The 72,089-nt window shown below is 32.9% G+C and overlaps 1 protein-coding gene across 1 annotated transcript; it reads left to right on the top strand.

Moving 5' to 3' along the window:
- Window positions 1–31,982: 31,982 nt before the first annotated feature.
- Window positions 31,983–55,375, top strand: LOC110631792 (importin beta-like SAD2). Its single transcript, XM_021779772.2, has 22 exons — window positions 31,983–32,359; window positions 32,638–32,773; window positions 32,889–32,976; window positions 33,240–33,389; window positions 34,295–34,457; window positions 34,758–34,942; window positions 35,029–35,202; window positions 37,282–37,427; window positions 37,507–37,630; window positions 37,739–37,919; window positions 38,137–38,296; window positions 38,377–38,418; window positions 38,632–38,750; window positions 38,834–39,032; window positions 39,708–39,839; window positions 40,157–40,260; window positions 40,408–40,587; window positions 41,116–41,255; window positions 41,499–41,638; window positions 41,759–41,913; window positions 54,236–54,359; window positions 54,462–55,375. Exons 1-22 carry the CDS (start codon window positions 32,270–32,272, stop codon window positions 54,620–54,622), a joined length of 3,093 nt encoding a protein of 1,030 aa, XP_021635464.2. The 5' UTR covers window positions 31,983–32,269; the 3' UTR covers window positions 54,623–55,375.
- Window positions 55,376–72,089: the final 16,714 nt, after the last annotated feature.

The following is a 72,089-nucleotide window of genomic DNA, read 5'->3' as shown; positions in this document are numbered from 1 at the left end:
TCACGCCTTACTACGACCCCCGTCACACTCAAATGGCTTGTAAATAAAAAAGGGGATTTTTTGAAGAATACAAACCATATTTAACTAACTTATGAAATATCCACAGTGCAATTAGTCATTTGTTCTATAGTTGTTTTAATTGTTTAATGAGGTCCATTAATCTTCAGTAAGTTTTATTTAAGAAGAAATAAAATATATTTAAAAGTGGTTGTTCATGAAATAATAAATAAAACAAAAACGCATATACTACTTACGTTGGAAAAAAAAAAGACTAAGTTAAAAATCTGCATGATCACATCCTCAATATCCACAAATGTATGTCCTTTTAAGAATTCATTGCCACAAACATAGTATAACATGCAAGGGAAGGAAAATAAATGAGTGATATTACATAGCTTGAAAGAATCATAAAATCACAATAACACCAAATAAATCTTACAAAATAATAGCATGTATAATATTCATAGAAAAAGTTCATACCTGATACTTGCTTTCTTTTCTTCCCCAAACACTATAAGAGAAAAATGTATTTAATGATAAAAAACTGGAAAGAATGCAAAAATTGTAAAGTGAAAACTGAAAATTTGAGAGAAATGCAATATTTATAAAAAATTGAAAGGAGATTTTAAAAGAAAGAAATCAAATAATAGTATACTGACAAAATCTATTTAAACTACACTAACCAATAAAGAAAAAAAGAAATTTTCATTTTCTCTTCACTGTTAACAGTTTGAAATTTACAAGTGCAAACTTTGGAAGTGGAAAGTCACTATCAACAATTTGAAATTTGGAAGTGGAAAGTTTGGAAGTTGAGAGTTTGGAAAATGGAAGCGTGAACAATAAATAAAAATGGCAAAAAAAAGGCCACACAGCAATTATAAAAAATTGAAAGGAAAATTTCAAAGAAAAAAATCAAATAATAATATACTAACAAAATCTGTTTAAACTACACTAACCAATAAAGAAAAAAAGAAATTTTCATTTACTCTTCATTATCAACAATTTGAAATTTATAAGTGCAAACTTTGGAAGTGGAAAGTCACATCAACAGTTTGAAATTTGGAAGTGGAGAGTTTGGAAAATGGAAGCATGAACAATAGATAAAAATGGCAATAAAAAGGCTACACACTTAATAGTAGCAAAATGGAGCAAAGAGGAAGTAAACTATAAAAAAGAAAGAGCAGTGCTATACATAACACTAAAAGAACCAGCCATGCATAGCCTACTTTCTTTACACATTCACTATCATGGTGGGTGGGTAATTAAAGGTACAGAAGCATAATGTAAGCATCTCCACAATAGTTCTAAGGTTGAAAGTATGAAAGGATGGTGTAAGTAAATGGTAAGATGGTACAAAAAGATGCTTAAAATGATATAAAAGTATGACTATCACAAAGCATATTTGGATAGAAAGAGAGATGGCTTGAAAAGAAAATATGTTAACTTGGAGACAAATGGAAGGGAGTCAAGAGGAGCTGTACAAAAGCATGGTATAAGTGGGAAAAGGCATCTCACTTGTACCTAACATAGGAGGGAAGAGCCATAGACATGCATAAAGAGCAGGATTTCCACACATGCATAAATAGTTGTGACAACAAACACATTTAAAATGGTGGAAACAGCAAGTTGAGGCACAGAACGACATTGTTTTACATGGAGAACATGGGTTTAGGTAGTGGAATATGGTATTTGCATAGTGTAAAGGATTTCTTTTTTCCCTATGGGACAAAGGGAAGGGAGAAGGAGATTGTAAGAGAAGGCTTGAAAGTTGAATATTTACAGCATTGCCAAAGAAAACTTACTGTACCATAATGTTATATAATGTGTAGTGAAATTCATGTAGGATATATCATAATCAATAATATTAATAAGAATAAAAACTAAAAGGAGAAAATGTATAAATACCTTAAATTGTTAAACTTTAAATCTGCTTATTATTTTTTAAACCCATAATTTAGCTCTTTCTATTGCTTTGGTTTCAATAATTAAAGAAGCTGTGTAGGCAAATTAAATAAATAAGAAAAGGCTATGTGATAGATATTTTTGGGAAAAAGAAAAGGAAAAGTAAAACTATACCACGTGCCTATAAATATAATATAAATAGTTATTTTTTTAAGCAAAAAACTAAATAGTTGATTCTTGAAAAAGAGACTCATCTTACTTTGTACGATGATAACAAATAGAATACTTGCAAATATTATCCTACTTAAATTTGAATTTGATTAATGTTTTTAATGCTTAAATTCATCAAAATTTAATAAAAATTCATTCTAAATTACTCGAATCCATTCCAAACTTAATTATTATTATTTAAATTATATCTAAACTCATTTAATTTTATATATTTTAATTAATAATTAGTAAAAAAATATATTGTTATTCATAATTTATATTTTAAAAATTTAATAATTCTATAAAATATTTAGTTATATTTATTTAAATATAATAGAGAAAAATTATATATATATTATAAAAAATTATTTTATATTTAATTAATTATTTATATAAATAGATTTGGATTCTCAACACATAAAATTCAAATCTAACATGATATTGTTTTCTAAATTTAAATTCATTTCAAACTCGATTATACATTGTCAATTAGGAGTAATTTGATTGATTTTCCTTCACACTTAAAATGTGTGGACTGAGGAGGTCTTGAGTTTGAATCTTCTCATTTATTTATTATAAGATAACTCACCTTTATAGTAATAAAGGGAGATGACTACTACCTATTGTGTAATTCTTCAATTATTACGATCTATTGAGCCCATTGAATAAGAAATAAAAAAAAAAAACTCGATTATGTACTATTTAAATTTACCTTAATATTTGAACCGTGCCATTTCTATTCTTTTGTGTGTTTCTCATGTGAGAAATACTGCAAAAAAAAATGTGGGGTAATATTTTGTTTGTTAGGTTCATAATTTTAGTTATTTTGTTATTATAAAAAAAAGTCAAAGCAATTGATGGATTTATTTTAATTAAATAGGATGTAATTGCTTTACAAGTGCCCTGAGACATTTATTAAAAAAATTAATTATTAATGTAATGCCCTCACTTTAGGTAGTCCATATATTTTACTGTTCCGATGACTAACGTCTGTTCAGACAGCCAGGATGTCTGAAACTAACCTCAAACTAGAGTAAAGAAACATAAATTGACTGAATAAAGACTAAGTAAAATTAAAGAAAAGTAAAAGAAGTGAAGTACAACTCGGTTAAATGAGCCAAAGTCACGACGATTGGTAACCGCACTGGGAAGTAATGGCGAAGACAGTTACCGACCCTAGAGCCGCGAGGAATCCTAGGAAATAATTTTTGGGACTTAATTAAAGGTTTATTGAAGTATAAATGACATTAAAAATGTCAAAGAATATTCAGGAGAATTTGTTTATCGGTACAGACAAAAAATAACCTGATGAGCATAACGAAGGACATTTTGGTCATTTCAACCCCAGAGTTGAATTTTGACTTAAAAGTCGATTAAAATGAGAGAAATTAAAATACATAAAATAAATTAAATAATGAACTATAGTATGGAAATTGGGAAAAGGAAAGGAAAAGAAAAAGAAATACATTGTTGCATGGGCATGATGTCATAATGACATCATTTAAATTATTTAGCCAATGGAAAATTTACAAATGGTTATTAAGGGATGAGAAGAGTTAAAATAAGACAAAAATTAATTTGAAATCATGTTCTTATTCCTCTTGCTCCCATGGCCGAACCTCTGAACCAAAATCTCTTCCATTTTTCCTTCCTCCCAAGCTTGATTCTCTCATTTTCTTCTCATAAAACCCTAAACTATCTTCATTAAAATTTATCCCCACACCTTGGAGAGTTTACTAATAGCAAAAAGAAGTAGAAATTTTGAAGTTTTGAGAGCTTGGAATTGGACACAAACAAGGTTAGTGCATTAAATAAGTTTCTTTTCTTCTTTAACTAGTATAAGTATGCAAAACTAAGTGTAAATTTCACGAAATCAAAAGAAAACCTAGAGTATATGGAAACTTGAATTTCGGCAGCCCTAGAAAGTGAATGGAATTCATGGTCTTGATAGTTTGATTTGGGTTAGTGAAGTTGATTAATGAAGTTTAAAGTAGTAGAAATTGATTTGCATGGATGAATGCATGAGATTGAAACTTTGAAATTAAGGTTTGTGATTATGAATTGGGGATTTTGTCTTATGCTTGAAATTGACCTAATTGAGATGAATTGTTGCTTATAGAAGTGCCATGAATGCCATGTGTAGTTTAAGAGTTGGAGGAAATTAAAAATTGGGAGTGCTTTCATGTGCTGGTTGTGAGACTTAATAAGTCTAGTTTGATTTTTGACTTATAACTGAAATTGTGTGGCTCCAATTGGTATGAGGCCAATTGGAGGTGAAACCAAAGTCAAAATAATCCATTTTTTATGAAGAAACCATGCCCAAATTCTGTCCAAAATTTGACCAAATTACTGTTCCAATCCGACTGTGTCACACCCTACCCCTCTGTAAGGCATAACATGATCTCATAGTATACCTAATGAATTACCAAACTTCATCTACTGATAACCCATTGAATACACTACAAGGGAATTTAAATCTTTTCTCATTTCTTTTTACAGTGGTAAGCACTTTTGACAGGTGTTAAATTTTTGTTAATTGAAGTGAACCTAAATAACAAATCTGAAGTGAACCTAAATAACAAATATGAAGTATCAGTAATTTCTATAAAAATTTCGGCAGAGTGCCATCTGTATTTTGAATAAAACAGTTTTTCAAAAATCTGTAAAAAGCACTTCCAATATTTTTGTTTAATCCCAAACTCCAGTATGGCTCAACACAAATCAATTTTCTCAACATTTGTCAACTCAATTCAACATCAATTTTCAATATTTCCAAAGATAGACTACAAAATGACTGAGTAGTTCAAAATCTTAGATAAGAAATAAATATATTACAACTTTAGTTTACAACTGCTTAAGACCAAGTACAATATATACATACAGTGTACATACATTACAATAAAAATTACAAAAAGGATGGTATACTCAATATACCCGGCAGAATCCTAAAATGTAGCACAAGCAGCCTACTCTGCTACTCTATCTGTCTGTCTACCTGCGATAGCAATGAAAAAGCTATCGCTGAGCCAATATCTCAGTGGTGCGCAACATTAAGAAAATGCAATTTAAAACCATAAACCATAAATCATATAAATTGTGGATACTTAAAATCATAGTTAAATTCAAAAGACAGAGAATGTCATAAAGAATTAAACTCCATTTCACAATGTCTCAATCAATATCAATAAATCACACACACAGCTTAATCATGATTCCAAAGTCCAATTCATCCCAAAAGCCGATGGCTAATGAGGAATAACATAGCTAGCTAGCAATTATATGAGTACTCATCTTATTCGTCTTCAACTGGCACACACCTCAACACTTCAGCTAGAGAGGGAATTCAAAGCCAATTCGTCCTACTTGACAAGCTAGCGAGGAATTCAATCAAATATACATGATAGCTGTGGTTTCAAACCATTTGCAATATTTTTCAAGCAATAAGTATCCATCAATTTCCATTCAAACAAATTTTTCATAATTTAAACAATAATATATAAATGGTCATAATTTATTTCAATTGAAAATTCAAAAGAAATAACTGTTGAGCACAAACCTCTTATGAGCAGCCTCTTGGCCTTGACTCAGTGTTTCTTTCCCCTTCCATGAGTCTTTGCTAACTGAAATACACAATTTAAAGTGTTTCAGTACTCTATTAAATTGTCTCTAACAGTAAGGTTCAATAATTAATTTATTTAATACTATTGCTTTCATTAGTCAACCTATAATGTTGACCTTTGATGCACTCTAAAGGGAATAAATTTTAATGTGACTAATATGTCACATTTTATAGTCTTTTAGTGTTGGTACATGTTACCAATTTCATTTTCAAGTGTATTGCATTTTATTACAATTTATCGAATTTTGGTATGCTGTTTTGACCTAGCCAGATGACCTAGTTCCCTTAGTTTTTAGGTTTTGGTCAGAATTACAAACTTGTAGGTCTATGTCTTAGTGAACTTTTGCCATAAATTTTAGGTCATTTGGAGTTTACTAGACCAAGTTATGGTCATTTTACTGTTGCTGTATAGATTGCACTAAAATGGCAAACTTATGTCATTTTTAGGTCATTTCAGATCCTGGCAGTTTTTATACCCGAACTTGTGTAAGCATTTTGACTTGCTTATGGTCATTTTTGGGTTTTGTGATCTCTACAACAGATGTAGCCCTATGTCTAAGCTTTCCAACCATATAAATTTCAGGTCATTTGGACCTATTTTGAGTGAGTTATGGCCAAAATACTAACTACTGTTCAAATGGTCAATTTTCAGGTTTGCAAAGTCACTAATCCGGATCTGGTCAGTTTCCATGTCACTTTCCATATAGAATTTTGATAGGCTTTCTTCATAAAAGTTGGCACATTTTATGCCTAGTTTCACCTCCAATTAGCCTCATACCAATTGGAGTCACACACTTAGGGTTATAGGCTCATTTGCATACTGCCCTTTACATGTCTCTCAAACACCAATCCAATCACACATTCAACTAGCTATAACTTCATTCACAAACCAAATTCTGCATTTGTATCATACCACAACCATTTATCACTTCATATTATAGTCACTTTGGGTAGAATACAATGACCTTAAATAGACCAAATACAATCCTGATTCACAAAGTTCAAACCCAATAATATATACACATAAACACTCCTAATTATTACATATAATTTCCACTACCAAATTACATACATTTTCACTACTATATCATATACTTATGCTGCTACTTTTAGTACCATAATTCAACAACTTTTCATGAATTTAAACACTTTCAATCTTTACCATAAGGCTGCCCAAGTAACACATATACATCAAGCTTCCATTTTAACTTTTCAAACTTACAATTCAAACTATATACTTAGTAAATTATTCCTACACATTTAAATACTTAATTCAACACCTTAAAACAACATTTACATGAAGAAATAATTCATTAACCTTGATATTTCATGGCTGTTAAAAATAGTACCTTCCAATAACTCATTAAAACCTCAAAGTTTCTTCATAAATCAACTCACCATAACACCCACACAAACTTTAACAAAGAAAGGAAGAAGAAATGGACATTTACCTCTTGTGAGCTTGCCCAAACTTCACCAAAAACTCTTAAAATTACTATCAACTTCTTCCTTGCAAGGTGGGGATAAACTTTAATGAAGACAAGTGTGGGAAAAGATGACTTGATCATGGTGATTCAAGCTTGAAAAGTGAGGCGGCCATGGGAGAGGTTTTGAGAGCAATTCAGCTGGTTTGTTAAGAGGTTGAGGATGAATTCATCTTTTGTCTACTTTAGCTTTTAGGTGTCCCAAATGTTGAGGTTAGTGGAGCACTAACTTAGATTAATGAATTAATTAATCCAAATTTTCCATAATTTGTATTTATGCTACCATACTTCCACTATTAATATAATGTACCACAATTTTAATTTTTATGACATTTTCAAAGTTTAATATCATTTATTTTTAATGGAAATTAAGGTCAAAAGGCAACTCGGGGTGTCAGATGACCACAATGCCCCTATTCGTGTTGTATTTCCGATTTTTCGGTAACACCGATTTTTATCGGTTTCTCAATTTCTCATTTTTCTTTATAGCAATTAATTAATTTTTTCTTTCACATTTCTAATGTCATTTATACTTCAATAGATATTTATTTAAGTCTTAAAAATATTTTTCAGGGTTCCCTGCAGTCTCGGGCTAGTCAACGATCCATGCCGCAACTTCCCGATGCGGTCACCCATCGCTACGGTTTTTGGCTCGTTTAACTTAGTTACATTTCATTGCTCTTGTTTTTTTTGTGTTTTTCTTGTATTTTCCTCTATTGTATTTCATTGTTTTATATCTCCTCACTAATATTTAAGTATAATTCCAGGCATTCTAGCTGTTCGAACAGACACTGGTCACTGGAACAGTAGAACGCACTACCGAATATAGGGGTGTTACAATTCTCCCCCTCTTAAAATAAATTTCATCTCAAAATTTTACATGGTTTTAGTCTTTGAACAACTATGGGCACTGTCTCCTCATGTCCTCTTCCCATTCCCAAGTAGCTTCCTGGCCTGAATAATGGTTCCACAGTACTTTAACCAAGGGTATCTGTTTGTTCCTTAGCTGCTTCACCTCATATGCCAGAATTTCTATGGGTTCTTCTTCATATAAAAGGTCTGGATTTACCTCAATCTCTTCAACTAATAGAACATGAGATGGGCCAGATCTGTACCTCCTTAACATGGACACATGGAAGACACTGTGCATCCTTTCTAGCTCTGGAGGTAATGCCGACCGATATGCCAAAGGACCCACTCTTTCCAGAACCTCATATGGTCCGTTAAAATGAGGACTCAGTTTTCTCTTTCTGCCAAATCTCATAATCCTCTTCCAATGAGAAACTTTGAGGAATACCTTATCACCCACTGCATATTCAATATCTCTTCTCTTGAGATCAATATAGGACTTCTGACAGTCTGATGCAGCCTTGAGTCGATCTCTAATTAATATGATCTTTTCCTCTATCTGCTGCAAAATTTATGGCCCAATCATCTTTCTTTCACCTACTTCATCCCAACATACGGGAGTTCTGCACTTTCTGCCATACAAAGCTTCATATGGAGGCATCCCAATGCTTGATTGATAGCTGTTGTTATAAGCAAACTCAATCAGAGGCAAGTGTGTATCCCAACTACCTTCAAACTCAATCACACAAGCTCGTAGCATATCCTTCAAGATCTGAATTACCCTCTCAAACTGGCCATCTGTCTGTGGGTGGAATGCTGTGCTGAAGTTCAATATAGTTCCTAGGGCTCTCTGAAGACTATCCCAGAATCTAGAAGTGAATCTAGGATCTCTGTCAGATACAATCGATACTGGCACTCCATGCTACCTTATAATCTCATCTATGCACAATTTGGCCAATCTTTCCAGGCTATAGTCCATCTGGACTGGCAGAAAGTGATTAAACTTAGTCAGTCTGTCAACTATAACCCATACTGCATCATGATTATTCTGTGTCCTCGGAAGTCCCATAACAAAATCCATAGTTATCCGTTCCCATTTCCACTCTGGTACTGACAATGGATGTAATAAACCAGCTGGTACTTGATGTTCTGCCTTCACTTGCTGACAAGTTAGGCATTTGGAGACAAAATCAGCTACATCTCTTTTCAAACCCATCCACTAGTAATGCTCTTTCAGCCCTCTGTACATTTTAGTTCCACTAGGGTGCATAGCAAAAGGAGACTCATGTGCTTCCTTCATAATAATCTGTCTCAATTCCACATCATTAGAAATGCAAATTCTGCCCCGATGTAATAGTAAACCATCATCTCTCATAGAGAATTTAGGTTTCTTGCCCTGCTGGACTTCTTTTAGTAGCTTCTGATATTTTTCATCATTCTGAGCAGCCATTCTGATCTGCTCAATCAACACTGGCTGTACATGCCATGCAACTACTGTCTGTCCCTCATCATCAATCTCCAAACTGGCGTGCTGTGCTTTCAACTCATGTACCATGGACAAAGGAGAAACTCTGAGACTTGCCATTGTCTTACGACTTAAGGCATCAGCCACCATATTTGCTTTCCCTGGCTGATAGTCTATTAAGCAATCATGGTATTTAATCAGTTCTAACCATCTCCTCTGCCTCAAATTCAATTCCTTTTGGGTGCCTAAGTACTTCAAACTCTTGTGATCTGTGTAGATATTTCCCCATATAAGTAATGTCTCCAGATCTTCAGAGCAAAAACAATAGCTGCTAACTCCAAGTCATGTGTCGGATAGTTCCTCTCATGGGGTTTCAGCTGGCGTGATACATAAGCAATGACATTCCGATCTTGTGTCAATATACAGCCTAACCTATTGTGAGAAGCATCACTATAAACTATGTATTCTTTACCCAGTGTAGGTAAAGTAAGGACTAGAGCTTCAGTCAAACACCTCTTCAACTCATCAAAACTCTGCTGGCATTTACCTGTCCACTGAAATTTTACATCTTTCTGAAGCAGCTTGGTTAGTGGAGAAGCTAACATAGAAAACCCTTTCACAAATCGGCGGTAATATCTAGCTAAACCCAGAAAACTACGAATTTCAGTGATATTCTTGGGTGGCTTCCAATTAAGAATAGCTTCTACCTTGCTGGAATCTACCTTGATCCCTTCAGCTGACACAACATGTCCTAAGAAAGAGATTTTTTTCAGCCAAAATTCATATTTCGATAATTTGACGTATAGCTGTTTCTCCCTTAAGGTCTGTAGTACAATCCGCAGATATCTATCATGCTCCTCTACATTCCTCGAATATATCAAAATATCATCAATAAACACCACCACAAATTGGTCGAGGTATGGTCTGAAAATAGTGTTCATCAGATCCATAAAAGCAGCTGGAGCATTAGTTAGGTCGAATGGCATTACTAGAAACTCATAGTGGCCGTATCGAGTTCTGAAAGTAGTTTTTGGAATACTCTGCTCTTGAACTTTCAACTGATAATAACCAGATTGCAAATCAATTTTGGAGAATACAGCTGCACCCTTCAACTGATCAAACAGATCATCAATACGAGGCAATGGATATTTGTTCTTTATTGTCACCTTATTTAACTGCAGGTAGTCAATACATAAGCGAAAAGTGCCATCTTTCTTCTTAACAAACAATACTGGGGCTCCCCAAGGTGACACACTAGGGCGGATGAAGCCCTTTTCAAGTAGTTATTGCAACTGTACCATCAACTCCTTCAATTCTGCTAATGCCATTCTATATAGTGTTATGGAGATTGAATCCACACCAGGCATAACATTAATCTCAAACTGCACCTCTATTTCTGGAGGTGATCTTGGTAATTCATCAGAAAACACATCTGGAAAGTCATATATTGTAGGGATGCCCCTCAATGCTGGACTCCCCACTTGGGTGTCTACCACATGTGCTAAGTATGCTTCACACCCCTTTCTGATCATTTTTCTGGCTAGTGCAGCCAAAATGATGTTTGATGGCAATAGCTGCCTCTCCCCGTGTATTACTACATCACTGTATTGAGGGAGACCAAAAGTGAATGTCTTCAGTCTATAGTTAATCATGGTGTGATGCCTAGTTAACCAATCCATGCCCAAGATGATATCATAATCTCTGAAGGGCATTTCAATGAGATCAGACAGAAAAGTATGTCCTTGGATAACCAAAGGACAATCCCTATACATTTTATTGACCATGCCCTCTTGTCCTAGCGGACTTGTTACTAGCACCTCAAAGTCCTTTTTTGTACACAGAACAGCAATGCAATCAATGATGTTAGCACTCACATAGGAGTGGGTAGAACCCAGATCAAATAACACAAACACATCTTGATTAAAAGTTGAGAAGGTACCAGCCACAATATCAGATGTCTCAGCCTCTTCTCTCTGTCTCATTGCGTAGACTCTGACTGAAGCACTGCCTTGCTCTGACTGATTCACTATGCCTTGGCTGCCTACTAGACTACCTCTACTCCTGCCTCTACCTCTACTAGGTGGTTGTGAACCACTGGTAGCAGGATTTTGAACTGAACCTTCTGCAGTAGTAGGAGGTGGCCCAACTCTACGGGCACTGGTACAGTCTTTAGCAAAGTGTCTTGTGCCTCCACAGTTATAACAGGCTCCTATGGCCTTGTAGCATACCCCACCATGATTTCTTCCACAAGTTTCACATTGACGGGGAGGGTAGAAACTTCTAGTAGTCTGCTGACTAGATGGAAGAGGTTTCTGTCCCGAGTATCTTCCCCTACCGAACTTTTTACCACCCCTATTGTGTCCCCCAAAGTTCTTTCTCTTTTCAGGAGGACCACTAGAACTCTGATCTACTGACTTTCCCTCTTTCTCTTTTTCTGTCTTCTCTGATTTCTTTTTCTCTAGGGCCGCTTCTGACTCAATTCTTTCTAATTCAAGTGCTTAAGAAATAAGCTCAGAGAAGTTATTATGTTTGAATCTGACCACTTGTAGTCTGAGACTGGGCTTCAAGCCAGTTTCAAACCTCTTACATCTTTCCCTGCTGGTAGAAAGGGGACTTCCTACATAGTGGCTTAGGTGGGAAAACTCCCTTTTATATTCTGCCACTGATCTACTTCCCTGTTTAAGACTTAAGAACTATTGTAGCTTCTATTCTACATAGGCATCTAGGACATATTTTTATCTGAACTCCAGAAGAAAGTCATCCCAGGTTAGCACTGGAGGTTCCACCAAACTATGAGGAATGGTTTTCCACCAGTCATATGCATCCCCCTGTAGTAGTGGCACTGAATACTCAAATCTTAGCTCCTCTGTACAGTGTAGTTTCTTGAGCACCCTATCCATTCTCTCCAACCATTGTTCTGCCTCTAGTGGATCTATTGTCCCCTTGAACTCAGTAGCCCCATATTTAATCAGCTTGTCATACTGCCTAGCTGAAGGCTGTGTTTGTACCACTGATGTCTGTAGTGGGGCTTGAGTAGGCATATTACCAGCCATCTGTTAGAATATTGCAGCCATCTGCTGAGCAAACTGAGCAGAGAACTACGGTACTGAGGGAGCTGGCACGGCTGATCTACTCACATTATGAAGGGCTGGGGCTTCCCCTTGTACCTCAGCCTCTATTGGTTGATCGAAGAACAGTCCCTTTCTTCCATAGTCAATTAGAGGATATAATACCTCCTGAACAAATAACACAAGGAGATTTCCTCCCGTCAGTGCATATTTATAATGTAATGTACTGTATGTATCAAACCATGACATTGAGTAGTTGTACTATAAAGAAAGAATATTCAAATTACAGGTCAAAACAGGATTTAAAAACTAGCTCTGATACCACTAAAACATGTCACATCCTAAACCTCTGTAAGGCATAACATGATCCCAAAGTATACCTGATGAATTACCAAACTTCATCAATTGATAACCCATTAAATATACTATAAGGAATTTTAAACATTTTCTTATTTCTTTTTACAGTGGTGAGCACTTTTGACAGGTGTTAAATTTTTTTTAACTGAAGTAAACCCAAATAACAAATATGAAGTATCAGTAATTTCTATAAAAATTTTGGCAGAGTGTCATCTGTATTTTGAATAAAATAGTTCTTCAAAAACCTGTAAAAAACACTTCCAATATATTTGTTCAATGCCAAAATCCAGTATGGCTCAACACAAATCAATTTTCTCAACATTTGTCAAACTCAATTCAACATCAATTTTCAATATTTCCAAAGATAAACTACAAAATGACTGAGTAATTCAAAAGCTAAGATAAAAAATAAATATATTACAACTTTAGTTTACAACTGCTCAAGACCAAGTACAATATATACATACAGTGCACATACATTACAACAAAAATCACAAAAAAGATGGTATAATCAATATACCTGGCAGAATCCCAAAATATAGCACAAGTAGCCTATTCTGCTGCTCTCTATCTGTCTGTCTACCTGCGACAGCAATGAAAAAGCTATCGCTGAGCTAATGTCTCAGTGGTGCACAACATTAAGAAAATGCAATTTAAAACTATAAACCATAAATCATATAAACTGTGGATACTTAAAATCATAGTTAAATTCAAAAGACAGAGAATGTCATAAAGAATTAAACTCCATTTCACAATGTCTCAATCAATATCAATAAATCACACACACAGCTTAATCATAATTCCAAAGTCCAATTTGTCCCAAAAGCCGATGGCTAATGAGGAATAACATAGCTAGCTAGCAATTATATAAGTACTCATCCTATTCATCCTCAACTGGCACACACCTCAACACTTTAGCCAGAGAGGGAAGTCAAAGCCAATTCGTCCTACTAGACAAACTAGCGAGGAATTCAATCAAATATACATGATAGCTGTGGTTTCAAACTATTTGCAATATTTTTCAAGCAATAAGTATTCATCAATTTCCATTCAAACAAAATTTCAACAATTTAAACAATAACATACAAATTATCATAATTTATTTCAATTGAAAATTCAAAAGAAATAACTGTTGCACACAAACCTCTTATGAGTAACCTATTGGTCTTGACTCAGTGTTTCTTTCCCCTTCCCTGAGTCTTTACTAACTAAAACACACAATTTAAAGTGTTTCAGTACTCAGTTAAATTGTCTCTAACAATAAGGTTCAATAATTAATTTATTTAATACTATTGCTTTCATTAGTCAACCTATAATGTTGACCTTTGATGCACTCTAGGGGAATAAATTTTAATATTATTAATATATCACATTTTATAGTCTTTTAGTGTTGGTACATGTTAACAATTTCATTTTCAAGTGTATTGCATTTTATTGCAATTTATCGAATTTTGGTATGTTGTTTTGACCTAGCCGGATGACCTAGTTCCCTTAGTTTTTAGGTAATGGTCAGAATTACAAACTTATAGGTCTATGTCTTAGTGAACTTTTGCCACAAATTTTAGGTCATTTGGAGTTTACTAGACCAAGTTATGGTCATTTTACTATTACTGGACAGATTGCACTAAAATGGTAAACTTAGGTCATTTCTGATTCTGGCAGTTTTTATACCCGAAATTGTGCAAGCATTTTGACTTGCCTATGGTCATTTTTGGGTTTTGTGGTCTCTACAAAAGATGTAGGCCTATGTCTAAGCTTTCCAACCATATAAATTTCAGGTCATTTGGACCTGTTTTGAGTGAGTTATGGCCAAAATACTGACTGTTGTTCAAATGGTCAATTCTCAGGTTTGTAAAGTCACTATTCCTAATTTGGTCAGTTTCCATATCACTTTCCAGACAGAATTTTGGTAGGCTTTCTTCATAAAAGTTGGCACATTTTGTGCCTAGTTGCACCTCCAATTGGCCTCATACCAATTGGAGTCACACACTTAGGGTTATAGGCTCATTTGCATACTGCCCTTTACATGTCTCTCAAACACTAATCCGATCACACATTCAACTAGCTATAACTTCATTCCCAAACCATCTGCATTTGTATCATACCACAACCATTTATCACTTCATATTATAGTCACTTTGGGCAGAATACAATAACCTTAAATACACCAAATACAATCCTAATTCACAAAGTCCAAACCCAACAATATATACACATAAATACTCCTAATTATTACATACAATTTTCACTACCAAATTACATACATTTTCACTACTATATCATATACTTATACTGCTACTTTTAGTACCATAATTCAACAACTTTTTATGAATTTAGACACTTCCAATCTTCACCATAAGGCTGCCCAAGTAACACATATACATCAAGCTTCCATTTTAACTTTTAAAACTTACAATTCAAACTATATACATGGTAAATCATTCCTATATATTTAAACACTTAATTCAACACCTCAAAACACCATTTACATGAACAAATAATTGATTAACCTTGATATTCCATGGCTGCCAAAAATAGTACCTTCCAATAACTCATTAAAACCTCAAAGTTTCTTCATAAATCAACTCACCACAACACCCACACAAACTTTAACAAAGAAAGGAAGAAGAAATAGACATTTACCTCTTGTGAGCTTGCCCATGTAACATCCTCACTTTAGCTAGTCTGTATAGTCTACTGTTCCGGTGACCAATATCGGTTCAGGCAACTAGAATGTTTGAAATTATAATTAGACTAAAGTGGGGAGTTATAAAGAAACTAAATAATGCTCATAAAAATTAAGGAAAAAATTTTTAGAAACCAAATACACTAAGGTTAAACGAGCCGAAACTCCATGGATGAGTAACCCGAAGAGGAAGTGACGGTGAAGGCTGTTAACAACCCTAGACCCTAGAGAAAAATTATAAAATAATTTTTAAGACTCCAGAGAAGGGTCATTGAGATTCTTATGGCATTAGTTAGAAAATTTTTTCTATCGGTATACATAATTTTAGCTCGTTAAGCCCAACGGAGGGCATTTTGGTCATTTTGTCTTCAGAGATGATTTTTAGCCAACTTGTCCAGTTAAATAAATAATTTATATAACATAAAATGTGAATAAATATTATTAAAAATTTAATTAAAATTAAATAGGCAAGAAAAGGATAGAAAATGAGAAAAAAATGAGGATTATGACATCATTACGATGTCATTACTATTCTCTCACCCAATCAAATGTTGACACATGGCACTAATTTGTTTAAAAAGACTTAATGGGCAGAAAACAAAAGAAAAAAAAATCAAAAGCTTCTTATCCCTTCTTCATTGCCGTCTCCCTCCTCTCCCATTGTCCACCATAGCCAAGCTTTACAAGCTTGATTTCCCTGGTTCTCATCCATTAAAACCTAAGTTTCCCAACATAAAAACTTATTCTTTCATCTTGGTAAATCTTTTGGGAGCAAAAAGAAGAGAAAAAGAAGAACCCTAGCAAGTTTGAATTTCACTCCATTAGAGATTAGTGACTTAAACTTGTTTTTCTCTTTAAATTCATGTTGAAGGAGTGGTAATTGATGCAAATTTGCAAGAAAATTTAGTAAACATTATGTGTATGTCTTCCTCTAAATTCCAACAGCCTTGAACTTGGTAGTGTTTTGAAGATTTCTTAGAATTAAAGTGCTATAGTGGCTGCCTTTAACATTAATTTATTGGTTAGGATAGTGAAAGGTAAGTGAATGTAAGTTTTGAGATGGTTGAGCTAGGGTTTGAGCTTGAAATTGAGACTTATTCATGTATTTGGTGAAAGAGAGTTTTAATGGTCAATTATTGACCATTTGGCTGTGTGTGAATAAAAAATGAAGTGGTTTGTATAGTGGGAATTGAGTTTGGTGTGGCTGCCCTTGGTGACCTGCAAGACTGGGCATGAGTCCAGCAGGTTTGGGCAGCAATAACTAGAGTTGTAGAGGTTCAATTAGTGTAAGGCCAATTGGACATGAAACGAAACACATAATGGCACAACTTTGGTGAAGAAACTATGCCCAGAAAACCAAATCAAGTTGACCTAAAGATTGCCCTAATCCTGGTGACCTGCATTCTGCCTGGGCAAAATGACCAAATGAACAGTGTTTAGTCATTTAGTCATAACTCAGTGTAGAAAGGTCCAATTGACCTGAAATTTTACCAGAAACAAGCTGAGATATAGACCTACAACTTTCATGAAGAAACCTAACCCAAATTATGACCATAACATATTCAAAAAGTGACTTGCGATCCGCTCAAAATATCAGAGATTTGGTCACCCGTAAATTGCGGAAAAATTATAATTCGGCCAGTTTTGGTTTTTGGGCCATAACTTGAGCTACAAAACTCCAAATGGAGTGAGTCAAAAAATGAAATATAACTAGACAAAATAAGGAACAACTTTCATGTTGATCATTTTGCCAAATTCCTACTACAAAAATGACTAATAGAATAGTAAACACAAAGCTTGAAAACTGAAAATTTTGAACAATTAACATTAAACTTAGAAATGATAATGGCAACCAATACCAACAATTTTAGAATGCAAAATGTGGTATATTGGGAGTATTAGAACCAATGCACCTATTGCCTATGCAAAAGTCAACGTTTTAGTTGACTAATGAAATGAATAGTAACACCTAAACTTAAATTTCAAGAATTGTACAATTTAAAAGTGTAACGTACCCTAGTACACCTAGCAAGATTGGTTTGGATAGGTTGGCATGCCAATAGGGTTCTGTTAGCAGTACTGCATATGGCTTCATGCCATTCTGTGTTTTATGGCCTCACTTGCCATTCTGTGACATAATAGCCTTTGGCTATGTTGATTGAGTTGTTACATGGTTTTTATCCCTAATAATTATTACAACTTATTAGTTGTTCTGTTGCACACCGGGAGACACAATGTGACCGATGGTGTGCTGGTCCGAGGTGCTTAGTACCCAGTACCATTTACCCGTTTATCTAGTCTAGTTGACTAGTATGGGTTACTCGGGCAATGATAATAAATCTTACCAAATTTTAATCAAATAATACTGCAATAAATATTAGAAATTTAGTCTACCAAAAATATAAATATACATTCTGCATATTTACTTTATTTTAGTTACTTTATTTTATATTGTCACCACTAAGCAGAATTGCTTAGCTCGTCGCTTTTGCCACTCGCAGGTACTGGAGATATAGTTGGAGAGTCCAGCAGACCTTATACAGGGTGAGCTTTCAGATCTGCACACAGAATTCAGAGTCACCTCACATTGCAGTATATTTGGTAGGACATTAGGCCACTTTTGATATTTGTATTTTGTAAACTTCTGTAATGTATATTATAAATTCATGTAATTATGCTTTTGATGTAATTATCTATGAACTATGTTCAGTAATAAATGTGAGCATTCTCATTGAGTTGACTGTGATATGGACTGAATTTAATTTTGAGATACTAAAGTCATTTGAGAAATTGTTGAGAATATATTGGTGGTTGACTGAGAATGATGTGATGATTTTATTGGAAGTGTTTTTAACAGATTCAGAAGAACTGTTTTTTCAATTTACAGCCAGCACTCTGCTGGATTTTTTATAAAATTTGTGAAAAAATTTAGATTAATAAAAATTGTAAATAAATAAGTAAAAAGGGTAAATTGAATTGAAATATGAATTGGGTGCCCCGGCACACTGTGTGACATATCTTTCTCGGCTACACTGTAGACGGGTAAGGGGTGTCACAGCCAAACTTCACCAAAAACTCTTAAAATTGCTATCAACTTCTTCCTTGCAAGGTGGGGATAAACTTTAATGAAGACAAGTGTGGGAAAAGATAACTTGATCATGGTGATTCAAGCTTGAAAAGTGAGGCGGCCATGGGAGAGGTTTTCAAAGCAATTCGGCTGGTTTGTTAAGAGGTTAAAGATGAATTCATCTTCTGTCCACTTTAGCTTTTAGGTGTCCCAAATGTTGAGGTTAGTGGAGCACTAACTTAGATTAAAGAATTAATTAATCCAAATTTTCCATAATTTGCATTTATGCCGCCATACTTCCACTATTAATATAATGTATCACAATTTTAATTTTCCTGACATTTTCAAAGTTTAATATCATTTATTTTTAATGGACATTTAGGTCAAAAGGCAACTCGGGGTGTCAAATGACCACAATGCCCCTATTCGGGTTATATTCCTGATTTTTCGGTAACACCGATTTTTATCGGTTTCTCAATTTCTCGTTTTTCTTTGTACTAATTAATTAATTTTTTCTTTGACATTTCTAATGTCATTTATACTTCAATAGATGTTTATTTAAGTCTTAAAAATATTTTCCAAGGTTCCCCGCAGTCCAGGGCTAGTCAACTGTCCATGCCGCAACTTCCCGGTGCAGTCACCCAACCCTATGGTTTTTGGCTCGTTTAACTTAGTTACATTTCATTACTCTTATTTTTCTTTTGTTTTTCTTATATTTTCCTCTATTGTATTTCATTATTTTATATCTCCTCACTAATATTTAAATATAATTCCAGGTATTCTAGCTGTCCGGACAGACACTGGTCACCGGAACAGTAGAACGTACTATCGAATATAGGGGTGTTAAAGGCTGTCCATACAATGAACCCAGAAAAATGACCATGAACAGTACACATTCATTTGGCCATAACTCCCTCTAGATAGGTCCAAATGACCTAACTTTTATATCATTGGAAAGTTTAGACATAGGACTACAACTTTTATGAAAAACATATAGCCCATAAATACCTTTAACTAAACCAAATTGCTGGCCCAAATTAGGTCACAAAACTGTCCAGAACTATATTGCCTAGAAATTTCTGAACATAGGCTACCATACCAGTTTTGGCAAAAAAGCTATAACTTGGTCTACAAAAATCCAAATGAATGAAACCAGTGGCAAATTTTTCATAAAACATAGATCTACAATATTGGTATTTTGACCGAAACCCAGAAATCAAGGAAACTAGATCAATTGGCTAGGTAAATTTAGCATACAAATCCTGAAAATTGCCTAAGTGACCACTTGACCCTAGAACAGTCTTTTAGTCATATCTCCCACTAGGAAACACCAATTGGAATAAGCCAAACTGTTATAGAAACCTAAGAAACAGGGCTCCAACTTTGTTTTAGAAACCTTCCTCAAATTGTGAATGTAAGAACCCTAAAAGTTGAGTCAAAGCCATTGACCTGAACCGGAATCCTGTTGGCACAGGGTATATGAGTCCAGGCCAGTTAATTGGCTATAAATAATTCTACAAAAATTGAAAAATTGTGATTCAAAATTTTGAGTGATTATAAGACATAGGGTAACAAATCCTATGAAGAAAATTAGGCCTAAAAGTGATTGTAATATGTCTAATTAATTAGACAAAGATGGACTCTAGAATCTGCCTGAATCTAGACCCAAAAAGAGACCATGAACCAGTTGTGATTATGTGACCATAACTTGAGTTCTAAAACTCTAAATGACATAATTCAAAAAGGAAAACAAATATAAGACATATTAGAATAATTTCCATGAAGGAAGTGTGGCTAAACAGTGGCCCCATCTTAACTAATTTGCTAGATGAATTTAGGACACCAAATCTGGACCTTGAGAAAGGTTCATAAAATGACTTGGCATGTGATATGGAATGAACTAAAATAATTTGTTAAACATAAGGATAACATGAATAGGCATGTAGTGGCATGAAAATGCTATGGAAACACAATTAGTATATACTATGAAATTATAAATACTTAATAATTCTATTTTGCCCAAAGTACACCTAGACTTATTTATATAGCATGGATTGATTGATATACCAATTAGGGACTACAGATTGTAGTATTGCCCACATTAATGATTATTAACAAACAACATATGTTTAAGATGGTTGTTCTACTGGCTTTATGCCTGCCCGTTGGCCACAGTGCCTATTATCATTACTGGCTTTATGCCTGCCCACTGGCCTAGTGCCTGACATGATCGTGGTATACTTGATAGACATATGGATGTCTAACTAGTATACTCTCGTGTATTTAGTCTCTATAGTCTGTCATAGGTTACTTAGGCATAAATATGAGTAATATACTTTAAATTTAAATAAGTACATGAAGAGATCACTAATATGGATTTAATAAGACTGAATACGAAATATATGAATAAAAGATTCAGATTAACTTAATTGCTCCCAGAGTTTTAAAATCATGTAAAAAACTTCAAATTTATGAAATCTATATTTCTTTATAAGGTTATACGTAGAACAATTATTTTAATTATTTAGTTATTTTTATTTCAAATTATTACACCATTAAGTAGAAATGCTAAGCGCGATGGATTATTTTCTCGCGTAGGTATAGGAGACTACCACCAGCAGTTGCAGCAGCAGCAGTAGACTCTGGCTAGGATCTTGATCAGATTTGCTACAGTATTAGTTTCACCTCAGTAGTCTGTTTTGGTATGGCTCATGTATATTTAGATTTTGCATTTTGATCACTATACATAAGTAACATTGTAAATCACTTCGAGATATGTAATTAAATTTTTGGATTGTATATAATTTATACATTATTGTATGTAAATTTTATAAAAATGAAATGAAATGTATTTTCTTGAAAATTTAAATGTGCAATGATGAGATGTATGGACATGTGAAATAGATATAAATTGTTTTTAACAAGGAATGGTGGAACCCACCATGCACTAATAAAATAGGAGAGACTCTGTCTAGGTCTCCACAAAAATTTTTTTTAAAAAAAAATTACACATGAGATAAAATAAATAAATAGACATTAACTTAATAAGGTACATGACAAGACAAGATAAGATAGAGTGTTCCGGCACCGAATGTAGCACACCTTACTCGACTACACTGTAAACGGGTAAATGGGTGTTTCAATTAAAATGATTTCTAAAATTTGAGCAGTAATGTATAAAATAATAATTATTAACTTTGAAAATTTGTTATGCTTAAGATGTTTAAAGTTTTTAATTATTAATTTTTGAAATTTAATCATTGATTAATTATTGAACTAAACATATTAATTATCTCTTTTCTCTTTCATTATAAGGTTAGCAATGTACAATATAAGCAAAAATATGTTTATTTAAAAATTTTATAACGAAGCTGTGGTTATGAGATTTTAGAGATAATTTCTATTTTCAATAATATTGAATTTATTTATTTATTTATTTCAATTCTAGGATGACGGTTCCTATAATTGCCTAAAATAAGAAAAATTAATAAATTAAGGTTGCAATTCCATATAGGATGAATACATAAAATGGTAACTCACTAATATTTAACGTGTTAATAAATACAATTGCTAAAAAAATTGTTTGGTAGGTTTTTATATCCATTTTCATATTTTTTGGATTCACTCTCATTTATATATTTCATGTTTCTTGATTTGACATTCTATATAAATTTGCTTACATAAAATTACCGCTTTAACATATTATTAGTCGTTTTGCTTGAGTATTGAGTAAATTATTTATCATTTCATATAAATAATATAATTTAATAATTTTTATATTATTAAAATCATATTAAAAAATTTTATTAATAATAAAATCTGTAATTAATTATGTTGAAAAAAACCATAATTAATGTAAAAAGCAACTATCATAATACAATTGGCAATTTTATTGGATTAGATGAGGAATGACTTTGTGTTTATAGCATTTAGATAATCCTCATTTTTAATTACTCGCTTGTAACAATTTATGTCATAAAATTTTTAAACTTAAGGGTTAAATATGTGTTTTAAAATTGTAATGTCAAAAAATTTTCGAACTTAAGATTTAAGGAGAATCTGGTTGGGCCCTTCTCTCTTAGGGAGAGTAGCTCTTGCTACATGCAAGCTTTCAATCGTTCTCCATTGCTTTCAAGATCTTCCTTTTTCTGCGGCTTAATCTTCCTTCTCTAATCTCTCTTGTGGCACTTTTAGTTTTTGGTGGCTTTGATTCATTTCTTTGGAAAGGTTTATTATTCCAAGGTTTTTCCAAGAACAAGCAAGTTTTAGCCTTTCTTTCTGGCTTCAAGATCTTACTTCCTGTGGTGGTTCTTTATTTAATCTTTCTTCTGTAGTTATTGGGGTTTGGATGCTTTGAATCTACCTTCCCAAAAAGGTGTTGTTTAAGAGTTTTCTCAAGGGTGATTTGGTAGCATTGATATGGTCCTCTTGGCTAAATCTTGTGTTTGTGCAACTTGATATGGTTCCTTTGGCTATTTTTTGCATTTGGTGTAGGGATGACAATGGGTTGGACATCTGCATAAATCGCCCTACTCATACCCGATTAATATTATCAAAAATTGAACCTATCCTAAATTTGATTCAAATTTATTCTCAACTACCCGAACCCCTTCCAAACCCGATTATTATTATCCGAAAAATACTCGAATCCATTTAATTCTATATATTTTAATTAATAATCTATATAAAAAATTATTTTTATTAATAATTTATATTTTAAAATTTTAATAATTCCATAAAATATTTTAATTGTATTTTATATAAAATAAAAAAATATAAAATTTTTTACATATTATTATAAAAAATATATATTTTATATTTAATTAGATATTTATATAAACAAGTTTGGATAATGGATGCTCAATATGTAAAACTTGAACCTGACCCCTGAATGAGTGGAAGCGTGGATTAAAGGGCATTAAAACCTTAAATTTCAAAATTATTTCTAATGTTACATACACCATACCAAGTGTCTTATGATCCTAATCAATTTTCAATGTCCAATTGCATACCAAAACATATTTTAGTATGCATTAAAATTTCATTTGTCATTAAAGATTATGAATTAATATTTAATTCAATTAAACCCTAACTAAGAGAAGAATTTTTAGGTACTAATCTCTTGATGCACAATTGATGCAATCCCGACTCCTAGGATGTACTTAGAACCCCAAATATTGTCCCTCTAGCTTGTCCACCACAAGCACACACCAAAGTTGCAATGGCAGCCCCTAGATTGGCTTTTCAAGCCTTGTCAACCAATTTTGAGATAGGGTTTATGCTTTGTGAAGGTTGTATGAATGTATTGGGAGTTAGAAACACTTTCTAATAATTTCAATTTAAGAGGAAATCAAAGTTTTTTCCTTGAATCAATTGAGAAATTAAAGAGGAGAAGGAGACACCAAAAGTGACAGCAACTTGAGAGAAAAGAGAAAGAGAAGTGATTTTTTCTTTATTACTTTTCTTTATATACTTAGGTCAAACCCTCACTAACTCCTTTGCTACATATCATCACAAGATCCTATCTTGTTATTGTTTAATTAAATCCTATGAAGCCAAGTGTTTTAAATTATGACATGCGGTCTTCCATCATAGGAAGACAAGTGGCAAGATCATATGGTGCCATGTGTCACATCTCATGGTGCCACATGTCACCATGTGAAAAGACCAATTTGCCCTTACTTTTTAATTTGAGTTCTCAACCCAAAATTATAATTTCTCCTCTTTAAATCAATTTATATCAAATATAAATTAATTAATTAATTAATCTCCATTAATTAATTTTTCATAATTAAATTCATATTTAATCAAATTAAATATAAATTTAATTTATACTATACATCCAATAACCTAGATTTTGTTTAAAGTCATGCTAGAGACTTTGCAACCTTATTGCAAACCAAACCTCTTTAATTAATTAATTAAACTCTTTAATTAATCAATTAAATCACATTTTAAATAGTGATTAGCTTGTGTAGATGTGTGACTTACTAGGCTCATTACTTATTGGCAATGAGAAATGATATTAACTATTAATATCATTAGAACTCTTTCTTACCGTAAATGATTTCTCTAAATCATTTCAGGTATCTCATAGACCATGGTTGACACTTAGCATAGTATGCCATGGCCACCCAATCAGTAATAAGGAATACCTTAAATGAAGCTTTAATCATATGTTACTATGCACTAGAATCTCTTCATTACAAAATCCCAATTCGAGCTGGAGTCATGGTTAATGTTAAATCTCATTTGCTATGAATATTATGTTCTCTTTTAATTCTAGCTCTTGATTAATTAGATTCTCTTATCAAAAACTCTTTTCTGATTAAATCTATCTGTCCTGGCCAGGAACTTGAAACATCAAGAACAATTAAATGAACATAGGATTTTATCCCTATTTACTTAGGATAACGGATTCCATCTTGATCAACACCTATCTCCATATATAACTAGTAGGAGCCAACACATGCCCACATACCCATACACAGTGCAAGTATAAAAGCAGTATCAAACTCAAACCATCTATATACAAGATAACTGTGTTAGCTTAGGTCTAAAAATTATATTCACTGATATGATATATGACAATGCATTGACAAGAGTAAACTCCATGTGCTTGTCATAAGTGTCACTAGTTCGGCCTACTTATCATGTATAAGTGCCTATCATGTTCGTTATGTGGCATCAGACTCACCACTCCATCTTATTTATATCTCATATAAATACCTTGGGAACAAACATGATTACAATCTTTCTAGATAAGTCATGTCCTTTGTGAAGTATCCTCGATTGTGAATCAATTTATGATACTTTGTTCTAGAAATACTGTCACTCATATTCTTAACAACTTAAGAATAGAATTTCTAACAAAATATCAATGGATCTTTTCAATTACACATAAATATATTATGTAAACGGAAAAGTGAAATTGCCTTTTTATTAATAAAATATGTACAAGATACATACAAAATGATATGCTCTAGGACATACTACTAACAGCTCCAACCTATCACGGGTATTAAATTTCAAATTCGAACCCATTTCAAAGTCGATTATATCCTATTTAATCATTTCCTGTTAGGGTTTGGTTGGATCAGTTACCCCAAAAACCCGACTCATTACCATCCTTAGTTTGGTGTGATGATTTGGTTGGTGATTATTGCTTTCATTTATGGCTTTCAACATGCTCACTAACTATTTGAACAAAAGCCTAAACCACCTCCGATGTTATTTTCTAATTTATTAGTTATGCTTGCATTTTGGCTCTTATTCATCATGCAGATTCTAGCTTAGAATTGCCAAGGACTCAGGACTCCTCTCACTCTCCATAATATGAAAGCAATTATCAGAAGCCATAATCCAAGTTTGATCTTTTTAATGGAAACTAAAAATAGTCATCCAATAGTAAAAAAGCAATTTGTAAAATTAGGCATCTATAATTTTCATTGCGTTGAGGCTTATAGTATGGCTGGTGGGCTTTGTCTAGCCTGAATGGATGATATTCCACTGCATATTATCTATGATGATAGCTTCTTTGTGGACTATCGAATCAATGATTCATTTTTGAATAAAGAGTGGGATCTCATTTTGATTTATGCAAGTTGTGATGATGGAACCTAGGATTCACAATTCCAATTTCTTTTGAACTAGAAATCCTCTATGAAAAATGCTTGTGTGGTTATAGGTGATTTCAATTGCATTTCCTCTCTTTATAAAAAAATATGCGAAAATTCTTATTCTCAAAGAAAATTGAACTATTTTGGAGAATTTATTCATAGTTAGGGATTAGTTGATATTGGCTTTATTAATTTTCCTACCACTTGGAATAATCGAAGAGATGGATTAGGCAACATACAGGAAAGACTAGATAGATTCTTGGTTGTTTTAATTCCCAGCTACGATTGTTTCTCATCTTAATGATCAAGGTTCAAATCGACCCATTATGTTGACTATTTCTCCTTCCATTATGAAATCAAAAAATCTATTTTGATTTGATATAGATGGCAACAGTTTCTTAAAGTGGAAGAAGCCATTTCAAATGTGTGGAGCAGAAATGCTAGAGGATCTAATATGCCAAAGGTTTTATGTAAACTAAAAAAATTGCAGATGTGCACTTTCTCATTGGAACAAATGCAATCATCAAAATGCAAATATGTGTATCTCAAGCTTACATAAGCAATTAATTCAAGCAAAATTTTCTTCCAATGGGCAGAATATAGTGCTTATTAAACAACTTAAGCAAGAAATGATAGATGTTTTCAAGCAAGAGGAGGTCTTTTAAGCCCAAAAAGCCAAACAAACTAGTTAAGGCCTAGGGATAGTGATACCTCATTTTTTTATGCTCAAGTTCTCTAACGTAGAAGAAGAAACTCTATTTATAGACTTTGAGATTCTCTTGGTAATTACATATAGGCCAATAAGAAGCTACTCAAGTTACTAGGGAATATTTCCATCAAATTATATCACCACTAATCCTCCCATTCATGCTTTGACTCAGGAGAATTTTTAGCCCCGTGTCACTAAGGAAATGAATGAATCTCTTGTTAGGCCTGTATCTTTGAAGGAGATTTGCATAGTGGTTTTTTCTATACATCCTTCAAAAGCACCAAGAATTGATGGCTTTACAACTCTTTTTTTTTTTATCAAAAGTATTGGCATGTGTTGCAACATGATATTTGCACTGCTATCCAGGAATTCTTTTGGACAAGAAAATTATTGAGAGGTTTTAATCACATAGTTATCTTTTTAATTCCCAAGGTAGGCAATATTCAATTTGCGAAGGATTTCCACCCAATTGGTCTTTGTACAGTGTTTTATAAAATCATATCTAAAATTCTTGTGCATAGAAAGCAACTTACATGGATGTTATTATTAGAGAGGAACAAAATGCATTCATAAGAGGATGCTTTGTTTTTGAAAATATTCTTATTTATCATGAAATTATGCACACTTTTTCTAAGAGGTAAGGAAATAACATTGATGGTATGGTAGTGAAACTGGATATTAATAAAGCATACGAGTGTGTGGAGTGGCCTTTCTTATAACATATGCACACTAAATTTCGTTTTCACCCATAATGGATATCATGGATTATGGAATGTGTATCTACAGTGTCCTACACTCTTCAAGTAAATGGTTTTCAAATGGATTTTATTCATCCTACTAAAGGCATCTGTCAAGTTGATCCTCTTCCACCCCCTTCTTTGTGCTGAAGGTTTATTACACATGATTAAGGTTTTGAGTATTTATGGCCAATCTATCTCTTGGAGGGGACCTATTATTACTCATTTATTATTTGCAGATGATTCTATTATCTTTTCTAAGGTTACTCCCCATGAAACTTTATTGATTGATCAGATTATGAAACATTATGATAAAATTAATTGTCAAGTTATCAATCTTGACAAATCTTTATTGGCTTTCAACTGGAACACCCCTCCTAATGTACAAGCCCACATTGCTGCTATTCTTAATATTAAGAATACTTTGAGTTGTGATAAGTTCGTTAGGCTTCCTTCTTCCTTTTCTCGATCTAAGAAAGATGCTTTTGTTCTTATAAAGGAAAGGATTCAAAATAAAACTATCGAATGGAAAGAAAAGATGTTATCCCAAGGAGGCAAAGAAATGCTTATTAAAGCAGTGACACAGGCTATACCAGTTTGTGCTATGAGTTGTTTTCGACTTTCTTCCTCGTTATGTAAGGATATTAATAGCTAGTGGCCAATTTTTAGTAGGGTTAAAAATCTAATGACAAAAGATTGTATTGGGTCACTTGGAAGCTTATGTGTGCTCCTAAAAGCAAGGGTAGTCTTAGTTTTAAAAACTTACAAGACATCAATCAAGCTTTTTTTTGCTAAACAAGGCTAGAAAATTATTTCTAATTCTACTTCTTTACTTGCAAGGGTTCTTAAAGGTAAATATTTTCCTTACACCTCTCTTCTCAATGCAAATTTGGGTAACTCACCTTCCTTTGGTTGGAGAAGTATCATGTGAGGAAGAGAAGTGTTGTAAAAGGGAGTTAGATGGAGTGTGGGGGAGGGGAAATCTATTCTATTTTCTGAGGGGAAGATAGACTTATTTGGCATTATAGTAGGGATGGGAAATATAATGTTAAGTTTAGATATTATGTTGCTCAAAACCTTCATAATAGCATGCCAAGTCATTTTGAAATGAATTTCGGCTCTCATCAGGCTCACGTAGATGACAACTTTTGGAAGTTCTTTTGGAATATCAAACTTCCCATTAAGATTTTTGTCTTTATTTGGAAGCTATTTCACTGAAAATTTCTTTGCGGGGAACTTTTACACCATCAAATTCTGTAGATTCCTATGAAATGTAAGGCTAGTGGAAAGGTTGAATCTTTGCAACATCTTTTCTTTTAGTGTCCAAAAATTATTGAAATTTGGATACATTCTCCTTTTCAAATACGATCTATTTTGCTTCAAAGTACGCATCTTGCTGATTGTTGGTAAGAATTTTATAATGTGCTTTGAAATTATGATGATTGTAAGGAAATGCTATAATTATTAGCCTTTACTTTGTGGTTTATCTGGAAAGACCGAAATGCTTTAGTCTTTAATAATATTATTTAGTCTTTCCTAGAAATTTTCTCCAAAGTTTCAATTTCTATGCAAGAATTGTCATTATCTGAACTTGTTGAACCTTTGTTGAATCACATTCAGAATCAGTGCCAACTATCTTATCTACCACAAATTGCTCCTTACATCAAAATTAATTTTGATGCTGCTATTTGTAAATGGAGACATATGGGGGTTGTTGCTACCGTAGCCCGAAAGTCATTAAGTCATCCAATTGCTTGGTTTTGTAAAAGGGTTTCAGGAATTACAAATCTTTAAAATTTGGAGTCCGTTGCATGTAGAGAAGCTATCTTACTCGCAAAGGACATATCCTTTCATCATGTATGTGTGAAGTGATGCTCAAGTGGTCATTTCAGCAACTAAAGGAGGGTTGATTCCAAGTGATCTTCAAGGCATTTTTCATGATAATTTCTTTTTAGTTGTTGATTTTGCTAATGTTAATTTTGCACATGTTAAACGATCGTGTAATGTGGTAGCCCATAGGTTAGCCAAAGAATGCTCTATGATAATGATTTTGCTTATAATCCTTTCAAGCAAACAAACTTTGTTCTTCTCTCTTTAGTTTAATGATATCTCCATTTCTAGTTGCCTAAAAAAAAGAAGGAAAAGATATTTATTTTAAAAGATATAATATATATACCATTTAATTTCAAAAATTTTAAAGTAACTTAATTAATAAATTATTTTATTATTTTCAAATTACACACCACATGATGATTTTTTTAAATATCATTATAAAATTAAATGGCTTAATTTTATAAGCCATTATTTAAGTTTCAACTTCTAAAGAATGCTCCATGATAATGATTTTGCTTATAATCCTTTCAAGCAAACAAACTTTGTTCTTCTCTATCTCCATTTCTAGTTGCCTAAAAAAAAGAAGAAAAAGATATTTATTTTAAAAGATATAATATATATACCATTTAATTTCAAAAATTTTAAAGTAACTTAATTAATAAATTAGTTTATTATTTTCAAATTACATACCACATGATGATTTTTTTAAATGTCATTATAAAATTAAATGGCCTAATTTTATAAGCCATTATTTAAGTTTCAACTTTTAAATTATATAAGTCATAAATTCTCTCTCTCATCTCTCTTTGAGTATTTTCAATGGCATATGCCCCTCCCTCTTTTCTTTTTTGCACTTTTTAATATTTATTTTATATATTTTTTTAATAATATCTAGATCTATATCATTTTAGAATAAATATGTGTTTGTTTTTAATTCATTTAAGTTTTGTCTCTTCCTTTATGAGTATTTGTTGTCTCATCTTTTACGAAATTTTACTGTTTCTTTTATTGCGAGGATTTGTTGTTTTCCCCATTGAGATAATAGGTTTTTTTTTTTTTTTCCTTATCATTGAGTTGTTAGGTGGTTTATTTTGTTATTTGAGTAGAAGTGCAATAATAAAAAGTACATATTTTCTCTTCATGTGGATATCAAGTTTGATAGTTTTCAGATTCGGCTCATAGAAAGATAATAGAGTTGAACATTGGTAAATTACCATTGAGTGAAACATCCTTCTAGTGAATGACCAATTGCTCTGTCAATGCGATTATGTCTTTTAAATTAAGATAAATTTTATTATATTTTGTATAAATTATTTATCTTAGATTTTTTATGCAAAATTATAGTAATATGAAATTTCATATTCTAAATTTGTATTATATATCCATCTAATGAAAATTCTATATTTCATTTTCTTAAAAAAAAAGTTAAGTGGTTTATTTAGACCAAATTTCTTTTTCAACTTATTATTATTATTATTATTATTATTATTATTATTATTATTATTATTATTATTATTATTATTATTATTATTATTATTATTATTGTTACTATAATCATTATATAATTAAAATAAGTCACTTTTATAGTTTCTAAGAATAGCAAAAGTGCTTCCCTCTTTGGTTGGGTGATCACAAGAGATGATGACAAATTGATCAATGGTTATGATTTTTGGTCACTGGTAGAGTGGCTGATGTCTAGGCGAAAAGAATGATTTATGAGATTGAAGAAAACAACTCTTCAATAATTTCTTTTCAAAAAAAGTATCAGATTTTTTTTTTAATTGACTCATAAAGAGCTCCCTTGAATAATTTTCAAGGATGTAATTACTTTTGTTCTATTAGATAAATACCATCCTTAATTATCGTAAAATAATAATTAAAATTCATTTATATTTAAATAAATAAAAATAAAAAGTTATGTGAGTCGCACTATGTTTTATATTATCATTATTAATTACAAATGTATTAGTTATATATATCATTTTATTTATATATAAAAAATAATAATTTATCTTAATCGTTAAAATCTAAAAAATAGATGAAGCTTACTAAAATAGACATTATGTTAATTTTATCATTGAATTTTTATGGTATGAATATATAATTTTTTTTAAAAAATACACATTAATTATTGAACAATGTTGAGCTAACGAGCCGCGGCCTGGGCAAATCCATCGATTTCCTAAAGCCCAAAAAAATCTTATAAACGCTGGCGTTTTACACATCAAACGACTTGTCGCTGTCCTCCCTGGTTTTATTGATTCACTAGGCAATGATTTTCTCTCTCATCCGTGTCGCCAAACAGAACGTTAACCCGCGAAGCCCCAGTGTACCCGAGTCAGGGTCCAAGTCAACCAGAGAAGTGAACGGGCAGAGACAAAGTACGGTATAATGTTGTATTTGTTTGTTATTTTCTAGTTAAACTACCGTAAACCCTAAAGATTCAAATACTCACCACTCTACCTGTCTCGCTCCGCAACCCTCACTCTGTCTGTGTCTCTCTGCCCCTCCTTATTTTTTCTCTCTCTAAACTCGGAGACGCCCTTTCTGGTTACAGTTGAGCTCCAGCTAGGGTTTAGTTACCTCCAAGATCAATCTCGATTTTTGAATTTCGGGTTTGGAATTCAATTCTTAGTCCAGTTATTGATTCTTAATATTCCGTCTATGGATCTCCCTAGCCTAGCTTTAATTCTTCAAGCTGCCCTCAGCCCTAATCCCGATGAACGCAAAGCCGCCGAGCAAAACCTCAATAAGGTTTTCTTATTTGTCTTCTTGAAATTGATTAGTTTTCAGTTTGTTTTCATCTTATTTAAGAACTTGTCGGATTGAAGTTATTAACTTGACATGGATGATTTGCTTTACTTGATGAGAATTGCGGTTTATAGTTGATTATTTAATTGTGCCAGTTGTTTATTTTGGATTAGTTTTTGGGCACTTAAGTGATCGAATTATTGTCGTGTTTCTTCCATTAGTTGTGCTTAATCGATCTGAGTTTGGCATAGTTGAGTTGTTAAAATTATGTATTTTTGCAGTTCCAGTACACGCCTCAGCATCTGGTGAGGTTGCTGCAGATCATCGTGGACAATAATTGCGATATGGCAGTGCGGCAAGTTGCTAGTATTCATTTCAAGAACTTCATTGCAAAGAATTGGGCACCTCATGAGCCTGGTATCCTCATAATTTTCTTATTTCTTAAAGAAACAGCACGTGTAGATATTTGCATTACATCCATATGAAGTGTCTATTTACGTGTAATCATTATTTGAATTTTTATTTGATGTAGATGAGCGATCAAAGATATCGCAAAGTGATAAGGATATGGTGAGGGATCACATCCTTCTGTTTGTTGTGCAGGTTCCTCCTTTGTTGAGGTATAATTCGTTGGATTTTTACTGTTTCAATACTTGTGGTTTGCTTTTATGACACCCTTCTTTACAGCAGGAGTACAGCATTCAGTTTTCAAGTTGTGTTTTGTTCCTGTAAATTTGTTTTTACGATTTTTTTTTTTTGTATTCTATGATATTCTTTCTATTTGTGGTTTTGTTTATAGAGCAGATTGCTTGATTGATTAGATTCTTTAGAATGAGAGCACTTTCATTTTACTTGCTCTAATATCAAATGCCATGATATACAGGGTACAGTTGGGTGAGTGCCTCAAGACAATTATCCATGCTGATTACCCTGAGCAGTGGCCATGTCTTCTGGATTGGATCAAACATAATTTACAAGATCAGCAAGTTTATGGAGCTCTTTTTGTTTTGCGTATTCTTTCTAGAAAATATGAGTAAGGATATGCTTATGATTGTTATGTTGTTTATTCAGTGTGAATACTTCAGCCTATAAGGTTAACTGATTGCTTTCAATGTGCTTTTTTTTTTTCCTTCCCTTTGTACATTTCTCAAATTTCTGAACCTTTGTTGACTGCATATAGGGAAGACGAATAAATGAATGCATATGCTTTTTGACCTGATATAGTACTGACTGCATACGTATATGCATATTAGAGGTTGTCTGTCACTCTTTTTTGAAATAATGGATAAAGAGAACCAAAACTAAGTGATGATGGCTTTGTCAATATGTATTTGGCGTGCACTCTTATTTGTGTACAGCTTTCCTTCCTTTGCATGTGTAAAATTCTGAAGCCTGTCATGGGAAGGAAACCTTCCTTGCCTTATGAATACCTGAATGAGAGAAAGTGAGTACTCTATCTTTAGATTTTCAGCCCATGGTATTTGTTTCTCATTCTCAAACTTTTGCAAAGCTTATAAAATTTGGTTGAGCCAATGATTTTGTATTGATCTTGTACGTTTTTCTTTTTAAATTTCCGTTCCTTTTGGAGCTAGGGATCTTGAATTTATGTCGCAGCTCTTTACTGCTGTAATGAATTTATTTAAGGAATCCTTTATGGATTGTTTAAGTAGGATTTTTAACCCTGTCCCATGAGCACAGAAAATTTAGAAGGAGGCAGGGTTTGGGTGGAGGCTACTAACTGCAGGCGTTCTTTTTTTTTTTTTTTTTTAATTTTTTTTCTTATCTTTCCATTTGTTGAGTGTGTTACTTGGGAGTGTGGTTGTGAACACATCAATTCATTTTCTGATTTTGTTGATCTCAATCAATCCCTATTTAGGAAAGATGCTAAACCATGTATGCCAGCATTTTTGAAATCTACCTTTTATTTTATTATTTTAGGTTCAAGTCTGATGAGGAGAGGACCCCTGTTTATCGTATTGTTGAGGAGACATTCCCACACATTCTCAGTATTTTCAACAGGCTGGTCCAGATTGCAAATCCATCATTGGAAGTAGCAGATTTGATCAAGCTTATTTGTAAAATATTCTGGTCATCTATATATGTAAGCTTAATGTTTAAAAGCAGACAACAAATTCTTGTTGTGTACCATTTGTTCAGAAACATACTGAATACTTTTTGGTGCTATATTTTGTTTTTGTTTAGCATGTATTTTGTTTGTTCTGAGGTGTTCATCAAGTCCCATTGCAACTTATTTTGCTTTTTGTTTTGTTTGTAAACCTCTTTGATTAAGCTTATTGTTGTCATGAGAATATGCATAGTATTATTTGATAGTTCCTATGGATAGCATTATTTCTGTATTTCGGATGATTTACATGTCCTGTTTATTTTCATTTCTTTTCAGTTGGAGATTCCAAAACAGCTATTTGATCCAAATGTCTTCAATGCTTGGATGATTCTTTTCTTAAATGTTTTGGAGAGGCCTGTTCCTGCAGAGGGTCAGCCTGTAGATCAGGAGCTTAGGAAGTCATGGGGGTGGTGGAAGGTGAAGAAATGGACAGTTCACATTTTGAACAGGCTGTACACTCGGTGTGTTTTCAAACTAAAATAACTTTTGAATATTTGAAGGAGCTATGCAGCTTGTTTTTGACTTCTGGCCATTTAAACAATTGCAGATTTGGAGATTTGAAACTCCAAAACCAAGAAAACAGAGCTTTTGCTCAAATGTTTCAGAAGAATTATGCAGGGAAGATTTTGGAGTGCCACTTGAATTTGTTGAATGTGGTACGTGTTGGTGGATATTTACCTGACAGAGTTACAAACCTAATTCTGCAGTATATAAGTAACAGGTAAGTGCAATTTTTTTATTTACATATATTAAAGTTTTTATTCCTTTTTATCGTTGCATTTCACATTGTCACAAACCAGTGTGTTAAACTTCTCACAGACATTATTATATGGTAACTTATATTTGTGGAAAGGAGACTCTTCTGTCAGATTTGATCACATGTTCCAACTAGTCTAATGGAATGAAGATATATCCTTGTGTGTTTAGCTTGCACGTTGCATTTGACATTTTGACCTCATGGTTTGCTTGTGTGTGTGGCTTACTTCTTGTGGGCAGAACTTGGTCAGGATCTTATAGTTGATCTTTAAACTACTTTAGCTAACTTTTCATTCTCATTAGAAAGTGCTCACTTTTATGAAGCGTCTAACTTGCATGGTTTTCATATCATTATGGAGTTTTCCTCACAATAGTCAAACTGGTAATAGCGTGAATATAGACTACAGAGCAATAGAAAAGAATGTGAATTATACTAGAAGGATTAGATCTTTAGAAGTAAAGAAAGCACTTAAGAGAATGAAAGTGAGTAAAGCTTGTGGACCCGATGGAATACCAATTGAAGTATGAAAGCGTTTGGGAGATATGGGAGTGGCATGGTTAAATAAATTGTTTAATAAAATTCTAAATTCAAAGAAAATGTCTGATGAATGGAGGAGGAGTATTTTAGTACCTATTTTTAAAAATAAGGGAGACATACAGAGTTGCTCGAACTACAGGGGAATTAAACTTATGAGTCATACTATGAAGTTGTGGGAGAGAGTTGTGGAACATCGACTACGTCATGACATTTCTATCTCTCCCAATCAATTTGGTTTCATGCCCGTTGTTCAACTATAGAAGCGATCTTTCTCATTAGAAGTTTGATGGAAAAATATAGAGATGTGAAGAAAGATCTATACATGGTTTTTATCGATTTGGAGAAGGCTTATGATAGTGTTCCAAGAGATGTCTTATGGAGAGTGTTAGAACAAAAGAGGGTATCTATTAGGTACATACAAGTGTTGAAAGATGTGTATGAAGGAGCAACTACTATTGTGCACACAGTGGGAGGGGACACAAGAGATTTTCCTATCTCAATTGGATTACACCAAGGTTCAGCTGTAAACCCTTGCCTTTTTACATTAGTTTTAGATGAATCGACGAAACATATATAAGAGAGTATCCCTTCGTGCATGATGTTTGCAGATGATATAATTCTGATAGATGAGACGCGAGAAGGAGTCAATAGAAAGTTGAAATTTTGGAGAAGTACTCTAGAGTTAAAGGGTTTTAAGTTAAGTAGAATGAAAATAGAATACATGCATTGCAAGTTCAGTGAAGGCCGAACTGGTAATAGGGAAGGAGTTAGTTTGGATGTAGTGGTACTGCCCCAAAGTAATCACTTTAAATATCTCGGCTTAATCTTTCAAGTAGATGGGGGATGTGAGGAGGATGTTAGTAATAGGATTAAAGCCGGACGGTTGAAGTGGAGAAGTGCCACGAGAGTTTTATGTGATCGCAAAATTCCTAATAAGTTGAAAGGAAAATTTTACTGTACAGCTATACGACCGGCCATGTTATATGGTAGTGAGTGTTGGGCACTGAAGGAGTTGTATGTGTCTAAGATAAGAGTTGCGGAGATGAGGATGTTAAGGTGGATGAGTGGTCATGCTAGACTAGATAAATTCCGTAATGAGAGTATTAGAGAAAAGGCAGGAGTGGTGTCAATTGAGGATAAGTTGAGAGAAGGAAGATTGAGGTGGTTTGGTCATGTGAAGTATAGACATACGGAGGCTTCAGTTAGACAAGTAGAGCACATTAGGTTAGAGGATAGAAAGAAAAGGAGGGGTAGACCTAAACTGACTTGGAAAAGAGTAGTACTACATGACCTAAAAGCATTACACATCTCTGAGAATTTAACCCAAAATCGTTTAGAATAGAGAAAGTGAATCCATATAGCCGACCTCAAATTCTTGGGATAAAGGCTTAGTTGAGTTGAGTTATGGAGTTTTCCTCACATTTATATCAAGATTATTAATTTTTGTTTGCTGCACTGTTGCTGCATTTTTTTTTACTGGTGTTTTGTAATGTCTTTTACATGCAGTATATCAAAGAATAGCATGTATAATCTCCTGCAGCCACGTCTTGATGTGCTTATTTTTGAGATTGTTTTTCCTCTTATGTGCTTCAATGACAATGATCAAAAGCTTTGGGACGAAGACCCTCATGAATACGTCAGGAAAGGTTATGGTGAGTGTGGAAATATGGTTAATTTTTTGAAGGGCATAGAATTTGCACTACAGATTTTGCGTAACTTGCTTTGATGCAGATATTATTGAGGATTTGTACAGCCCGAGGACTGCTTCGATGGATTTTGTCAGTGAATTGGTTAGAAAACGTGGGAAGGAGAACCTTCAAAAGTTTATTCAATTCATTGTAGGAATTTTTAAGAGGTATTCCTTCTAGTCGAGGTATGCAATAAGAAGCCTAAAATAAATCAGTGCTTTAAAGGTTTTGTTTTGCCCTTTTCTCGCCCCCCCTCCCCCCCTCTCTCTGTGCAGGTATGATGAAGCACCAGTAGAATATAAGCCCTATCGACAAAAAGATGGTGCTCTACTCTCTATTGGGGCACTTTGTGATAAACTGAAACAAACGGAACCTTACAAATCCGAACTGGAGCGAATGTTGGTGCAACATGTTTTCCCTGAGTTTAACAGCCCTGTTGGTCATCTTAGAGCAAAGGTTTGTTACATTTCTTTTTTATTGTTATTATTATTGTTGTTATTTTTTGATATCTGTATTTTGCATTGACAATTTGCTTTAGTTGTACCTGCACTTGGATCTTATCCTTAGATGAACTTGATTTTTTGAAGGTTACAAAGTCTAAATTGCAAGTTGTCTTCTAATGTGATTTTTCCTTGAAGTATTGATTTATTTATTTAGCTCTTGTGGATATTAGGCGGCTTGGGTTGCTGGACAATATGCTCACATTAACTTCTCAGACCAGAACAATTTCCTTAAAGCCTTGCACAGTGTTGTTTCTGGGCTACGTGATCCAGAGCTTCCTGTTCGTGTTGATTCAGTTTTTGCATTGCGAAGCTTTGTTGAAGCTTGCAAGGGTATGTATCTCCGTACTCTTTCTGAAACTGCTTCTCTAATTGTTTATTTGCCTCTCTAAATGGACATGCTCATGATGCAGATTTAAATGAAATCCGCCCTATTCTTCCTCAACTGCTTGATGGTATGTTGCTTTTGATACCTTTTTATTTTATTAATGATCTTTATTTTGAGTGCTTGGAGCCTGTCAACCATGAAGTTTATAAACCTCGGCCATCATTCATTTCTGTTTTATTTTCTTTTTATTTTTCACTCAACTCTACAGAATTAATAAGATAGACCATTTACCTTCAGATAAAAAGTTTGGTGATATAACTCTTTTCTCTACTTCCTCTAGAGTTCTTTAAACTAATGAATGAGGTGGAGAATGAGGACCTGGTTTTTACTCTGGAAACTATAGTGGACAAGTTTGGTGAGGAGATGGCACCTTATGCTCTAGGCTTATGCCAGAATTTGGTAATGCTTGTTTAATTTTTCTGCTAAAACATTCTGTTGGAATTTCTGTTCTTCTTGAGACTCCTATTATTTTCTGTTTTCAGGCTGCTGCATTTTGGAGGTGTATGAACACTGCAGAAGCTGATGATGAAGCCGATGATCCTGGTGCTTTGGCAGCAGTTGGTTGTTTACGAGCTATAAGCACAATTCTTGAATCAGTTAGCAGGCTTCCTCAACTTTTTGTCCAGATTGAGCCAACTTTGCTGCCTATAATGCGTAAAATGTTGACAACTGATGGTCAAGGTTGGTATCTGCTTGTGGGAATACCTGCATTGCATGTTAATCCGTTTTCTTCACTCTCTCTGTTTGTGGGTGTGCCTGCATGTCCATGATTTCTGCTGCTTGGATGGTTGGAACCGGCATACATTGTTGTGATAAAGTCTAAGCACTAGTTAAAATTTTTTTGGATAATCTGCTTGTGCTTGCATAACTAGTTGTCTCAGATACTATGCAATCATTTTGTAATGTTTTGAAGGCCAAGGAGCATTGTCCCTTTGGCATAATCAATAGTGGTGAGAAATTCCAAGCACTATCCGTTCTCTTTACCTTGGGTCACACTGAAATACTGATTCTTTTGCATCTTGTAACCTAATTGAGAACTGTAAAATCAAACTAAATGGGATTGTGGAATCTTAGATCCCACATTTGCTTGTGTATTTATTCCAGTTTGAAGTAATTTTTCTCAAATTAGAAGTTGATTTATAATGTTGCCCATTTTATATGGCTAGGATATCAATCATTCAGCAAAGCATTCCGGAAAAAAAAAAAAAAAAAAAAAAAAAAAATATATATATATATATATATATATATATATATATATATATATATATATAAACTTTGATATTAAATTGTGCCTTTCATTTTATTGCTCAAATTTTCTCATTAATACATATCTTTTCTGGCTATGTATTTTTACAGAGGTGTTTGAAGAAGTTCTGGAAATTGTTTCATATATGACCTTTTTCTCTCCAACAATATCTCTGGATATGTGGAGTCTTTGGCCTTTGATGATGGAAGCATTGGCAGATTGGGCTATTGACTTCTTTCAAAGTGCGTATTCAGTATTTCTGTGAAATGCAACGAGTTATTCCTCTGTTTGGGATATCTTTGCTGTTATCGCTGTAATTGGTGTTTTACACTTAGGTTGTTATATATATTGGAATCACTTATGGGGAATTAACAAGATATAGTGGGGAAATTAACTTGTGTGCACCTTTTTACCTCTTGAGGAAAGAAAAACTAAATGCGAGTATCTATTGCACTGACTTATAACTTGTAACGTTGTGATTTACAGAACTTCTCCAGACTTTATTTTCCTCGAAGAAACTTTTGTATGTTGTTTCTCATGACTCTCAATTTCGATGCAGATATTCTGGTTCCCTTGGACAACTACATATCAAGGGGAACTGCAAATTTCCTCGCTTGCAAGGATCCGGATTACCAACAAAGCCTTTGGACTATGATTTCATCTGTGAGTTCCTTTTGAATTATTGGAAATTTTTCTTTGTTGCTATCTGTTTGATTGGCATACGAAAACAGGGAAAAAAAAATTCATCTATTTTATTCACTCTGGCTGTCTGGCTAATCTGATGTATGTTTTTTATTCCTCTTTTTGTAGATCATGACAGATAGAAATTTGGAGGACAATGATATTGAGCCAGCACCAAAGCTGATTGAAGTTGTTTTCCAGAATTGTAAAGGTCAGGTGGATCAGTGGGTTGAGCCATATCTGAGAATCACTGTTGAGCGGTTGCATCGAGCAGAAAAATCATACTTGAAATGTCTTCTCATTCAAGTGGTATGAGTCAGCTATCACTTTACTTCAAGAGCCTCTTTTTCATGAGAATTATCCTTTTCATCTCACTTCCTTGATTCCTGTCTCTCATGACTTTTCCTCTTTATAACTGGTGACCATTCTTAATAATGATTTGTAAAAATTCTTATGTTCTTCTCCATCCATACACTTTTCTGAACCATCTCAATTTCTGCACATTTCTAATTAACATTTTTGTCTTTTTAACCTTGCTATATATTTTTTCTTCAGCTAGGTAATTGACAATACTTTTAATTTAATTTTTTTTTTAATCAAACTTGTTATTGAATGTGTCAACCTGCTCAAAATAATCTGTGAAACAGAATAATGAATAAAGTGATATTGCTGAGTTTTCCTTTCTTTTCTTTCATTAGTGATAGTGCAGGTCTCATTTGTGTTTTGCATGTAAACAAACTTTTTGTCAACTGTTTAGATGTTCGTTTAGTATAATGGTCTTTGTTGAAGGTTGAATTAACATTTCTTTTTAGCATAAGGCATATGTATTTGCTGCAGATTGCAGATGCCCTTTACTATAATGCAGCTTTGACGCTAAGCATACTGCAAAAGCTTGGTGTTGCTGCTGAGATTTTCAACCTTTGGTTCCAGATGTTGCAACAAGTGAAAAAGAGTGGCGCACGTGCTAATTTTAAGAGGTAATCTGTCATGTGCTTCATTTCCAAGTCCTTGGGCTTTAGTTATGTGATGAACTAGGGGTTACATCTTCAAATCAATTTTTACATTGGTTAATTTTGAAAGGTAATCTGTCATGTCCTTCATTTCTAAGCCCTTGGGCTTTATTTATGTGATGAACTAGGGGTTACATCTTCAAATCAATTTTTATATTGTACAACTTTCGTTTTGGTTTGTTTGGGTCATCTAAGAAATTTCTGGCACAGGGAGCATGACAAAAAAGTTTGTTGCTTGGGGTTGACATCACTACTTGCACTTCCTGCAACTCAATTACCAGGAGAGGCCTTGGAGCGTGTTTTCAGGACCACTCTTGATCTCCTAGTTGCATATAAGGATCAAGTTGCAGGTCTCTCTGACTTCCACCTTCTCCTTCCTTCCATCCAGTCCTGCCTGTCTTCCCTGTTATTTTTTTCATCATGAATTTTTGTTATATTAATACTCATTGGTATTGTGTGTGTGTGGACAGAAGCTGCAAAGGAAGAAGAAGCTGAAGATGATGATATGGATGGTTTCCAAACTGATGATGAAGATGATGGTGAAGGGTCTGACAAGGACATGGGAGTTGATACTGAGGATGGAGATGAAGCTGACAGCATTAAACTTCAAAAGTTAGCCGCACAGGTGTGTGCATTTCCTTGTATCTTCATTTATTGAAACCGTACAGCCATACGACCGGCTATGTTATATGGTAGTGAGTGTTGGGCACTGAAAGAGTCGTATGCATCTAAGATAAGAGTTGCAGAGATGAAAATGTTAAGGTGGATGAGTGGCCATACTAGACTAGATAAAGTCCGTAATGAGAGAATTAGAGAAAAGGTAGGAGTGGTGCCAATTGAAGATAAGTTGAGAGAAGGGAGATTGAGGTAGTTTGGTCATGTGAAGCGTAGACATACGGAGGCTCCAGTTAGACAAGTAGAGCACATTAGGTTAGAGGATAGAAAGAAAAAAAGGGGTAGACCTAAATTGACTTGGAGGAGAGTAGTACAACATGATCTAGAAGCATTACACATTTCTGAGGATTTAACCCAAAATCGTTCAGAGTGGAGAAAGCAAATCCATATAGCCGACCCCAAATATTTGGGATAAAGGCTTAGTTGAGTTGAGTTGTATGTTTTTCAAATATGTTGGTAGTACATGTAGCCTTTTATATAAATTTAGGGTTAGGAAGAGTGTTTTATGTTTTTATCTTAAACCCTCAGGTTTGATATATGAATCAAATTGCTCTGTGATCGAGAACTAGTGTTCACTATTACATAAATGCATGTGCATGTATTTGTTTTTTAGAATGTTGATGCACCTACATTTTCATTTTCCCTTGCCCTATTACCACTTTCTTTTTCATCTTGCAACTTCTTTCACATTATCTTCACTACTAAAGAATGGCTACTGTATTAAGTGTGATATGGCAACACATTACTGGATTCATCTTCAGTTGTGAACTCTTTGAAGAGGATAATCCTTGTGGCTGCTTGAAGTTTAAAGTTTAGAGACTTCAGAATTTTGATGTAACAAAAGATAAATTTCTGAAATCCAAAATTTAGTGGAAGGAGTGATGAATAACTTTCAAAAACTGATATTTGGTTGATGCATGGCTAGCCAAATCATTAATTGAAAGTAACTATGCTGGTTAAGGCTAAGCCATTGTTAATTTAAAGCAAGTAGCTGAGATTTCTCCAGCACTGGTAGAGTAAGGAATATTTATCAACAGAAAGTTAACTCAAACAAGAACAATATAGGAACTATGATTGATTGTATTAAAGTAATACAAAGGTTTGATAGACCTTCAGTACAATACAACCATTAGGAAATACAGTTCCATTGATGGATTCAACTACCAAATAGAAATAAAAGACAAAAGGAAGATAAAAGAAAGATAAAATGGCTGATGATCCAACCCCCAGGAAGATTCCCATGCAGATAACAATTCTGCCCAAAATCACCCAATCATTCCAGAATGATGCTTCTCTATTCGTCATCCCTTATATTCAGTTTTCCTCCCCTTCCAGTAACTGCTTTCAGCCACGTTTTCCTTTCTCCATATCTCTCCAATGTCCATTTGCAGCTGTGTAGTACTCTCCTTGTCTCTTCCTTCCTTCCTTCTTCTAGTATAAACTTTGAATGGACTTGTGCCTGTAAGAGTAATAGCATTTGGGCCTGCTGAAACAATAACATCTCTATCAATACCACCCTGTTGAGAATCAGCCTTGTCCTCAAGGCTGAAATTACGAAATTGTCCCTTGAAATCAGATTCGTCCAACCAGGTTGCTTCATCTATGGATCGCCCTTTCCATTTAACAAGCACTTGTGGCACAATTTGGCGGTTACGAGTGATTCTCCGCCTTTGATAAATGAATTCTGGTTCCACCATAGGTCCTTCTGCTTCCTCTAAATTTGTAGGCAGATCAGTAATAACAGGGTCATCTCCAATGGCTCTCTTCAGTTGAGATATATGGAATATAGGATGGATTTTTGAAGAAGTAGGCAGCCTTAGTTCATAAGCAACAGCTCCAATCTTCCCAATTACCTCAAATGGTCCACAATATCGGGCAGCCAACTTTTGGTAGACACGAATGGTTACAGATTTCTGTATATAAGGCCTTAGTTTCAAGAAAACCTTATCTCCAACAGAGAAATGCATATCCCTTCGATGTTTATTAGCATATTTCATCATTAATTGCTGTGCTTTTTGTAAATTAAAGGTGAGCTGCCTTAAAATCTCATTGCGATCCTGCAAATTTTGAGCTACTTATTCTACTCGAGTTTCGCCTGGTAGAAACCTTTGCAACACTGGAGGTTGTCGCCCATAAATCAGTTCGAAAGGAGTTTTTCCAGTAGAAACTTGAAAATTGGTATTATACCAATATTCAGCCCAACATAGCCACTTAGACCATTGTTTTGGTTGCTCAGATGAAAAGCAATGAAGATAGGATTCCAAACAGCGATTTAATACCTCTGTTAGACCATCCGTTTGTGGATGATAACCTGTGCTAAACTTGAGCTAGTCCCTTGCATTCGAAACATCTCACTGAAATTATAGAGGAAAAGTGGATCTTTGTCACTCACCCATAGTTATTAAAGGCCCAAGGCGCACCAAGGCGCCAAGGGTCCTAGAGCCTAGGCGCAAGGCGCAAGGCGCGCGCCCTAGCAAAGAGAGGCGCAAAAATAAAAAAAAAATTCAAAAGAATATAAATATTCCATCAAATTTCAACTATCATAAAACTAAACATAATAATAAGTAATAAACATAAGGTAATAATAATTTTGCAATCCAAATAGAATAAAAATGAACTACTTTATTTTAAGAAACTAATATAAAGTGTTACAATCTTAACATATTAACCTGATAGACACTAGTCATACTAGTAATCAAAATCCAAGAAAGAAAGTAGTTAACTAGTTACAAAATAACTAGTTAACTAGTTACAAAATAACTAGTTAACTACTCTTCAATCTATATGAAGAGTAGCATTAGTAATCAAAACTAAAGTCAAGTACCAATTACTAAATACAAAATAACTAGTTAACTACTTACTTCTTAATCTATTTCAAGTGTAGCATTAGTAATCAAAACTAAAGTACTAATTACTAATTACAACATAACTAGTTCACTACACTTCAATCTATATCAAAAGTAGCATTAAGATCTTCTTTATCTTCCCCTTCAGCTTCGTTCTCTTCATACTCATCTTCTTCAAAATCAATATTTTCATCTTCTTCAGCTTCTTCAGAAGATGTCTCTTCTCTAAGTAAAGGAGTATCAGCTCTAGATGGTGGCTTTCCTTTATGCTTTGACATAGATCTTGAAGCAACTGCAAATGCTATATTTTTTTCTTTCTCGGATCTAGTATTGTAGGCATCCTCTTCAACTCCAATAGCTTCAGCAACCGCATTCCAAGTCAAATTGTCATCCTCAAACACAAGTTCATCATTTTCTAACTCTTCTTCCATTTGACCCATCAACCATTCATTACTATCATCTATGTCTTTCAATGAAATGGGGTCAATGTGGTGACGTGCATCATATCGGCGCCTTAATGCCCGATTATACTTCACAAACACCAAATCATTCAATCTTTGTTGAGCTAGCCTATTTCTTTTTTTACTATGAATCTGTAAAATATAACAATTTTAATAAGTAATTTTTAAGAAAGAATAAAAGTATAGTTGTAAAGAGACATGTTTTGTTACTTACATGCTCAAAGATACTCCAATTACGCTCACAACCAGATGCACTACAAGTGAGGCTAAGCACTTTTATTGCAAAATTTCTCAAATCTGGAGTTGAAGCTCCGTAAGCATTCCACCATTCAGCTATTAATAAAATAACGCATATTAATCATGATTAAAAAAAATTGCAAGACAAGATTAAATGCTTATGATCAAAATTATGTTACCTGGAGATATTCCTGTTCGATTCCTAATTGTTACAGGCATCCCAAATATGCTAGCACTATTTTGATACAAAAGTAGTTGTTTCATGATTTTGTCTTGCTCTTGTTGGGTTGGAATCAACCTTTGTAGAACTGTGTATAAACCAGTCATAACCTCTTCATCTGCAGCAATTTGAGTATTTGAATAAAAAAATTCAGGATTCAAATAATGTCCAGCTGCATGCAAAGGTTGGTGGAGTTGGCTTTCCCATCGTTTATCAATGATCTCAAACACCGCCTTGTATTTTTCTTCCTTTTCACCAAATAACTTTGCAATTGCTTCTTTAGCCCTATCCATAGCCTCATAAGTATATCCCATTGCAGGCCTTTTCTCACAATCAACTAATCGAAGCACACGGACTAATGGACCAAATATCTTTAAGATGTACACCATAGTACTCCAAAAACTAGGCATCATCACAATACTAGTCACTTTCTTACCAGCTTGCTCTTTTGCCCACTTACTTGTGGTCCATTCTTCTGAAGTAAACATTTTTCTCAAATTGGTCTTGTGCTTATGTATGCGTTGAAGGGTGAGAAAAGCAGTTGCAAATCTTGTGACAGTAGGCCTAATTAGTTCTCTTTCACTGGTGAAGTGCTGTAACATGTTCACCACACCTGGACGAACATAAATGTAGCCATTCATTGTCACTGCCCTTTTAATTGTGTTATGAAATTTTGGCATTTTTCCAATGTCTTCTAAAATCAAATCTAAGCAATGGGCAGCACAAGGAGTCCAGTACAAGTGTGGATGCTTGACTTGTAACAACTTTCCTAAAAACAAAACGAATATGAGAAGTTTTTATTTACTACAATTGTTAATTAAAATGAAATTTAAATAATTTAATAAAAATTAAAACTTAAAATTACCTGCAAGCACACAGTTGCTAGCATTATCTGTCACTACTTGAACCACATTAGCCTCCCCAACACGCTCTACAATTCTATCAAGCAGCTCAAACATCTTCTCACTAGTCTTTGAAAACTCTGAAGCATCCACAGACACAAGGAAAACTGTTCCCTTTGGAGAATTCACTATGAAATTAATTAAAGTCCTTTGCTTTTTATCTGTCCAACCATCTGCCATTATAGAACAACCATACTTTGCCCATTCTTCTTCATAGGACTTCAATTCATTCTTCACATTAGTAACTTCTTTATTCAACAATGGAACCCGTAATTCATAGTAACTTGGTGCCTTCAAACCAATACCAAATTGTCCAACAGACTCTAACATCACTTGAAAACTTGGATAATTGGCAGCATTGAAAGGAATTGCCGCATCATACATCCATCGAGCTATATCCCTACATCCTTTTCTCGCAATTCCTTTTTACATGCCTCATTTATGGTGGTTTGCTTCAACTTTGCATTCTTTCTATCTTTCACTTCCCTTTCTGCATTTTGAGCAAAAAATACATCAATAGGACCCTTTGTCCTTAGCTTCTTTCTCATATTTGCAACTTTATTACTTCTTTGCTGTGGGACTTCTATGTTTGCACCAATTTCATATTCGTTTTCATCATCACCCATCCTTTCAACATCTTCAAAATCAGGAAAAGAAGTTTTATAAAAGTCCTTTGCTGCTACCTTTTTAACATATAGTCTTGTATTTCTTCACGTACATGTGCTGGACACCTTTTGCACATGGTGACATTGCGATGCCCCCCAACCAAGTGTTGCTTAGCTCGGTAAATCCCTCCCTTTGTAACTTTATTACAAAAGTTACAAACAAGATCATTGGTATTTGGTGGCTTTAATAAATGCACATACTTCTAAGCTGGATCTTTTCTATTATTGCCACTTTTATCTTCAATGGCAGTAGAAGATGTTCCAATGTCCATCTTTTACAACCGAACAAGAAATATCAACTCCCTATATCGATAGCATAGCAAGTTTAGCAAAGCAATTTATCACTCACATACAAGTCACAAGCACCCACTCAATTGTCATTTCAAATAATATTTGTATTCAAGAAGTAAAAATTATCGTAAATAATTTTTGAAATATTCAATAAAGAACATTCAACAAACACCCATTAAACTATTTTATTTATTTATGTTATTACAGCAAAAAGCATGTTAATTATTAATATGTTAATAACTTAATTATCAATATATTATTCATGTTTGCAACTTGCAACAAACACCCATTCACTGCTGCTGTGCTATATTTTATAGTAAATAATTTATTTATTGTCATTTTATATATTTATGTTAATTTTCACTTGTCTTTTTGCTCTTTATTATAATTTAAGATATAAGAAATTAAGGGTTAGTGGGTTGCATGTGAGAGGCAATCAATAAATAGCCAAATGTTGAACAGAGAATTGAAAAATAATTGCAAAAAGAAAGCAGACAAGCAACTGTTGTCATCAATTAGCAACTTATGTCATCAAAAAGCATAAAGCAGCTGGTGTCATCAAATTAAAAAAATCAACTCAACAAAAAAAAAACACAACAGATGTAGCATGAGTGAAATCTAAATCACCGAAAATTTTAGCAGCATAACAGAGGGAAAATTGAAAAGAAAAGAGCATGCTAGCAGCAGCTATGGCTTGAAAACCAGCAAAAATGAAGAAAAGAAGAGCAAAGAAAAAGCAACAGATACAGCATAGGTTGAACCCTAGATCACTGAAAATTTTAGCAGCATAACGGGAGAAAAATTGAAAAGAAAAAAACATGCTAGCAGCAGCCATGGCTTGCAAACTAGCAACAATGAAGAAAGGAAGAATAAAGAAAGCAGCAGCCATGGCTTGAGAACTACCAAGACGGAAGAAAAGAAGATGGAGAAGAAGCCGATGATGAGAAAGAAAGAAAGAAAGGAAGAAAGGAACAAGAAATGGAAGAGGAAGTCGAGAATAACAAACCTGAATGCAGAGATCAGCTAAGTTTCTAGAATCTTTTTCTTCTTGTCTTCTTCTTCTTAACTTCTTTTCACCTTTTTCTTTTTACTTCTGCTGTCGGGATGGAGTGGGGCTGTTATAAACGTCTCCTTCATTAAATAGGGTGCCTGGGACTGCTGAGGCGTGCCTGGAATGCGCCTTGAGCCTGGGTGCGCCTTGAGCCTAGGCAACGCCTTCTCAGTGTTGCCCGCCTGGACAGTTTTAAGGCGCAGGCAGCTGAGCCTCCATCGCCTGACGCCTGGGGCGCGCCTCAGGCACGCCTTTAACAACTATGCACTCACCAAAGTTCTTGGAAGTCCATGCAATTTGACCACTTCTTTAGTAAAAATTTCAGTGACTTTGCAATGTACGGATGGCGCAAAGGAATAAAATGCCCAAACTTTGAGAGTCTATCCACAACAACTAATATACAATCAACACCATATGATCTAGGCAGCCCTGTTATGAAATCCAATGCCACATATTCACAAATTTGTTTTGGTATGGGAAGAGGTTGAAGTAAGCTTGCTGGAGATTGGGCCTCATATTTGTGTTTATGGCAAACTAGGCATGCAACAACATACTTCTAAATTGCTCCCATCATTCCTTTCTAGTAGAAATTTGATGCCATCCGATGATGAGTACGGTAAGCCCCAGAATGACCACCAGAAGGCGTATCATGAAATTCCGAAATTAATCCATTGAGATTTTGAAGGAATAGCCAACCTGCCCTTGAAATACAACCTATCTTGGATAAGAGAAATTAGGCCGCAATTTAGTACCACTTTTCAGGTCTATAATAATGTCTCGTAAAAATACATCAGCAGCCACCTCTTTTGCAATTTCACCCCAATCAGCCCACTGAGAAATAGATATCCATTGCAATTCTAATTCCTCATCTTTACGTGATAGAGCATCCGCCACCTTATTGCTAGAGCTAGATTTATATTCTACCAAGATGCGATAACCCATCAACTTAGAAAGCCAATATTGTTGTGCAGGAGTACTGGCCTATTGGAACAGTAGATACTTGAGACTTTTATGATCTGTTCTCACAATAAATTTCTGGCCTATTAAATAGGGCCGCCAATGTTGAATTGCTGGCACCAAGGCTATTAATTCCCTTTCATATGCTGTACAGATAGTGGATTTATCAGAAATGGCTTTACTGAAGAAAGCAATAGGCTGATTCAGCTGCATGAGAACTACACCCACTCCACTACCTGAGGCATCACATTCAATAATGAAAGGCAGTGAAAAATTTGGCATGATTAGAAGTAGAGAAGAAACCACAACCTTCTTTAATGCATTAAAAGAGTTCTGAGTGCTAGAATTCCACTAGAACAAACCTTGGTTCTCCTTCTTAAGTAATGTTGTTAAAGGTTGAGCCAATTGACCATAGTTCAAAATGAACCTTCGGTAATATCCTGTCAAACCCAAGAATCCTCTCACTGCCTTAACTGTCTTTGGTGTTGGCCATCTCAGTATACTGGATGCTTTGGCAGGATCCATCTCCACTCGTTTAACTGAAATCACGTGGCCAAGATACTCGACAGAAATCTACCCCTAGGATCATTTTTTCCGATTTACATGTAAATGATTATGTTGAAGCAACCCAAGAACTATTCTCAAATGTTCTAAGTGTGAATTCCAATCCCGGCTATAAATCAGAATGTCATCGAAGAACACTAGGACGAATTTTCGTAGATGATGTGAAAATATTTTCTCATATTTTTAAAGAAGGGTTATAACATATTTATACAATTATGATCATAACTAAGAAGGAAAGTAATCCTATAATTAAGCTAATACATATTTGTTATGCTATAAGTTAGGGATACAAATAAATATACAAAGTTGATGTTTCATAACACTCCCCCTCAAGTTGGAGCATAAATGTTAATTATGCCCAACTTGCTACAAATGTAGTCAACTCGAGCTCCATTTAGAGCTTTTGTAAAAATATCTCCCAATTGCTCTCCTGTATTGACATGCCCTGTTGGGACAACCTTCTGTTGAATCTTCTCTCGAATAAAATGATAGTCAATCTCGATATGTTTAGTTCGCTTATGATATACAAGATTAGAAGCAATATGGATAGCTGCTTGATTATCACACTATAATTTTGGAGGTAATGGAACCTTAAGACCAATCTCATCCAGTAACTGAAGCACCCACATAACTTCACATTCTGACTCTGCCATAGCCGATAATCTGATTCAACGCTTGAACAAGAAACCACACTTTGCTTCTTACTCCTCCACGACACCAAGTTTGCTCCAACAAAAACACAATACCTTGTTGTTAATCTCCGGTCAATCTTTGATCCTGCTCAATCTGCATCTGAAAAACACTCAACATTTAAATGCCCATTATTGCTGTACAAATGACCACGACCTGAAGCACCTTCCAAATAGCACAATATCCGTCCCAAAGCTTGCTAATGAGTAACAATAGGGGAAAACATAAACTGACTAACAACACTAACAGAGTAAGCAATATCTGGACAATTCACTGTTAGATCATTCAGCTTTCCAATCAATTTCCTATACCTCTTTGAATTTTCAAATAGCTCACCATCTCCTGCTGTAAGTTGAACGTTAGGAGTCATTGGTGCACTATATGGTTTAGCACCTAATTTTCTAGACTTTGCCAATAAATTAAGGACATACTTTCTTTGAGACGAGAAGATGCATTTCTTACTTCTTGAAACTTCAAAGCGCAAAAAATATTTCAGCAAACCCATATCTTTTGTTTGAAATTGAGTTTGAAGAAATGACTTAAGTGATGAAATGCCAGCAGAGTCACTTCCACTAATGACAATGTCATCAACATATACCACAAGCAAGATTAGACCACTTCCAGAATGCCTAAAAAATACAGAATGAGTAGAGTTGCTCTTTTGCATACTAAACTGCTGTGCCACCTCACTAAATCTTCCAAACCAAGCTCAAGGACTTTGCTTCAAACCATAAAGAGATTTGCGCAGCATGCAAACTTGGCCTGACTCACCCTGAGCAACAAACCCAGGTGGTTACTCCATATACAACTCTTCTTGAAGATTACTATGAAGAAAAGCATTTACTTCATATACATCTCTTTTTGAAGATTATTATGAAGAAAAGCATTCTTGATATCCAACTGGTGCAAGGGCCAATCATATATAGTTGCTAAAGAAATGAACAAGTTAATAGAAGCAAGTTTAGCTACAGGTGAAAAAATATCAAAGTAATCAACTCCATAGTTCTGAGCATATCCTTTTGCCACAAGACGAGTTTTTAACCGAGCCACAGATCCATTGGGATTTACTTTCACTGTGAACACCCATTTAGAATCTACCGCCTTCTCACCAGTGGGCAGAGATGCCAAATCTCATGTACCATTAGTCTTTAAAGCCTCCATCGTCTCTCTCATAGCATTACACCAATTGAGATGGAATATTGCCTCACCAACAGTTTTGGGAATATGGATAGAGTCTAAAGAAATAACAAAACACCAAGAATAAGAAGACAACTGATTATAAGAAATAAAAGATGAAATAGGATAAGTGCATGTGTGTTTATTTTTACGTAGAGCAATTGATAAATCGAGGTCGGAATCAGGACCAGAAGCAGGAACTAGATCTCCCAATGAAGAAGCTGGTAGAGAATTTAAGTCTTGGATCTCTTCCATCCTCCTGGGAAAGGTCCTGGAATAAACATGAATTGGTGGTTTAGGCCAAATTGGTATTGAGTTGAAGGATCAGATGATGGGAGAGGACTAGACGTAGTATATATTAAGAGATCATCCTCCTTCCTTAGAATCTCATACATAGATGATTGACTCAAAAAATGCAATATCAACAAATACAAGATATTTATTAAGAGTAAGAGAAAAACATCGATACCTCTTTTGAAGACAAGAGTATCCAAGAAAGACACACTTGAGAGACTCGGGATCCAATTTGGTAACTTGCGGACGAACATCATGAACAAAACAAGTGCACCCAAAGATATGAGGTTCAATGGGAAATAGAGACTCAGAGGGAAATAACACATTATAAGGAATGTTACCGTGAAGGACAACAGATGGCATACGATTAATTAGAAAACAAACCGTGAAGACTGCATCAGCCCAAAAATGTTTAGGTACCTTCATTTGATGTTTCTCCCACCATGATAGTCGTTTTGTCCTTAGCCATTGCTACTATCATATTTTCCAATCGACTAAATCTCTGCTTTTGGTCTAGGCGCATAGCAGCTATAGCTTCCTCGATGGTACTTACTTTCCTCTCTGCTTGTCTCATTCTTCCCTTCATTCTTGTTTTTGGCATATGGATCCGGCAGATCGGACCAAATTGGTAGAGTAAGGAATATTTATCAACAGAAAATTAACTCAAGCAAGAACAATATAGGATCTATGATTGATTGTATTAAAGTAATACAAAGGTTTGATAGACCTTCAGTGCAATACAACCATTAGGAAATACAATTCCATTGATGGATTCAACTACCAAATAGAAAGAAAAGACAAAAGGAAGATAAAAGAAAGATAAAATGGCTGATAATCCAACCCCCAGGAAGATTCCCGTTCAGATAACAATTCTGCCCAAAATTACCCAGTCATTCCAGAATGCTTCTTCTCTATTCTCCATCCCTTATATTCTGTTTTCCTCCCCTTCCAGTAACTGCTTTCAGCCACATGTTCCTTCCTCCATATTTCTCTCCAACGTCCATTTGCAGCTGTGTAGTACTCTCCTTGTCTCTTCCTTCCTTCCTTCTTCTAGTATAAACTTTGAATGGCCTTGGGCTTGTAAGAGTAATAGCACCTGGGCCTGCTGAAACAATAACATCTCTATCAAGCACCCTAATTATGGATGGCTCTGGACAAACAGAAAAAGGAATGAAGGAGGATGTAGCCAGCTTTCCTTGATCTGCTCTCACTATTTATTTGATTTTAAGAATTCAAAATATTGGCCTATGCCCAGAAGATGCTACTGTGACCCTACCCTTCAATTGCTATATTCTTGTAATGTTTTCATTCATTTTAAGCTGGTTTTATCCAACATTAATTATTTTATATTATGATGTTATTTAAGATATCATTGCCATCATTCAGTACTTTGGGTGGAATACATGAAATTACTTTTTACTTGGTTATTGTATCAACTATCAAATTACTTGTAAGGCCTAGGCTATGCACTGGTTTTAATCCTTTGAGAGTTCTTTTGTTTTATGATTCCCCTATCAGATACTTATTTTTGATGATGTTTTTTTACAACTCATGGAATTGTTCAAATTCATGGGTGAAGCTGCCTATATTTTCAAATCCAGGATTTGGACAATCTTCCATGTTTCTTAATACAATTTAAACCCATGGAATTGAAGTGAAATATTGAATAATTTTATGAAATTCGTACGTTGAGGGAGAGGTATTTCACAAAATCCCACCTACTGGGCTGGTGTCAAATCTTTGATTTTGAAGGATTCATCAAAATCCATGGATTTTCTCATCCTTTTTTCTATATTGAAAGGTGGTCGTCTCCAGTTCTATGGGTTATTTTAATTCTCACATAAATCCCTTGTATCAAAGTTTGCTTTAAATCACACTCTCGTTTTTTCTTGATCATCCCCTGCAATGGATGTCACAGGCAAAGGCTTTCCGTCCACATGACGATGACGATGACTCAGATGATGACTACAGCGATGAAGAAGAGTTGCAATCACCAATTGATGAGGTGGATCCTTTCATTTTTTTTGTGGATACTGTCAAAGGTGAGGGAACCTTTTTCCCTATTGTATATTTATGTTGACATCCAATTATTTTGGTCTCGTATGACTTGCAAATGCTCTTATTTGTTGTTACTTTGAATGAAGTCATGCAAGCCTCAGATCCATTGAGGTTCCAGAATCTTACACAGACACTGGACTTCCATCACCAAGCACTAGCAAATGGTGTTGCTCAGCATGCTGAACAGAGGAGAGTGGAGATTGAAAAGGAAAGAATGGAGAAGGCATCGGCTGCTGTTGCTTCATAACTTGAGCCTTGAATGCAATGTGGCCAAAATTTGCATTGCTTTCACATTCACTGCATGTTCCATTCATTTCGGTATGTTATGGATGGATGGGGAGTCATTGCCAGTCTCTTTGAAGCATATTTGATTGGTTCAATGGTCATGGAGATCAGTAGGCCCTGAAGGGTTTTCAGGTTCTGATTATTGGTAAACTGCATGCCTGAGTTCCCATATACTAGGTAGATTTTGGGATTGGGAACTTTGTGCTGTAACCCACCATAGTTTGAGGCATTCATTTTTTTTTTTTGGAGTCTGGCCAATTCTATGTCAGAAGAGGCCTATCTCATCACGTTTGTGTTGTCATTTTGCTCTTTTTTATTTTTCCTCCAAAAAAATGTATTATTTATGGGGTCTCCAGTTTGTCACCGTGTCTATGCGGTTGCCTTCTGGGGATATTGGCATGTTACCCCCAGGAGGGTCTCAGGCGTAGAGTCTAAGGTCTGGTAATGTCACATGGATGGAAATCATTTGGGGTGGTGCATGGATTTAATGATAATTTTTGGTAAGGGGTAGAAAGTATTCCTTTTTTTTGAAAAAAATTTTGTAATTAGTCCACGAAACATCATCAAAAATTGGTTTTCTTTGAGTTTCTGGTTTATTGCTGCAGGGTGGCGGGGGAAGGGGAGTTCTAAGGGTAGCGGTTGCCACAGATTGTAAAACAGTTGAATATTCTTTATATAATGTGGTTTAATGAAGAGGAAGCAATTGGTTTGTAAAGGAGCGGTTCTTGCGTTTGTTTTCATTTTCGGAGTTGCTTGCTTATTGTGTGTTTAATTGAATGAAAGCTTCGGCTTGGTTTGCAACAAAATTGTGCTTTTCAATTTTTTATTCATCTTTAGGAATTTCTTCCATTTTGTTAAAAAAATAAATTCAATATATGGGAAAATACACAATAAACGTGTGAACTTTTCTTTGCATAGAAAAAGGCTATTACCTTAAAAATTTTATTTCTATTTTTCTTAAAATATATTTTCTTTCTTTTGGGAAAAAATATATTTTTCGTTGATGTTTGAGTATTAAATTTTATTATAATTCATATTAAACTCTCTCTAAGTTATATTCTTTCACCATTATGTAATCTCCCTTTTCTCATAAAAAGTAAGGAGAGCAAAATTAGAAAAAATGCTGCGAGCTTCCCGGCCATTTTCTCAGCGATCCTGACATAGGAATAACACAAGGTCGTCGGAGCTGAACTTTCCTCGGGCATTTCTTCCCCTTTTTGTTTTTAGACCAGTCTTGCGTCTTAACATCATTGGAATTGCTGGATAGTTATTGCTTTCATCGTTGCATTTTGACACATTTTCAGAAAAATTAACTATTAATAAGATGATATGAGAACATGGAGATTACAAATCCCATTTGGTATTGACCCTGTGCATCTTTGACACTCGACGATCGTGGTCGAGATTTAATCAGTTGATTTTTTGGCAAACAACGAGGAGTTCAGAGAATTGGGCATGTTATTCATGATTAATGGCTTCTGGGCATTTGGGAGGTACCTTTAGATTAACAGAATCCCATAAGTGATCTAATGGTAAAACAAATCAGGTAAGCAGGTTTTGCGAGGCGCTTAAAAATCGAAGGACCGTGGCCAAAGAAGTGTCAATTTCTACATTTCGAGGTTGTATACTGGCGCTGTCCAAGTCCTGGCACTGATTACAACTCCTGAGTCTTGGGGCCGTCACAATTGGTCTTATTGCTTTAGGTTTCAAGTGTCTTGTGTATACCTCGTGTTGTAACTTGCAAAGTATAGGATCATTCTCGTCCTTGTTGAGTCCTTCCTTTGTATTTGTTTTAACTTTATGTTTGTGATATGTTTGGGCAGCTCGGTTCAGTATGTTTTGACAGTGATGTTGTGGTGTGTCGAGACTAGATTTTATTAAGTTGGTATATCAAGAGTATGTATAACACTCGGAGGCTTAGTTGCTAAGCAGTGAGAGCCCAAAAATGGTGTGCAGTGCATGTTCAGTTGGAGTAGATGAACATTATGTTAGTTTATTTGGTTGTGGATCTCTAAGATGGATTGTAGACGTAGTAAGAAGAAGTTTTTAAGAGTTGAGATAGTTCAAGCAAAAGCTTGTCTGATTCCTATGTTAAATGGGTGGGGCATTTGATAGGAAAAGAGATGAAAGGAAAAGTATTAACCTATTTGAAATTTCACTCTCTAATTTTTCATCTCTCAATTCTCATTCTCTCGATTTCCTAATTAATTTATTTTATTTGAGTTAATTTTCATTTGACAAAAAAAAAAAAAAAAAAATCGAGTGTAAGTTCATCTAGGCATCCCAAAACCAACAGGGCAAAGGGAAAATTTAGGAAAACTCAATTTTCCTTAGACATAATTTTAGGCCAATTGATACCAATACTCTCAATCAATTATTTGAGTCAACTTATATACATAGAGCTAACCCAAGAAAGGAGCACATGAAGGTAAGGATAAAGTGTCAACTCCTACTCAATTGGTCTAAAGTGTTCGTGCTCTAAAATTGAATATTTTTTACTTTGCATTTTACTAAACTGTCAAATAATGAAGTGAAAGTAAAACGCAAATAATTGCAGTTAATGAGGTGTTTGGTACGAGGTTAATAAGGGATAATTATTATCTTTGTAACTTTTAACTTCATTAATATTTTTTGAATATTCAAAGAGATCAATTAACATTCCACTCTATTAATATTTATGCCTTCTTGCAGAGTTAAATATCAATTTGAGGGGTTTAAGTTAATAATTATCCTTATAAATTTTAATCTCTTGTTAATATTATTTGAATATTTAAAAAAATTAGATTAATTTTACACTTTATTAATATTTGTCTTCTTAAGGAGTTAAATATTAATATTAAAAATTTTTTGTTTAATAATTACTATTTTTAAAAGTTAAAACTTATAAAGGTATCATTTAATTATTAATTTTTAATATTCTATTAAATACATTCTAGGCGGTATCAGAAATTTCTTAAAAAAAAGGTGATATGTTAGAAGTTTTTTAACGATGGCATTAATTCACTATAATATATGTTTGTGAACCTCACCTTTACATATATTTTTAATTGTATATGTAATATCGCTGCTTCTTTAAAGGATAATGAAAATATCTTTGACTTTTATTTTCGTCATGAAAGAAAAAAGTCAAGTTATTTTGAAGAAATTCATTATTTTACTTTAATTTGTTTCTAGTTTTCTTATTATCCTAGGGTTAAAATAGATGGTGTATATATTTTTTAGTTGAATATTATCAATGTAAAGGACTAAGGGTTGATGAAATGAAAATCACAACCTAGATAAGGCAAAATATTGTAGATATGTATAAATTTCACTGTGCAGCATGATCAGCTGTTGAATCCCATATCACTCTAGATCTAGAGTTATTAAAAAAGAAAAAGCTGGAAAGGAAGAAGAAGAAGGAAAAAAAAAAAAAAAAAGGTTATCATCGTGAAAAAACTTCGAGTTTGAATCAGATATTGATTAATATTTTCTTAAACATAAAAAGTATTTTTTTAAGAAAAACATATATTCTGATTTTTTTTGTTATTTTTTTATAAAAATTGATTAATTTTTTAAAAATATTAAATTTAGGGATTTTTTTTAGAAAAGATATAAATTTTTTATTTTATTAAAAATTTTAAATTTATATAAATTTTAAAATTAATTTAAATCCTAAAAATATTGTAATTATAAATAATACAAAAGTCCTATTCAGTGATCATTTTTTAAGGTAATATTTAATACTTTAATCCTTGTCAAAGCATTATCTTGATCTCTTATTTATATTATTTGGTATCATATTACTTATACTAGTATTTAAAGATTGAAAGAGTGGTTTATAAAATGTTACCTCTCCTAACTTTTAGAGGTAGAGAAAGTGTTTTGACTAGAGTAAAAAAGATGATGCTACTATTTTTACATTTAACAACTAATTCAACAATTATTGTTTACGTAACATTTCTACTTTAAATGATTATATAAATAGCTAATTAACTACTAACATCTAGTTTCTAACGACTAACAGCTAGTAAAAAAGTTAATATTACTAACCAAATTAAAAAAAAAATTGTCTATTTATAAGTTTGCCCTCTCATTTGTACTTTTAGAATTATAAATAGATAGATTATGAATAATTGCAAATTAATTTAAAAATAAGTGACTCCATTAATTTAAAAAAGGGTAAACTAGAATTTAGTTTTTGAGATTTGATAAAACTTGTAAATTAATTTTTATATTTTTAAAATTAAGCAATTTAGTTTCTAAAATTTGATAAAACTTACAATTTAATTTCTGCTATTAGAATTCCATTAAGTTACCATTAATTTTAATAAAAATGGTAAAAATGTCCTTATCTTTATTTTTTAATCTAAAAGCAATTCAATTCTTAAAGTTTTATTTTCTTAATAATTTAGTTTCTGAAATTTTATTTTATTGATAATTTAGTCTCTATATTTTTAAAATATGATCTTATTAAATTAAAAAATTTTAAATTATTAAAATATAAATTAATTACTTTAAGGTCTTTAAAAACTTTAGTTTTAAAATGTCAAGGATTAAATTACTTGATTAAAACTACACAGACTAATTTATAGGTTTAATAAAATTTTAGGGACTAAATTACTAATAAAATAAAATCTGAAGAACTAAATTATTTTCATGTTACAAATAGAGTTAATTACTTTTGCTAGAAGTAACAGTAATTTAACTGAAATTCTAAATGTAAAGATTAAGTTGTGGGCTTTATCAAATTTCAGAGACGAAATTGCTTAATTTTGAAAATACAAAAACTAAATTATAAATTTTATCAAATTTTAAGGATTAAATTATAATTTATCCTTTAAAAAAAATTATGTTTTATGATAAATGATTCCATTAAAAGAAATTTTCTGTGGTTTGGCAACTCCTTAAAATAAGAAAACTTCTTAATTAATAATCAGTTCATAAAAAGACATAGAACAGTTAATGTTAATGGATAGAGAACACCTATACATGGATGTATTTATTTATTTATTCAAAAGAAGTTTAATTGGAAAGCCTGTCTAAGAAGTTAAATCAACATAATTCAGTTGGATAGGTCAGTTTCTTGGCTAAAACAATTATTAATCTTGGAAACCACATCAAATATAATAATGTTAGAATTGGCTTTTGCAAAAAGTTTAGAGCATCTATTTTTGATAATTATTAGTGGGATTATTTTCAATTAATCTTATCACTAATAGTTGGTGCAATGCCACTCTTCTTCAATTCCAATTACATATCATCTGCTTAAAGTTGCCTAGCTGCTTTTCTTACAAATCCATTCTCGAATCTTCTCTTTACACCCTTTATGTTTGTGGTTCATATTAAGTCAATCAATTTTGAGTTCATTAAATATATAGAAATAATTTTTAGAAAAAAAAAAATTATAAAAGCCATACCCTTATCTATTTATTTTTATTTATCGTATTTAATTTTTTATTTAAATTATTTATTACATTTTAAAAAATTAAGAAACATTAACTAATTTTTTTTTCTAATTTTATTTTTTTATCTCTACTAAATACAATAAATATTTATATAATAAGTAATTAAGTGAGATAAAAGATAATTTAATCAATTATGTATATTTTTATAAAAATAAAATATATTCAATTATTTTCTTAATCACCATATAAAATTAAAAAATGATAGCTAAAAATGATTAGAGGTAATAATTAAGAAACCATCTCTAAAATTTAAAATACCAACATACATCATCTGCAACGCAACTAATAGCAATATCTTTACGATCACTTTTAAAATTGACATTATTTTTATCATATAATTTTAACTTAGTGATATTAAATTTATTTTCAAAATATTTACGAGATTTTAAATTTAAATTCTAATTAAAATTTAAAAATTTAAAAAATGTAATATAATTCGTTAAGTGGTACTATATTTTCCTTAAAAAAGAAAATTTCTATTATAACACATTGAGGATTGAAATTCATCCGATAATAATGTTATGTAAATCAGTTTATTCTTAAACTAAAATAGGGGGAAAAAAAAATCCTCTTCTACAAAAACTCTTAATAAAAAAGGCAAATGAAAATAGAAATGCATAAAAAAAATAAATATATATATATATAATAATAAATATTATAATTAATTATAAAAATTTTATAGTAACATTAATTTTGTAACTTATAAAGTTAACATACAGCCATAATATAAAGAATAATTACTATTAATAATACATAAAAAAAATATTATAGCAATTGTTATTATTAATAAAAATTTTTGATAACAATAATTATTGCTACCAATAACTTCAGTAATAAGATATTATTATAGGTATTAAAATATCTACGACCACAATTCTATAGCAGGAAATTGTAATAATTTATATATTATAGTAATAAATTTATAATAGTAAATTTTATACTTTTGACAATAAAAATTTTTATTGCTAAATTTAATATTTCTTGCTGTGATTATGGGAATTTATAAGAACGTATTATTATTTTAAAATTATATTCATTTATTAAATATTAAATGAAATCATATATAATAAAGAGGGTAGAATTTGATATTAAAAAATATAGAAAACATTTTCTCATAATTAATCCATTTATATATAAAATTAGCCATTAGGATAGTTGTCATGTGAAATTAACCTAAGTCCATTATTAGGCAACTTTTCCTTCCTTGTCATTCTTTTAAACACATAACGGTACATAGAATATGCAAGTAAATTTGTAGTAATATAATGGTAAGATTCTTGAAAAGAAGAAAAAAAAAAAAATCATATGAAAAAGCATGAAAGTGATTGGAAATTGCTTTATGTTCATAATTTTACTTAAAAAATAGAAAAAGGATTATAAAAGCATGGCTTGATAGAGATATGAGAGATAGATAATGATTTTTCAGCAAATGAAAAATTCAATTGGCAAAGAATTGGATAAGACTCTTCAACACCTCTTTTTTTCCCAATAGTCTTGCTTATGATTGTAACCTCATGCCTAATAATAATAATCACATTATAATTTAAACAAGTTGTGTAGTGCCTTGCATTTTCATCGCATTATCTTTAGAAGAGGTAAATTGTTTGATTTAGTCAGAAAGTTTAATTTAGTTTATTTTTAATTTTTTATTCAAATTAGACAAGAAGTATCAATTTAAGCTAAATTTAATTCAAAATTAAAATTTATGAGCTAAATTTCTTGATTTAAAATAAAAAATTAAAAAGTTCAATTTCTTAATTTTGAAAATAAATTTCTTTATTTCTTGATTTGAGCCCAAAATTAAGAAACTTAATTTCTTGATTTTTCAACTAAATTGAGTTTAAAATGAAAATTTAGAATTAAATTAGACAAAAAATTAAAAATGAATTAAATTGAACTTTCTCAATAAGTATATAGGTATAATGAGGTTTAAGCATTTTTAGATGTGATTTAACACACATATATATATTAGCTACATGATGATATAGTTTTATATTGAATTCTTGATTAATCAAATGTAAACGAGAAAAATCCCATTCACCATTAGAGTTTTTTACAATTTTAGGAAGGGATGATAATTAGATTTATTTTTCTTTTGAATAGTTTATTATTTATGATGTGGATGGCTCTTAACTTTATTCCAATCAAGAAAGTGATATTTATATGAATGTTTTTTTGAGCTTGGTATTATTTTATTAAAAAAAATTCGTGGATCTTATTAAAATAAAATCGAAATTTCGAACCCATAACAAAAATGAAAACAATTAATGATGATAAGTAATGATACCAAAGCAATTGAATAGTCTATGCTTAATTAGCAAGAAATAGAGAATTTCGAGGATACAATAATATTAAAGTGGACAGTTTTGATCCAACTGCTTAATTCTGTTAATTAGTCACTTCTTTCCCATAGGCCATCAAGCTGTTCAAGTTACTTCAAGTATCATAATACAAGCTCTAGATGAAAAAAAAAAAAAGAAAAAAATATAAGTAATGTATATATGAGGATTTTAAAAATATTTTTATATCTCTAATTTTGCATGTGAATACCTATGATCTTGAAGCGTAAATATGCACAGATCAATTTTATATTGTATTAAAAATATTTAATTAATAAATGAGAGCTAGTAAAGTTTAAATTTTGAACTTTTTAATATGAAAAATTCTGATATCATATGTTTTCTAAGTACTCAAATACAAAAGAATGTAAAAAATATTATTTAAAAAATATTTTTTATGAAACAAATGAAATTCAAATAATATTTTAAAAAGAATTTGTTCATCTAAATTAACCCGCATTAAATTCACTAACAAGAGGCATAAAACCGTAATATTAATGTTAGATATATATACTGTTGAACTATATATACACTTATATGCACAAGTTTAATTGTTTAGATTGAATATTTTTTTGACATTAATTAATTAGATTAAAATTTCTTTTTATCAAAGGTTTTAAACTTTGAATTTTTGAGCTCCCATTATTATCTTTACGAATGGTAAATTTCAATACTAAATAAATGTGAAATATATAACCCAGCTTACTTATAAACTTGAGTAATTTACTCGAATATCTTTTAGCTAAATAAATTGAAACTTTTATATTAGTTATTAATTATATTTAAAATTTTTAATTTTGGACAATTTAATTATAACTTTTAAAATTAAAGAACTTTTATTCAAAAATCAATTTAAAGATTTTGACTTTTTACATCTAGATTGCCGTGTGATATACCATGTCACATTTTCTAATTTTTTTTTATTTGATTCATATGTCTCTCTCTCTCTCTCTCTCTTTTAAGCAATCAAACTCACTTAGTGTAGAATTCATAATCTTTTGTTTGGAGAGAGAGAGAGAGAGAGAGAGAACAAGGGAGAGAGAGAATGAGAGACAGAGAGATGAATCAATTAAAAAATAATTAGAAAATATAACATGACATACCATATGGCAATCGAAGTGTAAAATGTCAAAATCACTACATTGATTTTTGAATTTTGGATAGAAAATTTTCAATTTTAAAAGTTATGATTAAATTGTTTAAAATTAAAAATTTTAGATATAATCAATAATCAATATAAATATTTGGATTTTTACCGATAGATTTTATACCTTCACGTACGAGCTTCCGTAGCTAATTCTATAGAGGAGAAGAAGAAGAAAACTCATATTTGGCTAGCTAGTCAACAATTCTTATTTCGTCCTCCATAAATTCAAATCATGCACGATACTTCATATAACTAATTAGGATTCATGAATGGTTGAAATTGTGTAACAAATAGCAATCCACCTGAAATTGAAATGCCAATCAATTAAGGAAAAGTAGAATTGGGTTTAATTCTTGAAAGAGCTACTCATCTCTTCTTCATCTGCAAAATAAAGTAGAGACAGAACAATGACACCTTGATGTTAGAGATACGTACAAGTTTAATTAAACTTTTAGGTTAAATGATTTCTTAAAATGATATTAAAACGTCTCAAATCAAAAGGTATAGGCTTTAAATTTTGATAACTTTTATTTATTAATTAAATATTTCATTACGAGATAAAAAAATTTATGCTTTTTCATGTTTTAAATTTAATGGATATTCATATATAAGAGTGTATTAAAGATATAAAATTATTCTTGGAGCATTTGCCCACGTTTGATGATTAATATTAATGGATAAGAAAACAATTTCGGTGTCAGCTGACGAGGAGATCGGAATATTTTCAGTAAAGGAGCCACATAGGCCACAACTATATAGATGTTTTCTCTTAATATTTGCTATAGCTTTTCATCTATATATTCAATATGAATTATCATTTTTATTTTTCAATCTATAATTTGTCCCATTTTCTAATTGGTTCTGAGGTCAATTTATTGCACTTCTTCTTCATGAAATAATTAAAAAAAAAAAAATTAAGTACAGTAATCAGTCTGGAAACTTTTGATCAGATATGTGATGATGTGGGTTTCTGTTGAAACCGAAGTGATAGCAACTTTAATATGTGGATCTTTGTCTATGTTATTAGAAATTGCTTGTTAGTCTAGAGAAGTGCATGAAGATAGAGATGATTGGGAAATTTTTCAAGTTAACATGATTGTTACAACTGAACTGTCCAACCAGTGGCGGATCCACTGGAGGATCAATTGAACTTACACATTTATATATTTGTTTAAACATGATTGTTATAACTATACCTGTCTAATCAGTTGCGGATCCACTGTAATAAATAGGATCAATTGAACTCTCTTTTTAATAAAGTAATTTTATACATTTACATATTTATTTAAATTAATTTTTCATAAATTTAAGTATTAATTTTTTTTAATGAAAAATATAGTTTTACTAATAGAAAATCAATTGACCTCTGAATAAATTATTATGTACTTAGGTCATATTTAGTATGATGTAATTAAAATTATAATATAATTGTAATTACATTGAGTATTTGATTACATTATTTAGTAATATAAAAAAATTTAATATAATGGAATGACAATTACATAATGTAATAGATTATATTTAAAATAATATAATGATCATTAAATATAAATATGGGTATAATTACAACTTCTTGTTTTAATTATTTATTTATTTATTGTCAATACCACCACTGCTACCACCATCACTACTACCACTACTATTCCTCCTACCTTATCACCACCACTACCGCTACAACTATCCTATTATCACTATCGCTGTTACTACTACTACTTAACCACTACCATCACTATTTAGCAACTGTTATCTCTACACACCTGGCTATTATCATCACTATTAGCTCACCTTGCTATCACTACTACTATCTAACTATCATTATCATTATCGTTACCATTACTACTTAACCACCACTATCACTTGACTATTAATCACTATAACTATTATAACTTATTATTAATACTAAATAAATTAAATATTAAAATAAAAATTATTATTGTATTATACTATTTATATTTTTATTTTGCAACAAAACATAGGAATATAATGAAAATTACATTAAAAATTTATTTTTTCTTTCGTTAGGCAAGAACACAGGTATATTGGGTCAAAGATAGAAATGGATCGCTGTTAAAGCTATAGAAATTTTATCAGAGTTCTTGTTCCTATGTAATCTAAATATATGCACACTCCACATTCAATGTGAGATCTTGATTTATAACTTTAATTGTATTATATAATTGATTATATTACATTATATTATACTCTATCAAACATAATCGTATGGTGTAAGAGCACCAAAATTTTACCTTTCTAAACTTAAAACTCAATTGTTTTAATATAAATATTAAGTGCGCTATTTTTTAGTATGCCAAATAAGTTATATAATTTATTTGTATATTAACCAAAATTTTTTTAAAGATTCGCTACTGCGCCCAATGGTTGAATTGATTTAATTAGAAATTAATCAATGATAAATCTGATTCATACTTAAAAATTTAATTTTTAGGAATTAGAATTGACTCATATGAACTAATCGATTAGTCAATGAACTAATCAATTTTATTGGGTTTAATTCCGGTTAATGTGCGAATCATGTCATTGAAAAAAAAATGTTATCTTTATTATCAATGTTTGAATAGCTAACTTTAAGGAACAAATAATTTAACTTCTTCATTGTAGTTTTTTTTTTTCAAATAGAAGTAATTTATAAATCAGTTCAATCTGTCAAACTCAATAAAATATTTAGTAAATTAAAATTAAACAAAAAAATTATTTTAAAATAAATAAAATGAAAAATAAAGAACCAAACTAGAATTTCAAATTTATACTCTTTGCCTAAAAGAAAAATTTTCAAATTTATGTTAGGGATATTGTGAAAATAATAATTATTATTACTATAGAGAAAACAATATATAACTAATTATTTGAAGCAATATAACAATTCACTCTTTAATTTATCAAAATTTTCATTATATAAATTTTTAGTATAATTGATCCTTATTAGAATTTAGATTTGAAATCTTATTGTCAGGACCCGATTCCACCGGTCGGACCGACACTAGGACCTAAGTCGGCATAAAACCCCGGAGGCTCATAGTAAGCCTGATTATCCCAAAACTCATAACCAAGACCAAAATCAATACCCAACATGCAAACAAATAAAATAAAATGTCATAAATTTATTTGGGTCAACCCAACCCGATAACTATTAGAAATCCACTATTAGAGGAGTCTAACTCATTCCTGATACATAGCATGTACAAACCATTTAATATCATTAATTAATATAATATAATCACAAACTAGTATTACAGCAGAGTTCTAGTAATTAGACAAATAGATAAATAAATAAACAAATAAATGGACACAATAAAAAACTATTAAACTAAGAAGTATCATAATCTGCGAAGGAAAATGCTGGTTAGACTAAAAAATAAACTCGCTCACCCTGCAACCTAGGAAAAATATTTGAACAGGAATGAATGTTCGACTCAGAAAGTAAAATATTGATTTTAAATATAATTTCTATAACTATCTAAGCCTAATGTATTCCTCTATGTAAAATGCAACACATTCACATAGTTCAAATAATTCAACCAATATTCACACACAAAAGATAATTTAGAGCATGCACGCACCCATGTGTCATATCAATACATATATGGGAGCTAATCTCCAGTATAGCTCTTTTAATCCAGTAATTGCGAGCGAAGTCAACTCAAGCTAGATTTTCACTTAATAATCCAAGTTTGGGGGCCAACGAGATCAATTCAAAGCCGTGCTCACTCTGACTTATTCATAAATAAGGATTGGGTCCCGGCGAGTCAAGCTCCAGCCGCAACTACCCATCCTACCCATATCCATATCCACACCATACTCACACCAACACACACATACACAACTCCAAGTTATCTTAAGGCGACATCTATAAATAAATTCAATATCATATGCAGCAAAGGCATGCCCAACATTTAACTAATTATATACATACATATAAGTGAATGCATGAGTATGCCTTGAATATAAATTAATAATATTGAAATTACAAATAAAATCAATATCAAACTAACCGAATGATTGACTTGACTGTAGCTGGTTGGGCTGGAAGGAGAAGAAAGGCTAGCTGGCATCGATTACCTAAACAGATACATTGATCTCTATCAAAATTAATGATAGAATTAATTAATTAATTAATTTAATCAAAGAAGCAAAAATAATTCTTAAGGTCTTACCGAAATTTCGATAGAGTCTCTTCTATAATTGGACCTAACTCCCCACAAGAAAAATAAATCAATAGCAACACACAGGGCCCCAGGCCCATAACAATAATTATAATGTTCATCCCGGGCCTACAAGAAACCTAATCTAAGTCCAAACATCCAAACTCCAACTCAGGTCCCTAACTCCTCTATAGTCCAAACAAATATTTTCAGCACTTTAAAAATTATAAAAAAATTATTGAAGGTCCTTCACATCGTCCTTGTATTGATTAAATTTGTTTCACTCAATTGTACTAAGTCATGAATATTTTATAGATTTATTAGCTAGCTTAGCTAAGGTAAAAACTACACAACTTGAGTTTGGGACTATCTTTGCAAATTCTACTACCTGGAATGCATCCAAGATGTCTGAAAACACTAGAAATGACTATAAACATGACCCCTTTTAGGGACAGCCTGCCGAACATTCAGACTGGGCTAAAAACTCGGTCCTTAGTGCTGGTGAGCTATCACCAATCCGATTGCACTTAAACGAAGTTCATAAATTATTAATAATTATCATATAATTATATTTAATTTACGGGCATCGAAAAGGGTTGAAAATCTCAACTAGTGATCCAGACCGTCCGATGATCGCCTTTTTCAAAAGGTGTCTAATCAGAGCAGGTTGCTCCCATCTCAAAGTTCTCGATGTGCTAAGTTCATCGGTGGTCTCAAATCATCGATCTGATGGTCAGATGGCTGAAAATTTGATAAGAAAACTTGAAAAGGACCCATTTTCTGATAAGAAAACTTGAAAAACACCCATTTTCTTTCTCCTCGCCGATGTCAAAAATAGCCACAAAATTTGGCATGCTTGGTCGCATCTAAAAGTATTCTTCACCTGGAGTCCATAGCAACTAGAATCACTATAATTGGGCATTGGAATCACTAGATATAAGCATTCAAATTTTGGAAATTTCTCTTTCTTTGCAAAACCACCAGTAACCACCATTGCCAGCTGTCGTTCATGGCTTTTGGCCGTTGCCAGAGCTTGCTTGGAGGTGATGGATTGTCAATTATCGGTGGTCACTCCTTTGCCAGTTAGAAAAGCATGAGGAAAAGGGAGAGGCAGGAGAGGAAAGAAGAGGTGGTGTTGGGGGGGGGGGGGGTGGTTGATACTAAAAAGTTAAACTTTCAAATATTTTTTTTTCCTAATCTGGATGCAATTCGCGACCTAAAACATGGCCAACTTTTTTTTTTTAGGGCTTTACAATCTCCCCACCTTAAAAACATTCGTCCTCGAATGTTTAAACAATAACTTTGGTGTTTAATTCTCTACCCCTCTGTACTGATGCGTGTTCTTATGACTCACCTTCATTCCTCTATCTCACCAATCTTTGCTCCCTAAGAACGTGACTTGCATTCCTTGCCATGTTACCGTAACTTAGCCTACACATTCCTTGGTGTGCCCTTTGCATGGTCAATCCTTCTTGTTTTCATTCTTGTAGTCAGCACTTTGTGGCCTTTCTGCTATCCCTTGGGTATCATTTCTCCCTTTTTCTTATTACTATTGATACTTTTCTAATCCACTGTACTTCCTCCTTACCCTTTGTCTCGAGTTTTGGGTCGATAGTACCAACAGTGCTTAGTTATTCATCTTGTCTATTCTTAACCTTTTCTTTTCTCACCCTTGTGCCGCTTCTTTTGAATATGACCATCCCATCGTTATAAACTTTAACCTCTTAATTTTTTTTTATAAGCACCAATTCTCTATTGTACCACTGTCCTGCTTGACACAACATTTAATAATTTATTATCTCTGTTTATACTCCGCTTGTCGTCTATGCCTATCAACATTTCTTTTGTGTCCCTATCTCTTATTGTATTTTGGAAGATGTTAGTCAACAACAGATTCTTCCAGAACCAACTTCAATCATACCTACTGCTATTACTTTGATTCTTGCACTTCCAAGTGACTCATGACTACCACCTGTACCTATCTTTTCATGTTTTGTCCCATACTATTATTATGCCATTGATACTTTTGCAAAAGTGACTTATTGGTCACACTAAAAAAAAATATCCGCCTAATTTCTCTTAACAACATCTAGATTATCCTCTAACCTAGAGCCTCTGTGCCATTATTCATCATTATTTTCTATCATCAAGCCTATTTAAACTATTATGTACCTTAATCAACTTAATGTTTACTAGTTTCATTCCTCAGCCTGCCAAGACAGTCCAGAACACCATCCTAGCTATAACCCATAGTTGCTTTCCTTATCTAACTCTTTTCATACTGACAACAGACAAAAGGGATCACATCCCTGTACCACATGCTCTACCTCAGAGATGGGGAACAAATAAAGTCAGATTTAATTTGACTCCTCATACTACCTGAGCTATGACCTATTCCAAGATTATTCTATATCTAATCAATGATTCCCACTAATGGGGTCCTGTTTTGGACCTTCTAATCTTGCTTTTCAGCTCATCTTACCCAAAATAACACATTGCTTATTACACATTTTGCCTCTGTTCTTCCTTCTGACCTACTGGCTGCACCACACTTATACTTCTTATTTACTGTTTTTGCCACATCATTTATGCTTTTGTTTAACTCAAAATTGGTCTTCTGACTATTTTGATTAGCACTTCCACTGGCATCTAGCTTATCTTTACTGCTGTATCTAAACCAACTGTCCTAGCTCTCATTTTTGCACTTCTTCTATATGCTGGTAATTTGTGATTTGTCTACTCTAACTTATTGCCCTTATACTTTGTTTTGCTTTAAGTATACTCTTATCTTAGGTAGTAAAAAACTGAGAAGGGACACAAGGACCATTAGCCATGCATTCATTACATGATTTTTGTTCTTATTTGATAAACTATAGATTATCCTCTACTACCTTAAGGAGGAGATCTACAAGGATATTAATTTCCCCATTTCCACCTAATTCGCCAAAACTTAAGACACTGAGTACCCAAACTCGTCATTAAATTCAAAGGCTTTATGTCTATCATAATTTGATCACTTATGGTTCCTACAGTGAAACTTGTACCCCTCTAAGATACCTGAGCCAACAACTCTCTACCACATACTATGGTCCCATATGGAATGCCATTTGGTAGGCCTCTAACACAGGAAGCAATCTGCTATCTTTCTTGAAGGACATTACCATACTCTGCAGCATAACTGATAGTAAGAGAGGTACTATATCTACTACACTGCCACAACTATTTAAGGCCATCTGCTCTCTTATCATGCTACAAACTTTCTTAAAACATCTTTTTATAGGCTATGAATATTATTCATAACCTTCGATCTCTTTTAGGAAGCAGAACTACACTTTGCATTTCGCTGTCACACAAGGAGTACTATTTTTATAAAACCCTAGGCAAAAAGTACACTGTAATGCCAAAACTGTCTAAGATCCCATACCTGAGACCAAATGGTCTTATTTAGTAGGTGTCATCCTTACACAGCTACTATACTAAACCTTTAATCCAAGACAACTCATGCTTTAACTCTAGCTCATGTTAAGGTAATCGAGTCTTTGACTTTAGTTACCACCCAACTGTGATCTTTGATACTGTAGCTCAATGGTTTAAACCTCTAACGAGGAGTTCCAAACTTCTCCACAGAAATAAAACTCTGTCCTAGCATAACTGTACCAAAACAGAGGCTGTTTGTAAATACTCTCATCATGGAACACCACGGGAATGCAAATAGCTCTACACATTAATCCCATGTCAGTACTGTGATCTGTAGCTTACAGAATAAATAATGAGAGCATTGTGTAGATTACTGCAATACGTCATAACAAACCATGTTTCCCAACCTCTTATCTTTCTTTAACCCACTGATACCATAAACTTGCCCTAATTGGGTTGTCCACTGATAACTGCCAGTAGTGGTACCTTTGCCACCACCTAAGGTAGCTATAAACTTGCCCTGATTGGGTTGTCCACTGATAACTACCAGTAGTGGTACCTTTACCACCACCTAGGGTAGCTATACGACCATAACTCACCTTTATGTACTCATGCCTTACACTAGATAGGCAAGCCACTTATCCCTATTTTGACTGAAACACAACATTTCTTAGAGTACATATCTCCATGGCAGACCTTAATACGATAGCTAGTTTTAGTTCACATCACCTTGTACCCCACAAAAATCTAGACACTAAACTGAAGCACTCTTATACTACCTAAGGAATAATGCTAAGTCTAGAAATAAGAAATTATAGAAGAAGATAAAACATGATCTCATACTTCACCTATGACAACTTTAGGTACACACTTTCCCTTGAATCTAGAGCCTAAGCTCTGATACTAACTTTGTCACGAC

The sequence above is a fragment of the Hevea brasiliensis genome, chromosome 6, assembly GCF_030052815.1.
Source record: "Hevea brasiliensis isolate MT/VB/25A 57/8 chromosome 6, ASM3005281v1, whole genome shotgun sequence".
In the NCBI taxonomy this organism is placed as follows: Eukaryota; Viridiplantae; Streptophyta; class Magnoliopsida; order Malpighiales; family Euphorbiaceae; genus Hevea; species Hevea brasiliensis.
The sequence above is the reverse complement of the archived record's forward strand: the minus strand, read 5'-3'. Positions and strand labels throughout refer to the sequence as shown.

Coding starts and splice junctions, on each gene's coding strand:
- LOC110631792 (XM_021779772.2), top strand. CDS start 32,270: ATGGATCTCCCTAGCCTAGCTTTAATTCTTCAAGCTGCCCTCAGCCCT. Junction 32,977..33,239: donor CAGGTTCCTCCTTTGTTGAG/GTATAATTCGTT, acceptor CATGATATACAG/GGTACAGTTGGGTGAGTGCC. Junction 41,639..41,758: donor ATATAAGGATCAAGTTGCAG/GTCTCTCTGACT, acceptor GTGTGTGGACAG/AAGCTGCAAAGGAAGAAGAA.